The 60948-nt window shown below is 39.5% G+C and overlaps 3 protein-coding genes across 4 annotated transcripts; 2 read left to right on the forward strand and 1 right to left on the reverse strand.

The window, feature by feature from the left end:
- The first annotated feature begins 13326 nt into the window (after positions 1-13326).
- Positions 13327-18096, forward strand: emc10 (ER membrane protein complex subunit 10). 2 transcript variants are annotated; one of them, XM_056244203.1, is made up of 8 exons: positions 13327-13463; positions 13622-13688; positions 13800-13912; positions 14030-14143; positions 14574-14758; positions 15316-15409; positions 17131-17233; positions 17798-18096. In XM_056244203.1, the coding sequence occupies exons 1-7, from the start codon at positions 13368-13370 to the stop codon at positions 17215-17217; spliced, it is 756 nt and encodes a 251-aa protein (XP_056100178.1). In that variant the 5' UTR covers positions 13327-13367; the 3' UTR covers positions 17218-17233; positions 17798-18096. The 2 variants fall into 2 exon arrangements, with proteins under 2 accessions (XP_056100178.1, XP_056100177.1); XM_056244202.1 differs by lacking the exon at positions 17131-17233.
- A 6854-nt stretch (positions 18097-24950) lies between these two features.
- zgc:195001 (uncharacterized protein LOC567531 homolog) lies at positions 24951-44901 on the forward strand. Its single transcript, XM_056244206.1, has 5 exons — positions 24951-25089; positions 34317-34352; positions 34558-34620; positions 34710-34849; positions 44056-44901. Exons 1-5 carry the CDS (start codon positions 25035-25037, stop codon positions 44464-44466), a joined length of 705 nt encoding a protein of 234 aa, XP_056100181.1. The 5' UTR covers positions 24951-25034; the 3' UTR covers positions 44467-44901.
- An 829-nt stretch (positions 44902-45730) lies between these two features.
- Positions 45731-55655, reverse strand: akt1s1 (AKT1 substrate 1 (proline-rich)). The gene is made up of 6 exons (XM_056244194.1): positions 55507-55655; positions 54294-54930; positions 53947-54208; positions 53781-53864; positions 52593-52762; positions 45731-46826 (listed from the first exon to the last, which is right to left on the reverse strand). The coding sequence occupies exons 2-6, from the start codon at positions 54678-54680 to the stop codon at positions 46689-46691; spliced, it is 1041 nt and encodes a 346-aa protein (XP_056100169.1). The 5' UTR covers positions 54681-54930; positions 55507-55655; the 3' UTR covers positions 45731-46688.
- Between the last annotated feature and the right edge of the window lie 5293 nt (positions 55656-60948).

Genomic DNA, 60948 nt, shown 5'->3' on the forward strand with positions numbered 1-60948 from the left:
AGAAAGACAGCCAGACCGAGATCATGAGGTCAGTAAGAAGGACCCAGTTTAATGCGGTCATGTTAAATTAGTACGGAGAAGTCTCGGATATCTAAAAGTGCGTTACATAAACATCATTTGAGAAAAGTGTAAACGAGCGGTTTAATGCCCTCTCGTCTCCTATGCCTCTCTCCCTGTCGATAATGTGAATCCATTTCCATAAATACAACATCTATGATTACATATCTACCCCCTATATAGGCTGGAGAATATTTCAGGTTTTACGTCCGTAATCGTTTCTGTCTGAAGGTCCTATTTTGCTAATCCATGGTCGTTTCAGATCCGCCATCCCGCCCCCTGCCCCCTGGGTCATACAGCTATTCTGAAACCTAGAAAAACAACCACATGATGCCCTGAAATTGAGTGCAGGCTGAAATGCCAGCATCAGCATTTGAAACTATTTCATATACATGGCTGTACTCAGAATTTGCTCACTTTAGTTACATTAGCCTACAGCGCTAGTACTCTCACCTTCACTTTGCTGACAATCTCTTTCTACTCTCTGTTCCTCTCTCTTCGCTCCCTCACTCTGTTTGGCCGAGTAAATGCCGTCGAATGTTCACAAAGTTAATCTCTCATGACATTTACTCCACTACTTCTCTGCATCTCTTTCACGTCAGTTACATGTCAGTTAATTTCCACCATTTTGACAGGCCAGTGGGGGAAGATTGTGAAGTCTCTCAGACAGATCTCGGGATGTGATAACTGAAAGCAGGGGCCTCACTGAGTGTGGCCTTGAGTTAACATGTCTACCCACACCGCTGTGCGTTAATGCCCTTCGCATATCACCACATATATGCTTCCAATGCACTCTGACCTGTCACATACAGTGTTATACAAACAAAACCTGAAAGGATGTCTGAGTGTTTAGAGTCAAGCTCAAATGTGTTTCGAGTGTGACAAAAAAAACAAAAAAAAAACATGATCTCTGCTCTTCGTGTGGCATGCTGTTATGTCTGTCATGACAACTCGCAGAGAGATTGGCATGGTAATGGATGTGGCCATGTTAATGTATTTGGTCTTGGCGGAATAGATCTCAGAGACTTGCTACTGTCAATACATTCACAGACATTGCTGTGACCATGTAAGACATTCTGCTGCTGTACATATAACATACATTAAATAACCTCTCGTAGCAGATCTATACAGGTGGATCTGGGGAAGGTGGAGGGTTTCTGAAAGTGCGCTGCAGACTGCTAACAGGAAACAAAGTTTGAAATGTTCATATTTGAAATGTTGAGCAGCAGCTCATTGGCCGCTGATGCCACAGCAACCAATCAGCTGCGCTATATAGATAAGGATGCGATTGCTAACAGATTGAGTTAAGGAACTATCAGCCTGCGCCATCTAGAGTTGTACAACTTTGTATTTATCGTATACTGCCAATGTAATCAAAAATTTACCTGCAGGCAAATTATGAATGAGGGCAAAATTGATAGTACTGAATAATATTAATCATAATATTCAAAATTTATTGGTCTTGGGTCTGGGTATCGGTTAATGTTCTCAGGCAAGAACAATTTTTCAACAATGCTAAATCTGACAGTGTAGTCTTATTTACGCAGAAATGACTCGTCCTTTTAGTGAATCAAAAATAGAAAGCACAACCAGTGCAGTTCCAGTGACAAAACCGTTCTATGCACTTTCATGGGAAGTGTTCATGAGTTTATCATTTTATTTATTTTTTGGAATAATAGTTACATCGTCCCTGAATAATTTTTGACATTAGCTGAGAGATCAATTTCTGTGTAAGCAAAGTGGACATTATAACCGAAATTTGCCAAAATTAATTGATCAAAGTGAAACGGAATTGAATCAATTGGTTCGGAAAATCGTAAACAAACTGAGTCTGGAAATGTGTATCGATACCCAGTCCTACTCTTTTCTGGGTCTTGCCGGGTCTGTGGTCCAGTTGCAACAAATGCGTTAAGTTAGGAAAACCTTCATTGTATTAATAACAAGAGTTTTTCTAATGTAAGGGGTTTGTTGCAACTGGCTGGTGGCCTTGACTTCAACTCTGATGTCTAATGAATTCCATTTAAGATATTTCAATTTTTAAAATAAACAGACACGGATGGGAACAGCCAAGTGATATATGTAGTGTTTCTAAGGATATCACACAAAAAAAGAAAGAAAAAAAGAGATAAGTTTTCCCCTCAGGCTTCATTCAGCTCCTCGGATCCAGATTGAAAGCAGCTATTTTTCCAAGCTGTGTGTGTGATGGAGTGACTTTGGCATTTGAAGCATTTGGAGTGGATACAAGTGCAGGGAGGGTCGGCCGCACATGATGAAGTTTCCCCATTTTATGAGGATGGAGAGAGTGATTATTTTGGCAGCAAGAGGAAACACTTAAGAGAAACGTTACAATATCTATCAGTCTCATGCGTGACAGTACTGATGATTTGAGTTATGGATAAAGATCGTAAATATCTCTTTCCTACGTATATGGAAAGATGAGGGGGTGAGGATAAAAATGAAGATTAGGGAGATGGTGACTATGCATAAACAGTTTGATCATGATCATCTGATCTGAGAATAAAAATAAACTGGTTGCTATGGGTCATGCTGTGAATGTAATTACAACCTTTCTAGTTTTATAAGAATAGTTATAGTTTTAGATGAATTAAAATTCATTTTAATCTGAATATCACTTCAGCTTATTCAACAAAAATGATTTACATAAGCCGATTTAAAATGAAACATTTAATTAAAATGATTCTCTCTCACAGTTTTTATGAAGTAAAGACAGGGGGTATCATATATAATAAATGTCAAAAGGTGTGGTTTATGGTGTGATGATGTTGAGATTAATTATGGCCTCTTTACTTTCTGACAGTGATCTCTTTCTCTCTTCCACTCTCAGGATAGCACTTTACATTTTTAATAAACCAAGCTAAATTTTAACTAATCTTGACAGGCAGTGATCACCATGAATTCTGGGTGGGGGGGGGGGGGGGGGGTGGGGGGGGGGTTCCACACATAAATTATATATTTTTTTCATGTTCTTTACATTTTTTTTTTAATCGTTACATAATGTATGTTAAGTTTATATTACACTTTTTCTTTGTAAAAAAAAAATTGTGAAAAATGTAAAAATTTAAATACTACTTTAAAATCATTTCAAATAAATGAAATAAATTGAATTAATAATGAAATGAATTAATAAATATAAAAATAAAAAAATAATAAGAGAAATTATACATACAATCATACATTAAACATACAATCACATATAAACACTATTGTTTGGTCACCTATATGTCCTTACATAAAAAAAAATCATATTGATGGAAGTGTATGCAAGATGGTACAGTGGTCAATAAACATGTCATAAGGTCGTAAACACAATTTTACACTGGTCTGTTTTCCCCAGTATTTTCCCCACCTTGTTTAAATGGACATGTTGCTTAGATGAATGGAAATGATTTATACTGCGGGTGCAGAGGAAGCAGGAGAAAAGGTTGACGTTTTAACACAGATAAATAGATACAAATTAGCACAGTGGTTTTGCCGGGGCGCTCAAGGAGATTTACCATCCTGCAGAGTTTAGTTAAAATCTAATCAAATACTCATGAACCAGCTAATCAAGGTCATTGGGTTCACTTGAATATTTCATGACTCCAGATCTCCAGGAGGAGGACTGAGCACAGCTGAGGTGTGCAATATGCAACAGCGGTTCATGAATACAGTCATAAAGCGATATTAGGTCATGCAGTACATATCCCATTACGGTTAAGTTGGAGGACATATTCAGAAACACACCAAAAGTGAGCGCTCACACATCTGCGTGTAATCCATCATGAAGGAGATGCATGCCAAGGAGCACGTTGTGATGTTAACGGTTATGAGGTAATGCTACACTATCCCAGCTGGAAATGAGACGTTGAATGTTAAGACACTGTCACTGTATGTGTGTGTGTCTGTGTGTGTGTGTGTGTGAGTGAGTGATTGAGGGGATTACTTACTTTGAGCTATGCAAAACCTCCCTTTGGGAATGTCCAAGGATGCCCTCAGTTGGAAAAATAATTTATAGCTACATTTACACTATTATTTTACATCGGATTATTCATTTTCTTTACCTGAATACCACAGTTAGACCTACCTAAAAAACTCAAAGCGCTGTTGTTTTCATTTGTATTTGTTATATTGTATTTTGTTTTAACCACTGGCCCAATTGGGTCAACAGAAAAAAATCTTTAGCCATGTATGGTAAAGTCAACTTTTGTGTGCTTGTATGTGTTGCTCACATACAAACAAAATGGTAAAAATAAAAAAAGAAGAGGATAGAGCAAGAATCTGTCCATCCTGGAACGCAGAGTTCAAAGAGAGTGTTTGTGTCATGATTCCTTTGCTCTGTTGTGGTGAAAATAGGGGGATTTGGGAAAAGGGGGCATCATAGTAATGACATTTCAGATGCCAAGAAAGAGGCTTAAACTTCACTAATACTCAATACTCTGGGTGTTTCATTAGTAGTGTTACAGGGAACCAAACTCTTGTTGTCCTGCCAGGACAGAAATTACATTATTACAGCATGGCAGGACAACACACGCTTATAAAGAAGGAAAAGGAATCACAACATTGTCACAGAAGATGTTTAAACCACAACCAAATAATCAAAGAGCCATTTCAAAATATTTTAGGACATTTTTAGAAATCCTTCACCCATCTCAAACTGTCACAGGCCAGACATTTCCCTATTATGGTAAAGCTTGGATATTAAATTAGTCTTCGTAAAGTGATTTATATTAATGTGACATATCTCATAGGCTTTATTTCAGCCCCAATCCAATATTAATGCAAATGCACAATTTATAGCGCACAGCCTTGACTCACTATTACAGTACTATCATTACAGAGTATGCATGATCATGGAGCAATATGCACAGACACACACTTCTCTGAACACTTTTCACTGCCAACATGCCTGTTTGTAAAATTGCACACCCTCCTAAAAGCTGCTCGGAGCTATTCTGGAAGCTGTTTATTAAGGAATCGTGCTCTTTCCCAGTAACTAAAGCTTCAGGAGATCCCTGTAAAACTCAACACAAAGTGGCCAGTGTATGTTACTGGGGGACTTGAGTGGAGGGTGGCAAATGTGATCTTTAAGAAAAAATAAACTAAAAGAGGGGCTTCGTGTGTGGTCTGAAGTGTCAAGCTGGGATGAATGAGAAAATGGAAGAATAGACAAGAGAGGGAGCAACAGATTATGCTCCAATAAAATGTCCAGTTATTTGACACTCGTGATGTCATGCTCTCAGATTGGGTTTAACACCAAGTCATGGGCCTGAGTTAGAAGGAAAAACTGAATCATAACAGAGACGAGGCAGATCTCAAGAAGGCATGGTGACACTGATCTGACCTTGTGTTTTTTTTAAAGGGTCGTTATAGGAGACAGATTTGTTTGCTAAATGCGTTCCCATGGCAAACAAATGATGTCCTTAACGGAATACTGAACTTAGTCACACTGTACAATGTTTAATGTATAATGCAAAATAACTTTAAAAAATAAAACCTCTGGACATTTGAATGGGTTATATAAATATAAAATGACAATTGTTTACTGCTATTGAAATCTCCATTCAAAATGCTCATGCAGACTTTTTATTTGTGTCAGTGCAATTAACCATGGTCAAATTATTTGTATAAATTAGTTTTTAGTCAGTTTAACAAATAATTAAAATTAAAATAATATTTTATTTTTTAATTATTTTTTATATTTTTAGCATAAATGGTTTCGTTTCCTGAGAAAGATTGTGGATTATTCCATCTTCCTACTTTTAAATATCTGGAATTTCCAGTTCTATTTCCAGTAATTACAAACATCCTGATCTGTTTTCCTTAACAGCGTCCACCGTTAAGCAGCTTAGCGCCACAATTACTTCCCTGTACATTAAATGCATTTTGAGACTATTACAGCATAAGTTTTGCTTATTATCCTGCTGTTGCAGGAGTAATGCCATCTCTGTGAGGATGATTTAGACTTCATCATAGAAATTCAGCAGCAGCTCAAAACACTGCACAACCTTTAGTTTCTTCTGCCATCCAAACCCTGAACAGCACTTCCTCTTTCACCATGGAAATTTTTCAGGGTCTGTCAAATCTGTCAGATTTCTTTCTGTCTCAAGGCTGTGTACTCAACGATGAAAATGAAGAAGGTCATATTTTAGAACCCCAGTCAGATACACAAGTTCACAACATCACTACATGGATGAACATGGGTGTCTTTTGACATCAACTTCTGATATTTGATGCAAATGATTCCATCTGCTGGTTATAGTCCAATGCCTGCAATTCACTCCTTAAAAGCTCCATTAAAAAGGTGCGGTAGCTGAAGCTTTTAGCTCTGTATCAGTGCCAGCAATTTAAATCATACTGTATGTTAAGAACTAACCCACTCCAAATATCAGCACTAATACTTTAAGGACCACACACTTGATATGCTATTGATTTTAAATTGTGCACTACTTAAATCAATAGATTCATTTTCATAATGATCAGAATTTCACTTACAGGGTCAATTGAGCATTGAGTATTTGAATGGAGGTCTTTAAGAAAACATTCCTGCAGGCGAAACACCATATTCATGCAGCATTGTGTGATATCCTCAGAGTATTCACATATAATGAGATTTGAATTTGATCATTTTTCCCTCTTCCCTCTGGAATGTGATTCTACCTCTCAGACGTTTACGTTTTGTCCACTGGTTGATGATTAGTGATAAAAGGCTGGAATACACTACACAAATATTTAATTTACAGTCTGGACGAGTGAACGCTAGATGTCGAAAGTCAGAGTTAGTCTGTAGATTTTGGGCAGTCAGAGTTGACAGATTTCAAAGAAAATCATGATGGGCACAGACTATGATTTTTCCCCCCTCCAGATTATGATTCAATCCAGTTTGATAATATCAAACACATTAATATTTTGAGCCGATTTTAGAAAACACATATTGTTTTTGTTTGTCACTCATGCATCTCCTAGCAATGAGGCGCATGTTTAGTGCTCAAAATGACCTGAAAATCTGGTAGTGTGTGTGGTTGTTTAATGTATGATGACCAATTTTTCTCTGTAACCATTTATGAAATCAGCAAGTGTATGATGCCTAGGTTTTCAAATCTGTTTAGAGTAGTGTATTCCAGCCTTAGTAATCATCACCAAGATACATATATAATTCAAACTGATGGGCATCAAGCTATAGAGTGTTTTCTCAGTCTAGTCATCTATAGTGCCAAACCCTAAGCTGAAAATTGACCTCTCACTCCTGCTGCTGCCAACCCAACCTCGAAAATTCATCTTTCAACACCTGTCACAGCCGAGGCGGTATAAACGTCTCCTTACAATAATACATTCAGGCCCATGATTTACGTTTTAAGCAAAGAAAGCAATATTTCTCCGCCTCAGCGGGTAGTTAGCTAACAAAAAGTGTGAGCCAATGATCAAGATGTGTCTTACACAGCTCGCTGAATGAAATGATCAACAAATGGATGTTATTATGAATGTTAAGTGTGGGCCAGACAATGATGCATTCTGCCAGTCAGACTATAAAAGCATAATTTACATTAACGTGACATATGAAATGACAAATTGCGATGATTAAAATATACACTGTAGTTTTAAATGTAAAATCGATGCTGAAAATTAACTTAAAGAGGCTTACCTGGCTTATTCGGTTCAGGCATGGTGGTTCGTCATATGTCGGTCACCCTGACTTTTCTTTCTCCCACACTTTACTCATCTTTCATGCCTTTTATTCCCTCCTCCCATGGCAAAAATGTCCTCCCCATCCTTGAGTAAGATAGAGAAGGGTGGGTGAGCAGAGAAAAGCGATACATGGAGAGAGAGCAACAGAACGAGTGTCACTTGAGACAACTTGGACAGGAGGAGCAGACGAAAGACAGCGTCAAGGGTGAAAAAGTTTTACATTATAACAAACATGGTGTCTCTATGGCAAAGCTGTTAATTGGTAATCGTGTTAAAGCGTGCTGTGAACCAAGCTATTTGCTAATGGCATGATATATTTGTAGATAGATATTGATCGACAGCCTGTTTGAAGCATATTAAAGCGGCGGTTACCTCAGAAAATTAGAGAGAACAGAATCAAGCCTGCTGAGAGGCTGTCAGAGGTTAAGTACATTTGACACACTGACCTTTGACCTTACATCTCTCTAACCACCCCTTTCTTTTCAACAAGTAAAAGTGCTGACAATTATGCTCATTCATTAGGCCAGTCATAAATCCTCACAAGTCACACACTGAGTGTCAAAAGAAGTGTGACGTTTTACGAATAACAAGGCTAAACTGTGAATGAATGCGATTAAACTTGAGCTCTTTGCTAGTGGGTTAATTAACCTACCCAAACCCATTCAATACACGAGAATAATGAGATAATTAGAACATAACTTAATATCATAACTGCATCTGCACAAAATGGCGTGAATGCACAAGTGAAGTTGCATGCTAATCAGATTTTGCAAGCCACACTCTTTCTGCAACAATGTGCTGAAACATGAACAGCGAACAACTAAAACTTAAAGAGTTGACAACATTGAGAGTTTTTGCATGTTTTGCAAAAGGATGATGCATGTTTAAATTAATATGATACCGTTCAAAAGTTTGATGTCAGTAAGACTTTTATTCCGCAAGAATACATTAAATGGATCAAAATGTTTACATCGTTAGGGTCAAATAGATTCTGTTCTTTTGGTTTTTTTATTCATCAAAGAATCCTGAAAAATATATAGTTTCCAAAAAAATATTAAGTAGCACATTTGTTTTGTTTTTTGTTTTTTTAAAATAGAATTAGAAAACAGTTGTAATAATATTTCACAATATTACTGATTTTACTGTAGCCACGGTGAGCAAAATAAATTATTCTCAACTTTTGAATGGTAGTGTTTACAAAATGTTTGAATATCTGGCTTAAAATGAAATTTTCCTCAACTAAACTCGCATGCCATGTAATGAAAAACTGACTCAGTTTAATTAATATGACATGACAAAACACGGAGTTAATAGGATCTTTTGTTAAAAAAGATAACTAAAACAATAAAAATGCAAAATGTAACACTTCAATTATGGTGTAAGACGCTGAACTCAACGGTCACAAGATGTCCTGTGTACAGTCTTTACACAAATGTCTTTAACAGCAAAACAGCAGAGATCAGAGTTTAGTCACATCCCTGGTGTGAATGCTTGAAGTGTACCGTTCAATGACGCTCTGTTAAGCTTGACACCAATAAACGCTCTTTTGAACTTTAATTTGGGGGAGAGAAGACTGGGCAGAGACTGTGCTATTTATAGAAAGTGCAACCTGAGAGGCAGGTGTCGAGGAGAAAAATTACACCATATTACGAATGAGAGGATCGAGACAGAAGAGCCTAACGTACAACCATAAGCACAAGACATATGCAGCAGAAAAGAAAGTGATATCTTGAAGACAACAGCCAGGAAACAAGATACTTCATGCTTCACAGAGTGCTCATTTAATTTATTTGATTCAATTAAACGTAATATGGACTTGGTAAAGAAAATATAAATCATATGTCACAATATACCAACTCTGATCATGAAATGTAAGCAGAAAATGTTTTATAATAAAATGTCACCCCACGAGTTTAATGGCACATAGATGCCTTCACAGTGATGAGATGGATAATTATAGTTCTGCAGGAGTGTGGGGCTTCACTATTGTCTGAGGGTGTGATGACAGACAGCAATGACTAGATGGAAGAGATATATATTCATTTCAAAGTAGGAATGTCTTGGAAATCACATGGCAAGGGTGCATGGAAAACCCAAGCCCTTCTGCTGAAACAGTCCATTAATCATACAGGCTCTCTTAGAGATGTGTTCAGTTCTGGAAGTGCCAATACGCCATGCTGTATCACTTACCTCAGTGTCATCTGATTAATGTAATTGAAAGGGCGTGCGTCTGTTTGTTTTTTCTCATGCCTTGGATCTTAATGGCAGTCCGTGGGTCCCACACTGAGTGGCGCAAATAGGTACACTATTGATTGGGGGGAAAAGAGTGTAAGATAATCAGTAACTTTGATTTACAGAACAATAGGCACAGAACAGTACAGAACAAAATAAGTTTGTGGAACACAACAACTGCGTGCTACTGTAATTGATTGTAATCAATCTAAGCTAAATTTGATTAACCTGTGGCCCTGATGGCCCATTCTGTTGGCGATGTGGTTATTATCTTATAGGCTCACTACAATGACAGATATTGAGGAAAAGGAGTAAGTTCTCAGTTGGTTGGGAAACATTGCAATATTTGCGTAGACATAACTTTGGTCATGTCTGTAACAGCTTAACAAGAAAACATTTGATTGCATTATATGTCAGACCCAAGGACAACATCAAAAATGATTACATTATACAGCAGGGTATTTCTTTAATGGACACTTCTGGCCCTGTGGACTTTTAGAAAATAAAACTCTTTAAACATTTCCCACACTGTAACTAATTTTCGTCATTTTCCGCACTGCGACTGGTTTATTATATGTATCATGTAAATATGCATCACTGAAGACTTCTTGTCATTTTTTTCCCAGAAAGTTATGAACATTTTCACCACTCTGTGATTACTAACACATCTTAAATTATGTAACGTGTTTAGCATTGAGTGGAGAAAATTACATTTTTTGGACTAATATAGACAGACTGCTTTTTCTTGCTAACATTGTTTTAATATATATATACTTTCAGAGCTAGAATTGCATAAATATACACAATAAACAATTTCACAATTTCTGCATGTTATTCCCTGCGATTTTCTTTGTTTTCTTCACACATTACTTATCATATTCCTCATTATATCCCAAACATGCTCTTCACCGACACATTGCTGCCTGTAGGTTAACTTTTGATGCCACATTGTTGGTTGTGATGGAATGACGTCATAACAGAGGGACAGTTATAATTTTGTAAAATAATAATAATAATAATTTGCATATAAACCATTTTCACACAATACACATTTATTTTTACTCTTTGTTAAGATTATTATTATTATTTTTTTTGTGCCTATTTAATCTGAGTCTGGTACAAGTGTAAGAACATAAAATATATACCAAAAAAAGCATTTGAAAAAAAGGTTTAATTTCCCATTAAACATTTTAATGGGAAAAAGTTAAAATCTGCGGTAAAATTTTTTACAAAAGAAAAATGCTTTGGACATAAGGTGCCTCTGCCTCTGCTATTGAAGAAACACCACATAGGCCTTGACCTTACGCAAAATTGACATGCGTTTTAACATCTGAATATTGAAAATAAGGTCCTAGAATAAAATATAATAATAATAATGGTAACACGTTACAGTAAGGTTTCATTAATTGACATTATTTAACTACTTATGTTAACATGAACTAAGAATGAACTATGAACAATTCTTCCACAGTCAAGTCAAGTCACCTTCATTTATATAGCGCTTTTTACAATACAGATTGTTTCAAAGCAGCTTTACAGTGATAATAGGAAATTAACTGAACAGAGACTGTTTTGGCTGTACAGCTCTAGAAGAATTTATTCATCTTTGTTAATGTTAATTTCAACATTTACTATACATTATTGAAATCAAAAGTTGTTTTTGTTATAATGCACCATGAACTCACCTGAACACACCATGAACAACTGTATTTTTTATTAATTTAACATTAACAAAGATTAGGCTACTAAATATGGTAAAAAATGTATTGCTCATTGTTAGTTCATGTTAGTTAATACATGAACTAATATAACAAATTAGACCTTATTGTAAAGTGTTACCATGATAATACTATGATTGGAGGCAGTTATTTGAGGTGAATATAAAGGTCTTGTTATCAATCAATTTAGCATGTGACTTGTCTTGAGCCATGTTAAAATTTGTTTTGTAGTGGGCACATTTTCCTGTTACTAAACTACTCTCTAGTGTCCAACTCCTGTCATTACATTTTCTCTACTTGTGACAACAACAGGTATAATGAAGTTAACCACAAACTTGTAACACAGAGAGAACCCTGTAGCCTGTACACTAGCGCACACGTTTACTGAACGTTAAAGCTCTATGTCTTTCAAGCATGTGTTTTTGTCCAGTTTACCCGTTAATGTCTATTGGAAATCCGTCTTGGTCTCACAGTGAACCCTGTTGGTTGCAGACTCAATGTGATTAGTCAATCATACAGCGACATCTTTCCTAAAACACAACAAAAACACTCAATTTGCAGAAAACTGGACCACTGAGTATGGATTAATCGTGGGGGGAAATCTCAAAAATTACAAAAAATAAGCTTAAGATTGCGAACAGCGACTCCTATTGATTCAGTGATTCGTGTTGCACAAAATGTAGGTGTAATTCAATTTCGTAAACAGAGGGGGCAGTACATCATTTATTTTCTGGCCACTATAATGGCATTAAAATTAACCAGATTTTGTGACAAAAATTAAATTAATAGCATCCGTGAGCATATATTTTTAATTTTGGAGGGAAGAAAAGGACGGTTGACTTCTGTACCAAAAAAAACAACGTAAAAGTTCTACCAAAAAGGTTAATTTAGAGCTATTCAATTCCGTTTAAAATGAGAATCTGATAAAACACACAAAAGACTGAGTCCCGCTGTATTACTCAGGCTGCACTGCAGTGTCTATTCACAGGCGCGATCCCACTACTGATCGGCACGGGGGCTTTGACCTGCTCCGTCTCCGACCTGGGCCGGTTCACCCCTCCTTAGACGACCTGGTAGTCCCGGGCTCCCCCAGGAGCACCATATCGATACCGAACTTAGTGCGGACACCCGATCGGCATAGTCCACAGCAGCCCAGAACCCCTGAGCTCAAGCGGTCCGCCAGCCTCAGCCTCCCAGTAGCTTGGATTACAGGCGCACGCCACTGCGCCCGGCGAAGGAACAGCCGATTCTAGCAATACTTCAACGTGACTGTGCTCCAGCGTGCAGCGCGCCCTCTAATGGCTGCAAGGAGACACTAACGGAAACATAGCAAAAGTATCAGTTTTAGACATAGACATATGATTTTAGAGCCTGAATAAGACCGAGATAAATGAGGATAAAACATTTTTTAAGTAAAGCAATAAATAAAATAAAAACTCTGAAGACTTTTAATGTGGTATCCAGTTGTATATTGTGAGAGACATATATTAATGCTTTAAAAGTAAATACCATTTTATATATATATATATATATATATATATATATATATATATATATATATGAATATACATTTCATAAGTGAATGGAGGAGTATCTTTAATGTTTTTACGACTTTTATTTTGAAACGCTGTATTTCCGTTACACAGAGAGGAAGTCTCTCTCAAGGCTTGCGACAAAATGGCCACGATAAGAGTCTTGTCGCTTATTTTGTCCGTCCTGTCAATTATTACGCTGTTATGGACACAATCTGGCGAATGCAATAATGGTCGAAGGGTAAGGTGAATATGTTATATGTCCGTTAAACATCATTCTCGTTATGTGTATTCTGTGCGGATTTGCTGATTTCTTGCATATGTGGAGCTTGTTAGCATGTTAGGCTGCTGTCTGATGTGCCTGTATGCGGAGTGAATGTAAATGGTTTTGTTTGACAGATAGGAGATGCGGTAGACACCGATTTCAGCGGATTCTCTGTGCCACTAGAGCACTCATTTGAAATAGGTGAGTATTAAGGTAAATACTTAATAATTAGCCTGTCTTTTAATGTCTCTCTTTGTTGTGTCGTGACCTTTTTTTACAGTCTATGGTCGTGACTGCTGGTTTTTGTTTCAGATGATGTTCCCAGATTTCGCCTTCGTGGTGCCCTGCAGTTCAGGGGTGGAAGGGAAAACGGTGTGTATCTCGCACAAAACCAGCTCTCTGAGAAAGACAGGAATACTATGAAGGTGAGAACCTGCTGTTTTTTAGGAAAGCAAGGATATTCGTTTTAAAGGGTGAAATGTCGTAACCTTGTCTGCTGTCTCTCTGGTCTAAAATTGTATTTCTCTGCCTGTGTCCTTCAGGATGTGGCAGCAGTTGATGGTCTGTACAGGATCCGGGTGCCTAGAGTCTCTCTACAAGTGGACCGGCAGACAGAGAGACAGTCTGAAGGTTACATTACAGCGTTCGTTAGAGCTGTAAGTCAACCTCCTGCAAATATCAACATTAGATATATTTGAATTTAAATATATACGTTTAAAAGCTTGGGGTCTGTAAGAATTTTATTTAAAGAAGTTAATTTATTATATTCGTTAAACTAATAAAAGTTGATTATAATGTTACAAAAAAATTCTGTGTCAAATAAATGCTGTTCTTGTGCACTTATTATTCATCAAAAAATCATGAAAAAAATGTATCATGGTTTCTACAAAAATATCAAGGACAGCTGTTTTCAACATTGATAATAATAATAATAAAGGTTTCTTGAGCACCAAATCAGCATATTAGAATGATTTCTGAAGGATAATCAATAGAAAAAAGTTATTTTAAATTGTACTATTTCACAGCATATATTATTTATATAATATAAACTTTTATTGTCTCTGTCTCTGTCTTTCTTTTTTGCAGTGCTCGTTAGTGGAGTCCCACCTCAGTGACGTCATCACCCTTCACACTGATGTCAGCGGAAATGTCATCGGCATTTCCATAGTGACAATCCCCGGTTCATGTCGTGGAATAGAGGTGGAGGATGAGGTTGACCTGGAAGTTTTTAACACAACAATAAGTGTTGTGGCACCTGTCACTGCACCTGTGTGAGTGCACACACACTCACACACACTCTTATGCTTTTACACTCAGACTGCTATTTCAGTTACTATGTCTACACCAAATTTCAAATTTATTGTTAAGAGGAAAACCCCTTGAGATGTGACATCTCGTTTTCGAGGGGACCTCAAGAAAAACATACTTCACATACATACATACTAACAGAACAAAGACAAAACTACTATGTCTTCACCAGTGATTCTTAACATGTTTTACTCCAAAGCACCCCTTTTTTCCAAGACAATATTCAAATGCCCTCCTGTTTAAGCAGAATATGTATCTCTGGTAAATCTGTATTAATATAAATAAATGATCTCAAAAATATGATGGCAGTTTAATGTTATACACTGAAATAATTGTAAGACATATTGGGTCCCTCTTGGAAGTCTGCAGGCCTCATAGTGGGTTGAGAATGGATCCACTGGTCTACACATTTACTTTATTATTTGAAGAGTATGCAAACAGTGCACCCACAAATTTCATTGTCTGCATATGTTATTATCAGCTCCTTTGGAAATTAGTTTGTCTTGTGCCTCTTATTTAGACCCGAAACAGCACCCTACATTGAGAGGATGGAACAGGAAATGGAAAAGAAAGGCAAAAACCCACAAGAGCAGAAATCCTTCTTTGCCAAATATGTGAGTATTTTTATTTAAAGCTGCAGTCCGTAACTTTTTTGGGTTGAAAATTATCCAAAATAAATTGAGCAAGTACATAACCAAAACTCTCTGCTTGCCTTAGCTCGATTCAAAACGGTAAGCTAGTAATAATGTTTTTAATTCCAGAGGTACTGTTGGATTTCCACGGGAAATTTGAGCATGTCTTTGCGTCATTACGTCACATCTGTACACATAAAGAAGGAGTCTCAGATTTCGAACAGAGATGGCGACAAAGAGGAAAAACTACGGACTGCAGCTTTAATTCTGTATGATGTATGAGACTGAAGACTCATTACTGATTTGAGTTGTGCCAGTTTTTACTTGACTTTTCTGTGAAAGTTCACTTAAAGCTGCAGTCCGTAGTTTTCCCTTTTTGTCGCCATCTCTGTTCGAAATCTGCAATTGCAGTTATTCGCGTAATTATCAACTTTACGTGGTTTGTGCCTCTGCACAGCGTGGATGAACACAATGTTTGAGGAGACTGTGCGGCTGTCAGTCACCGCGCCGGTGTGGATACTGGCATTCAGAATCACAGATTATTATATTTGGAATTATGACCAACATAATAATTTTCACCCTAAAATGTCATCTGAACAAGTAAGAAACATCCACTTTTGTTCTTCTGACCAACTAAGAAAAAAATAATTGCAGTAAATCACGCTGATTAAATCTAACGATCGCTTATCATATCACATCAAACCGTACAAATTATACTTTGTTCTCAAATTGTTAATGTTAACAACATCAGCATTGCGCGACTACATTTAATACCCTTCAGATATGTATAATTTGTTTTCGCATGGGTCCGGTTGCAGTCTCTTTTTTCTGTAGCCACTCCGAAGTCCGAAGTCTTTTGCATTTTACAGCGGGTGAATCTGTTGTCACTGGTGATTGTCGTTTGAACCTTTCTGGATCCGCCATCAAATTAATAAGTTTAATTATATCAAGTGCTGTGAGAAAAGGCTATAAATCTCCACCTCCAGCATCCTCACACGCAATATAGCCTACTAGCCGAGACTCCTTCTTTATGTGTACAGATGTGACGTAATGACACAAAGACATGCTCGAATCTCCCGCGGAAATCCACCAGTACCACTGGAATTAAAAACATTATTACAAGCTTACCGCTTTGAATCGAGCTAAGGCAAGCAGAGAGTTTTGAACACTGGCTGGTTATGTATTTTCTCAAATTTGTTTTGGATCATTTTTAACCCAAAAAAGTTACGGACTGCAGCTTTAAGTAATTGTGTTTGCATTTTGACTAATTATTAATGTGACAATTTTTCCCAACTATGTAGGTAGTAAAAATGTGGAACCTTATGCACTATCATCACATTAATATTTTCTCATCTTTTATTTTACCTCCTTTGTGGAATAACTCCTTTCCAAATGGCCTCTATTCCTGCTAATAGTTTTATTTGTTTGTCTCTTTAGAATTAGTTGTGTATCAGTGGACTGCAATGCCCAAGATGACCGTTACTGTATTTTTTTGGGTGTATTTTGAGCTAAGTTATTTCACGACTGAAGTTGCTGGTCTGTTCCGTCCTTTCCAAAATACAGCTACCAGTATTAATGTCCCTCTTTGTAACCGACCTCTAAACTCTCCTGCAGCGTGTGTCGTGGTTGGCTGTTCTGCATTCACAATGCTGTGTCTGTGCTGTGTCTGTGTTGACTTTGTGCTGGTCTGTGCTGTGTTCCAGTGGTATTTGATTCTGGGAGGTGCAGTGTTCCTCATGGCCACCAGTTCAGCACAGACCCCACCAGGGGGCGCCAGAGAGCAGAGCTGATTTCCATTCATTTCAAGTACTGAAACTCATTTAAGCCTTATTTGGTTACTCTGTCACTCCCGCTGCATTTCTCATTGTGTGTGTATATGGGTCTGAACAAGCACCCACATGCACACAAACTCAAATCCTCTGATCCTTCCTCTGTTTCAGCTTGGTGTTCAGTTGTTTGATGTGCTTTTTTCGTGTAGGTTTCTTGCTGGGTCATGACCAAATCAGTGGTGTTTTGATCAAATAGGGTCTTTTGGCCAGTAATATTAGCAGGTGATGATAGTCTCAAGCTCAGAGATGTTCATGACCCACTCTGCTTGCTTCACTCTTTCCTGTTCTTTCAGTCTCATTTCTCCCTCATAGTGGAAAGTCATTTGTAAGAAGCAGTAAGTGGTGGAGGTTGGACAAAAAGAGAGTAAGGAAGGATGAAACTGAAAATGATTTGCTTGGGAAAACTTTCCAATTAATCCAAAAGCCTGTAATTGCCCTGCACCTAGTCATTGACTCCGGAGAGGAACCGTCATGTTGCATTTCAAACTGCTAACAAATATGTTGAAAACCTTCTTGTGTGTTTTTTCTCTTTCATCACCAGTGGATGTATATTGTCCCTCTTGTTCTTTTCCTGATGATGTCTGGAGCTCAGGATCAGTCCGGAGGCGGAGCCGGAGGAGGGGCGGGCAATGGAGGAGGACGATGATCCCCGCGGCAGCAACAACTCCTGTACATAATATTTTAAAGCAGATTTTGAGTTCACTGACACACATCATGACATGTACACATTTACAAATGAAGGATTGTTCTGGAGAAATAATAATTGAAAAGCTTAACTTATAACTGCATTCTTGGGTTATGTTTTTACTACTGATTTAATAAAATAATTTGATGACCATTCGAAGTTGTCGACATGGTTGTTTACAGAAGTACTGCCGTTCATATTTATAATACAAACACTTCGCGGTCACACTAGACTTTGAGCACGCTAAATTTCTACGGACACTGCAACAGTCGCAAAATGACATCCCATTCTGTGTTTTTACAAAAAAGATGTAAAAATATGCAATCTACTCCACTTTACTGCAATCCTGCAGATTTAAAGTTTGCATCTTTTTACTGCAGCTAAAAAAAATCACGTTATGGCGTATCATTCTTTTAGTCACACGTCTTCACGTGAAATGAATTCGCAGGGCAGAGTTTACCGAACTTGAACTTTGGGGGACTTTTTCCCCCAATTATATTCAGAAAAAGGCAGCTCATGGCAACAGTTGGTTGAGATTAATCATCAAAGCTTGACTCTCAACAGACATGGCTCTTCTCTGAGATTTTATCCATCCTCTCATTGCTATTTCATAAGATGTTGCCAATCATGCGGCTATTAGTGTGTTTGCTGTAAACAGAAGTGAACATGGGGATAGAATGTTCTAGATCGACTCCCGCAGACCATAAGCTCATGTCCCCTTTCTGTGGCTATCTTTGTCAGCTGTCAGTCATTCTCAGCTTGTGGGCCTGTTTGTCTTGGGTCCGTTGATGTATAACTTTGGCAGTGTGTGGTAAATCTGGATCTTATGAGGCTCAGCACAGACAACACTCTATCCTGTTCCTCTAAACCCTTGACCACACCACACACCCATGTTCTCTGAAAGATGTTGTAGTCCCGTGGAGCAGGACAACAATGACCTTAATCAATCACTGTCAGTCTCTTTGTTTCCAGGCCAAAGTCATGGTTAAAGTCAGAAGCAAGCGGAACAGAGCTTGAATGAATTTCAAAGTCATTTACAAGTAAAGGGATCTGCTCATATGCCAAGGTCTGACACCTTTGTGCTTACTGGCCTCTGTAAACAGCCCTGGTGGGCTAAAATGTACCAGGTCAAACGACCAAGCAGGAGACCTTCATTTGTTTTCCCGGCTTTAGCTGTTAAACTAATGAGAAGTAAAACATTGTACATCTGACTTTACAAATCTCAAGCGTTTAGCCCTCTATAAATATTTGGTATTAGGTTGTGAATTTCTCTACAAATAGATCATTCAGTGAAGAACTATCATCACAGCCCTGATGAATGTGTGGATACCAAGAAGCACATGGTTGAAACTGAGACAGAACAGTGGTGTGTGTGGCGTCATAAGGGCATTTCTCTCTGGCTCACTCTTTTGCTCTCCGTCTGCCACTGTATTTGTCTGAACACACAGAGAAGGACACAAAAAGCCCAAATAAGAGAATAACAAACAATTTGATATGCTAGTTTTAGTCAGTTAGTATTGTATTTAGGTCACAAAATATTTGTTGAAATTTTTTTATATCTTCTCAAGGGACTATAGAAATGAAACTTTGATATATTTTAGAGTAGTCAATGTGCTGCTTGTATAACAGAATAGATTTGGCTCACAAGAAAGCCCGCAAACAGTTTTCTGAAGACAACCTGTCCAAGAGCATGAATTACTGGAACCATGTTGTCCTGTGGTCTGATGAGACTAAGATAAACTTGTGTGGCTCAGATGGTGTCCAACATGTGTGGTGACGCCCTGGTAAGGGGTACCAAGAAAATTGTGTCTTGCCTACAGTCAAGCATGGTGGTGGTAGCATCATGGTCTGGGGCTGCATGAGTGCTGCTGATACTGGGGAGCTGCGCTTCATTGAGGAAACATGGATTCCAACATGTACTGTGACATTCTGAAGCAGAACATGATGCCCTCCCTTCAGAAACTGGGCCGACGGCATGATAACGACCCCACACCGCCAAGATGACAACTGCCTTGTTGAGGAAGCTGAAGGTGAAGGTGAGTGGCCAAGAATTTCTCCAGACCTGAACCCTATTGAGCACCTGTGGGGCGTCCTCAAGCGGAAGGTGGAGAAGCGCCATGTGTCTAACATCCAGCAGCTCCATGATGTCATTATGGAGGAGTGGAAGAGGATCCCAGCAACAACCTGTGCAGCTCTGGTGAACTCCATAGGTGCGTTCCATTCGACCGTAAGTGGACTGCGAAGTGGACTTCACAGGGTATTTCACCATCTTAAGTGAGATTCCAATCCGAAGGGAACGAACATGTTCAGTTTGAAGGGCACTGCAAACGCATAGGAAATAAGGGAACATCGATACATCACTTCACAGGAAGTAGAGAGTGAAAATCAACCAACTGTCATTGTGCACCACGTCACCAGTCTGAACTAACCATAGAGCAGAGCCGTTGGAAGAGATTTTAAATTTAAATTTCTAACGGCTCTGAGTTTACGTATGCATTGAGTAGTCATAAATATTGTTATTATTATACAAACTAGAGTATTTATGAACGGTTGGGGTGATGAATGTATCTATAGGCCTATATGATTTTAAATTAGAAACTAAAGTAAATTACAAAATTTAATTAAGTTATATCATAATCTTTGATGACGTTTCAAGGCATTCCAAATGAGTGATTATTGTCAGCAAAGTCCACTTCAACTGATGTACCGTGTTCAGGGAGTAGGGAGCAGTGAACACTGCGTAGGGACCCTGTCAAATGGAACGCACCTCATCATTAAGGTAGTGCTAGATAACAATAGTGTACACACAAAATATTGACACTTTAGGCACAGTTTTGACATGTTAACTTAGGGTGTTCTCACTTTTGTTGCCAGCTATCTTGACAATAATGGCTGTATGTTGAGTTATTTTCAGAGGACAGTAAATCTATACTGCTATACAAGCAGCACATTGACTCTCAAATATATCCAAGTTTCATTTCTATAGTTTTGTCCCTTGAGAAGATATACTAAAATGGTTCCCGAAATGTGAGGGGTGTAGGGCCTACTCACTTTTGTGAGATACTATTTATATATATATATATATATATATATATATATATATATATATATATATATATATATATATATATATATATATATATATATATATATATATATATATATAAAATTGCCACGCCTATTCAGTTGTGTTTGTTTTTAGTTTCGGTTTCATGGACTTTTAGTTTGTTTTCATTCATCATATGTTCTTTTGTTTGAATTTCCCGCCACTCATCAGTTTCCATGGACACTAATCTTCACAGCTGTTTGTCATTTAGTTCATCACCATGTATTTAAGTTCCTCACATTCAGTCTGTGTTTGGTGGTTGATATTTATGTTTGCATTTGTTTAACGCACACCCTCTGTATTTTACATTATTAAGGATTTTTTGTATTGGAACCTGTGGAATCGTCTTCATCATGTGACAGATCGACTGACCCAAAAGATGGATTATGCAGCTAAGTTTTCTGTGATTGCCCATGAGGACGTTGATTTATTTTATTTTTTTGCTGAAAATGTGTTGTCTTGATCACTAGCCCCTTCGACGACAAGACCTTGAAATCTTTGTTCTGGATCTGGGCTAACTACCACTATACCACAGACCTCCCAGAAACCTCTGGACTAAACTGGAGGGATGTCATCATCTGGTGTCTGTAGAGTGTCTACCCCCGGTCCAGAACACATGTGGACCCAGAGCCTGTTTCACCATTTGTGGCCACAGAGGAATCGTGAGCCCCCCACAGACAGAGCTACAATCCGCTGAGACACGTCAGCCAGAGCCCGGTGATAAGTGGACAGCACTGACCCTCGCCAAGAAAGAGGAGCCCCCCTCTTTTTGCATTGAAAACTGGAATCTTTATCTTGTGACAATAATATCTTTTGATAATAATTACTTCTGATTTATGCAGAACAGACAAACATTGTGCTGGTTAACCTACAAACCATTGTCATTCCACCGATGCTATTTCGGCGGGAGGTATGGTTAGGATGTCACTTAAAGCATCTTATACATTCACATACTCACACAATGTACTATGTTTTAGCTAAACATAGCTTACAGTTGCCACCTATTAAAATTCCACCGACTAGCTTTCAGGTCTTCAAAGTAGAAGGGAAGCTGTTTCTCCTTACCATGTTAAAGAGAACCGAGGTGCTAAGAGTGAAAAGAATGAGAGAGGAGGAATACACCTGTCTCATTTATCAGGAATGAAGATGGGCTAGATACTTGCATAATCGACAGTCTGCTTTCAAGCATTAAAGTTGGAGATGAAGAAATGTATCATTATGAAGGGATAATGTGCTGTAATACGGTTCAGTGGATCCACCTTAGATTAGTACATATTTGTTGTTTTTACAATCCTTTTGTTCCATTAACTCTCTGGGGTCGGCGGTCTCGCCGGCGATACCAGCTCACTTTTTTCCTTATCAGTGCAAAAGAGACTCAAATTACTCTGTTAATTTTGATCTTACATATAAGTGTTGTACATCATTCGATCCTGTTAAGTTTGTATTTTTTTTGTGGAACCTCACAATAAAAACAAAGTGTTGTGCTTTTCGCCTAATAAAGAAAAATAAACATGATGCGCGTTCTGCGTTCTCTCTGTCAGTGAAGTCCATTCTGAAACGCGTCCGAAAAATCATCTGTAACTCTGCAAATACTCAGTCAAACAGGTATACAGGCACACAGGCATGAAGCCTGAATTATCTTCTTTTAAATGAAGTAATTTATATTAAAAAAAAAATTTCTCATTTTATGTAATCTGTACGAAAAGAGAGAGATGATAGTCGTTCTCGTCTCAGCTCATTAAAGTTAATTTGACCACGCCCACGGAGCGCGCGCTCTATTCAAACACAAATGCTCTGAGGCGATCCACGCCCACACCAGCTGGATAACCACCGAAAGAGACACATATTACGATGCTGTGAGGAATAATAGTACTATCTTAATAATAATCCTGGAAAAAATTACCTCAGAAGTAGGCTACAGGTAGTTTCATTTGGAGGAGCAACGGATCCAGCCGAGGAAATAGGTAGGCTACATTCTTTATTTTCAAGTGCTTTGTTCTAATCGCGATATGGAATAGTGTCGGTAAACAAAAAGACTGTTTGGATCGCGTTTTTGTGTGTGAATGAATGAACAGCTTTTACCTAAGTATATTCCAATACTGAGATGAGTAAAAATCGACTGAAATATGTTGAAATAAAATATTTTTGTATAAGCAACGTATTAAACTGCAAATTAACATTTATATGTCCTAATCATAAAAACGATATGTTACATATGAAAGACAAGATGTCGTTTTTACTGTAAAATACTGCCACATCAAATAAGCTTGTTGCTAAGATGTTATTATAGTGTTTGTTCGATTGTAAGCTATATTCAAACTAATTAATCTGCAACTGTGAAATATGTATGATAAAATGTATACTTTAGTATATAATACAAAGAAAGATTACATTTGAAATATAGTTAAAATTTTAATTGTTGTTGTAATTGTAACCTTTTTATTAAAATAGCAAAAATATATGTAGGCTACATATAAATAAATCTTAGGTAAATCTTAAAAGCTCAATATAAGCCTCCTCTTTAAATTATTTGTATTGTGTTTTATTAGTGACACATTTGGGATACATTCCCAAACTTTCTGTAAAAACAGTATGATAATTAACTGCACAATTACTAGAAATTTTTACATTTGATATTATACAATTTGCAAGCACAATTTGAAAAATAAATAAATAATTGGAACTGTGAACCAATTTTGTATTATATAGGCATATATATATATATATATATATATATTGTCATTGCATTCTTGTGGCTCAGTGACACACCTGAATGAAAGGCTCATTAGTATGCAGCCCCATTATGCGCTCATTATGCGGGCCCATTGTCTTCTCAGGTGTGAATCACAGCAGGTCACACCCCTGCGCATATTGCCTTTCCAAACAAAAAGTGTCATTTTTAAATTTAAACCAATCTATTGTTTTATGTGAATGATAAGACAGGATGATTTTCAGATCATTTTGAAGAAAAAACTCTAGGCCACAACATCCATTAGTCAAAAGTCTTGTGGACACATATTTAGTATGTGTTTTGTGGCCTTATTTCAGAAACTTTAAGTTTTAGTTTTTTCAATAACCACGCATAAACAATATTCTCTCAAAAATACAAAAATGTACATACATGTTGATAACACATTATGGTAGCCCTGTGTGTGCTAAATAGAGTGTAATTACACCTTTGCCAGTAATATGTTTATAAGCAACTGAAAAAAGCACAAATGTCAGAGTATGTCGAAACATCTCAAGGACCCCAAAAACACCTTGGACCCCAGAGGGTTAAGCAATAATGATATCATTTTTGGAGGCCTTATATGAGGTGACAAGTTCTTCAGCCAAATGTCAGCAATATTAGTAAATAATTTATTTCAATCCACATTGCTTCAAGGTGTTTTAGAGGAAAGCTAGGTCTAAATCTTTGGCTTCTTATGACACCCTCCAGGTCCATTTGCAAGTCCAAAATCTCAGTATTGGCAAAGTTGCTGTGGATACATAACATTTCCCACAACATAAAAAGGTGAACCGAATAATGTTTGGGTTGCGTGTGACGGTAATGTAAGTGCAATGTCAGACGCCCTGGCGCATGCTGAACTCTGGGGTCAGAAAACCTATTCTTTCTTCTCTTTGTATAAACAAAAAAAAAAATTAAACACTTTTTGCACAAAACACTTTCAGTGAAATAAACTAAAATACCATGCTATTTTCTTGAAACATTTGCACTCTGCGCTTTTTTTCTCATAAGATCTGCTTCATATTCACAACTGTGAGTATGTGTGCTGTACTATATCCTTTTATTGGCTCATTTCATGGTACACGTGAACTACACATGGTTTAAGTGACAGGATCAACCTCATGTTCACCACCTCAACCACCTACAGACCCCCTCCCCATAGGCAGTGTATTTTCCTCCCCCCTTTTTTCAAGAGTGAATAAGAAGGGAACCCAGAGACTGAGAGACTCGGAGTCAAAAGACGCTCATCCACCCCTGCAATGCCCAGTAGTACCCCAAGCACCAACGGAATCATGCCTGAAGCAAAGAACGCAGGTAAGGACTGCTCTCATTACCTTACCTATATCAATGTACTATTTTCCAAACAGGCTCACCTGTTTGCCAGGACACCTTGTTGTCACTTTCTACCTCAATTAAGCTAAGAACTATAACTTGCAACAAATGCACCATTGGATGTTGCTTGATATTTTTTAATAATCTGGCACAGAAGTAAATAAGTAAAACTTGTGCTTTATAGAAGTAAAGCAGTGCTTTATAGAAGACATATTTATGTACCTCAATTTTCACATAGATATAAATGGAGGGAGATCAACAGAAAAAAATTGGCATGGTAAGATAGAATATAAAATCAAAAATCAAATGTACAAGTCACTTAATAAAAAATTAAAAACCCCAGCAAGACTAAGTGAGGGCATAAGAAAATTAAGTTGCCCGAGGAAAAGCCCTAGTAAACAAAGTCTATATTTGTGGTTATGGTATAATTATATTTAGTTTGATTAAAAAAAATAGTTATTTAATTTATGAATATTTGATTTGTATTATATATAATTTTATATTTATATTCTCGTTTATCGTGGTAGATCACAAAATTGAAAACATAAAATAACCTAACTGACAGGTATAATTGAAACGAAGGGGAAAATAGTGTGTGTGTGTGTGTGTGTGTGTGTGTGTGTGTGTGTGTGTGTGTGTCAACCATTTTTGTGGACAACTTTGTAGTGAGCTAAATCTGACAAAACCTCCTTTTAGGGAAGTCCTCATTTGTGAATAAATAAATGTATATAAAACCAAAAGTAGTCCATGGAATACCCCTATTGAGAGAGCTAAGTAAATATGTGTGCATGTGTGTGTGACCGTAGTCTGAAATGTAATGATAATAATTCATCTCAGACTGTGGAATGCACCTGGTCATGCAAACACACATCTTTCTGGACACTTCAAACCGAGTCTACATGCCTAGGACCTGCAGTATTTACAGCTCTGGTGACAGTATCCAAACTAAAAGTGTCACCACAATGCTGACTTGATGGAAGGTTATTCTGACAGTTTGTGTGAGTTGCGGATACTCCGAGAAAGCTGAGATCAGAGGTACACAGGAAAGACTAACGGCCGACAGCATGAGGAGAGGGCACCTTGGACATTATTGTCATACTGTTACTCTCCGGGCTCTTCTGCACAGCTTAACATCTCATTGGCTCACAGGAAAATAATAATAGTCTTTACAGACACAAAGAGTTTAGCAGCTGCTCTACTCAATCTTTCGACAACAAATTATAATAAGAGGAAAGATGCTCATACAAGACCACTCTCTCTTGGCCCTGCATATATTTTAAGATAAGCATGTTGTTAAACATCCTTTAGACTCAAGCAGTCTTATCACATACATACTATTTAAAGTGCTTTAAAGAGGTCAAATGCGAGATATGTACACATAAACAAGGCTTTTACTCAGCATTTACAAATACTGTGTATGCCCAACACTATAAGTAATTGCATATTTCAAATGTTTCCAAATTCAATATCAGACAGTGAGATTGATGTATATGTACAGAAGTAACCCGATCTGCAGTCATCAGATGAATCTTCTTTCAGGTGTTATATAGTTGCACGGTACCTCTTTCACCCTTCTACTTTAACACTTCGTCCTCATCTGTCATCTCAACAACTCTATCACTTTCTCTTCCATCTTGCTCTTAATTTCATTTCAATTTTTTAGTTGGATTAAAATCTTTTGCTCATTTTAATTTTTAATATTTATTTTGTATTAAAATGTAAAAATATTATTCATAATTTTCAATTAAAACAATATAAAATAAGTAAACATGTCAAATTAAATAATATAATATAATTTTTAGTATTGCCTTTCACCTTGTTAACACCTTATTAAAAGTTGAAAAGAGGCTCCCACTGATTTCTTATGAACTTATCAATGATGACATGCCGCCTTCTTGATCACAAGAATAATGAAGTGTAAAACCCTCCACAGTAACTTATCTCCACCCCTCTACCGTCCTTGTATGCCTTCAGTGATTTAGGCAAGTTGGGTCTGACTTACTGGGCATGGCAGTATTCGGCAAGATTAGTCACCACAAGCTCATGAGACACCATGAGTGCGTAATTCTCAGGAATCTAAGTCAGCATGGAAACCAACTCAATCACTGTTAAGAGAGATCTGATCTAACCAATACCTGAGAAGGTCTCTTATCCAAGCGGGTAGAATGTCTTTCTCAGGACTGTAATGTGTCACACCTCCAAAATCTCCCTTTACAGACATGAATCCCTCTATTTGTGCATCTGTCTGTTCATGTTATTTTCCATCGGGCCTGTTTCAAGTAAGCAATCAACAGAAGGCCGACACTCAGCATGAGCTTTTCAACACTCAGGGGGCCAGGGCCACAAGATCATATCCATCGCCTTCCCTCTCAAATCATCATAGCATAGCATCTCCTTGATCCAACCACCAAATATGAACCATCCCATGCCCATAGTGGCTGGGTGCATGGCAGGGGTTGGCAAGACACGCTACGGACGTGTCCAACACAAACAACTCGCTTTCTGCACTGTCATCACGAGCAAAAGACACCAAAGCCTAGCAAAGACCCTGAGGTCAACAACAAGCTGATGCTAAAAAGAGGTGAAGTTCAAACTTACTCAACAGTAGAAGGTTGCTCCAGTTTATATGATGAAAGTTTTATTGTAAAGATTCAATAAAAGGACAAGGTTTCATGAAGGTTATAAAATTTTTTGAAACTATAACATGGATAATACAACAGATTTTACCTTGATGCCATGCTCATGGTGTCCACAAGTATGAATGACACATCTTTATCAATCTTCACTACTCTTACATGTTTGTAATTTCCTGCAATGCAAAGACTTTTTTTAAACAGTCTTATTTTCCAGTTTAAAAAAAAAAAAGATTTTCAAGTAAAAGTATTATATTTTAAGAATATATATGTTTATATATAATACATTTACTTGAGAAGCACTATTTTTTGTAAGACTTTTAAAAACTTCTTTAGATAATATCTTGAATTATGTAAGTACAAATGTAAAAATAATAATTTATTCATTATTTTTTAAGCATAAAGCTCAATAAATTCTTAATATTTTACAACAATATATTGTTTAATAAATGTAATAATTTTTTTTTAATTTAAAAAAAAAAATAGTCTTGTGTTAAACATATAAGAAAAGTGTGTAAACAATGCCACAAATTTACCATGTTAATATGAAGGAATTGTAGATTCAGGGTGATATGGGTGATGGCCCACCCTGGATGGGAGACCTCCTGCTGCTGGAAGAGGTGTTAGTGAGGCCAGCAGGGGGCGCTCACCCTGTGGTCTGTGTGGGCCCTAACGCCACAGTATAGTGATGGGGACACTATACTGTCAAAAAGCACTGTCCTTCGGATGAGACGTTAAACCGAGGTCCTGACTCTCTGTGGTCATTAAGGATCCCAGGATGTCCATCGAAAAAAGAGTAGGGGTTTAACCCCGGCATCCTGGCCAAATTTGCCCTTTGGCTTCTGTCCATCGTCATGACTTCCTAATCACCCCCATATATATATATATATATATTTGCACTGATTGGCTTCATCACCACCATCGTCTCCTCTCCACCAGTAAGCTGGTGTGTTCTGGGCGTTCTGGCGCAATATGGCTGCCGTCCATCATCCAGGTGGATGCTGCACATTGGTGGTGGTTGAGGAGATTTCCCCCTTCCATATAAATCACTCTGAGTAGCGATAATAGCGATATATGTACAAAACGAATTAATATTATTAGATATTGATTTTTCACAATATGCATTGCATTGAGTTGTGTTTTTAGAGTTAAAGGGGACATATCATGAAAATCTGACTTTTTCCGTGTTTAAGTGCTATAATCCGGTCCCCAGTGCATCTACGAACACAGAAAACGTGAAAAGTGACAACCTAGTAACTTTGTTTTGGTAAGCCTTTCTCTGCAAGCATGCCAAAATATAAGCCGATCAGATTTCGCTCCCCTTCTGACGTAGGAAGGGGATCTTATCATAATATTACCGCCCCCAATCATTTGGTTTTCACAAGTGACAACAGTGTAACCAGTTCTAGCATTGGCAAAAGTTCGAGCAAAGCACGCAAACTGTTGGCTGCACAGACGAGCACACAGAACACTATTTGACCAAAACATTTCACAGCTGTCTTAGAAAGACCTCTGGGAACTGTGTCAACTTGTGTAGTTGAACATGACAGTACATGCAAGTCAATGAGATGAATCAATTAACAACTACATAAATTAGGATGCACTAACCATTCTGTTTCATAAAAGACGCTAAGAAAAGCGGGGATTAAACTCCAACACCATGACTTGAATTAACTTAACAAATAAATTTGGGCTAAAGCGGTTTCATAAAAGGTAATTAAAGTTCACGCAATCCCACTAATTTGATCCAGGTTCATCTAGTCTAGGTAATTGCGTGTGCACGCTTTTCTTAAGCAGCCCTAGAGGTCGACCATGGATCAAATCGATCCACCACAGCAAACAGCATGTTGTGCTGTTTTATGCATTTGAGACATGTTTTCCTCTGTGCAAAAATATCTGTAAATGTTGGAAAGTCGTGCAAGTATTTCCATTTTGCTGCTAAACTTCACGTTGAACGAGCGCTGCTGCGCGCCACATAGTGCAATAGCTTAATTCTGACTTAAATATACATTTTGCTTAGAAAATTTATATGCAATATTTTATAACACCAGAAATATCTTCTAACTATAATCATTTATCTTTAGGATGTTGGATAAGTTGCGGTGAACTTATAGCTCATTACACTCATAGCCTAAATGTTATACTTAAAAAAAAAAAAAAAAAAAAAAAAAAAATGAAAAGAAGTAGGCTGATTCAAGGAAGACATTTTTTAAGGAACCAAATATAATAAATATACAAATTGTAGTTTTGGGTGTATGTTTATGACATATAGCCTACTTATTTAGATTACTGAGAATTACAGCTTTTAAAGCAATAATTTTTGGAGGGAGAAAGCAAGAATCCCCAGATTGGTTTGATTTAGTTTCTAAAGTATGGAGAAGATAACATGAAATTAAGAGCAAAAGTATACATTTTGAAAAGATATGGGCAACTCTAAAATCAAAGAATATTCCATAAAATAAAGGAATACATATTACATGCAAATTACTTTTTTATATAACCATCCCTCCCTTTTAATTTTAGTTATTTGTTATTTAATGTATTTACTTAAAAATAAGGAATAATTATTGGGGGAAATATTATGTCTTTAAAGTAACTGTCCATTTGTATAATTGTGTTAAATGTGTTTGAATTGAAAGACATAATAAAGATATAAAAATATATATATATATATGCTAAAATATTTGTTGTTGGACATTAGATATGCCCTATTTAGAATTTTAAACCTAAAAGTAAGTGTATTTTATTTTTATGATAGCAATAACTATAAAGGGACTATTGTAATGGGGTAAATCAAATGTAGGCTAATATAGCCTACTGTTGGCCAATTACTAAGTTCAGATTCGTCATACAGTTCGAATTTAGTCTGTGCTTTTGTAATTATTTATTTTTAATTTTGTGATTTTAATTTCTGCTTTAAAAAGCTTTTTTTTAAAGATTGTAAAGTTCTAATGTTCTTCTAACCATAAAAATGTACTACAGCTGCCAAACAAAACCAGAGAGAAATGTATTCATAAATCTTTAAAACAATATAATTAAAACTTGGGCACAAAACATTCAACCAGTAAGGAAAGAACACCTGTAGGATATATATTGTGTGTTTGATAAATGATACAAGACCTACAAACATGTTAAATTATATTGTATAATATCAATTGTTTATGTAATATATATATACTGTATATAAAGTCAAATAATGGTATGGGAGAGTGTCAGTGGTAATTTCATTGTGTTTCTCGTGGTCAGTGTTAGAGGAACGGTGTAACAACTCAGGCTTATTAGCCTGACAGTTAGCCTGCCCTGGACCAGGTTAGTTTCCCAGCATAAGTTGCCAGAGTAACTGAGTTTGAATTATTTTAAGTTTGCTTTATGAAACAGAATCGTCCGACAATAAGTGACTTACCAAAATAAGCCTGGCTTGTATTCTAATCTTGTTTTATGGAACAGCCCTCAGGTTAGTTTCCCAGCATAAGTTGCCATATAACAACTTACTAATAACAATAACAAAACACGTGAATCATCCAAAATCTCAGAAATAACCAGTAGCGGAGTGCAGCCTTACGGAGAGTCTCCGGAAGAGATTGCAACTTTTAGACGCACATGAGGGCTGTTCCATAAAACAAGATTAGAATACAAGCCAGGCTTATTTTGGTTAGTCAGACTTATTGTCGGTTGATTCTGTTTCATAAAGCAAACTTTGTTTTTGTGAGGGGAAATTTGACAACCTAGGCTATAATAAATGATCTGGGGGGTATTTTGAGCTGAAATTTCACAGACACATTCTGGGGACACCATAGATTCATATTACATCTTGTGAAAAGGGCATATTATGTCACTTTTAAAAGAAATGCCCGTAAACTTGATGTCCGGGAAGAAAATGACCTTTTCCGGGGTTTTGTTGTTGCTATTGTTTTTTACTGGAAAATGAGACAATAATACATATGTCTTCTGATCTGTGCCAAACCTTTCACAGTTATGTGCTGATCTGGTGAAAGATGTGCATGAACGAGCCTTTGTGGATGACCCCTCATTGGACATAAGGGATTTTGAAATAAGGTTGTCCCCCAGACCCCCTCCATGTACCTCTTGTTTACATCATTTTCCATGGTCATTCTCCACCAAGTTACCACTCACAAAACACCAGCGTTGAATCTTACACCAGGGAGAAACCCCTAACTTGAAGAGCTGTCAGTGCGTCTTTAAATTGCGTGAACAGAGACTCACCGAGATCTTTCTGACTTGTTTTATTTTGGAGCTCTGCTTCATGACCATGGTTATAGTACAGTATGCTGGCTGTTCTGCTCGACCCCTCCCTCTTGTTCTTTCTGAGTCCCTCCATACCAGCCCCTATAAGGGAGAGGTCCCGAAGAGAGGGTGAAACAGGCTGACTGATGGAGTGACCTGTCAGCAGCAGTTGCTAATCTCTGGCCCTGATCCCTTACCACCTCCGTTCCCTTCGTTCCTCTACCATCCATTCCTCTATAACTGCCTGTGTTTAAGCCCAAAGGTATTGATGGTATTTATATGTGCACCTGGATTATTTCTAAGGTTTCATTTCATGTGCTTAACATTAATAAAGATTAATGACTGCACCGCCATTTTTCATTATCCTCCATTTGATCGAGCTTGTATCTCATAATTACTTGATGGCCTCAAGGGCCTGCTTGTCACGATGTGCATAGAGCATGTGTGTCTTCGAGATGTATAACATATAAAATAATTGAAGGTTGATAAAAGATGATAATGTTGGCGCTTGGCGATGATGGTGATTACTGAACTGATCTGTTTTCAGTGATTGTCAGCAAGATCACAAACAGTGGTGGGGGTCTTGAACAGGTGTACAGAAGTCCCTGTCCTGTATGCATTGGAACACAGCTGACCCGATCATTTAGGGCTGCACGCTGTCACGAAGATCCATTAAAGTGATGCCAGTCACCTCTGATGGGGATATCTGATGGTATCTGGTTTCACTGAGAGTGAGACAAAAATTCTGCAAGGTGTCACTTTCAGACCTTTTTTTTAATCAGCCGACAGCAGAACCCTACACTGAAAATATGACATGGTTACATTTTATTTTAAGGTGTCCGTGTTACAGTGTAATTATACATTTAAGTACTGAGTAATAATAATTAACTACATGTACTTACTATAAGGTTAGGATTTGGTTGTAATTATATGCATATATAGTTTTTATTACAGTAAACTAACAAGGATACAGTAAAATAAAGTGTTAAAGTGTTAGTCTTTTGATCTAACGATATAGCACTAAAATATTTAAAAACGTTGAAAAATATCTCAAATAAAATGGCTAAAAAATATACCTTAAAATAAGAATCATTTATTTGAGAAGCAACACTGCAAAATGTATTCATATTTAAGCCAAAATCCATAGACCTTTTCCCTTTTCCCATACTTAAAAATGTATGTCAATGCAGTAAAACAAAACACATTTGTATTTTGGCCAAATATTTTAACATATGTTTTTTTGTGGTAAAAGTGCAATTCTATAAAGATACATTCTCTGAAAACATAATATGCAGTCTTGCTTGTCAAGTAAATTTATCTTCTCTTAAGAATTTGTAGATATTTAACTGAAAAAAAAGAGAAAAATTATCTTTGTCGGAGTCGATAGCCTTGAGGTCAGCGCTCTGACATACAATGCAACTGCAACTCCGCAGACCCGAGTTCGATTCCCAGTTCAAGATCCTTTGCTGATCCCGTGCCTCTTGCTCCACTTGTGGTTTCCTCTCTAATCTCTACTCTGTCCAGTCCAATAAAGCCATAAAAAGACAAAATATAACCATATATAGCCATGTAACTTAAAAAAAAGAAAAAAAAAAGAGAAAGATAATTGCCACTTGCAGGCCTCAAACCAGCAACCTTTCTGTTTTAACCACTACAACACTCTTTTTTCAGGACACTATGTGGAAGTCTTGTACAATTCATTGTTACAGTGACCTTCTCCCCCTCTGGCACTTAACACTTAAATTGACAAAAAAGTTGAACTAATACACTTAATGCTCCTGAGCATTATGATAACCGAAGGGAGGGAGCAACTAATGTTAATGTCCACATTAACAAAAGAAGGCAAAAATGTGGGAGCACTAATGCATGAGCAAGAAGACCGCAGATGGTTTTCTGAGAAGGTGCTTGTGAAAATCAATAATAGAGAGAAAAGTGTTAAACCTGCAAGCCCAGTGCTGGACATAAACATGCCAATAACACCATGGAAATTAAGTATTTTTAGAAACTGCTGTCAGAGCCTGTGATGTGTGTCCATGGTGAATGTAAGTTTAGGCCTAGCATGCTTCTTAGATGTAACATAAACCCTGACAGGCATGGGTAAACTATATGATGCAGTGCTAACAACAGTGGGGGAAGATGAATGGCATACCATAGGGTGATACATTGCACGCGAGAGGTAAGGAAAGCGGATCAGAAAAGCAATGTATAGAAATGGAAGACTCTAGAATGCTTGTGTAGTGTCAGTGTAATCCTAAAACTGCCCATTGCTTCATTTAAAGTGTTTTGAGGTTAACCCCTGATGTTAATTGATGTCAATTTTCACTCATACAGGAAGAAAAGGATCAAGAGCAGAAGCAAATCCTGCAGGTACTTGTGAACCATGCAATCCAACAAAGACAGCTGCGGTCTTTACACCTCTCTGTCTTAATAGTGTTAATGGGAGTGGATCATAATACAATGGAGATCACCTGAAGCCTGAGCCTCCAGTAGACAGCTGACATTTAAATAGGATTGTGCAGTCGTGGTAAATAATATAATGACCTCTTTCTCTTTCTTCTCCCTTCCATCACAGCAAAGGCACCACCGTATGAGCCCAACATCACCGAGCCCAATACTAGAGCTGAGCTGATGAAGTGTACGCATCAGCATGGGACAGTCCTTTTATATGGTTCTGTATTGTAAGTTTATAGCCGCTTGTCCTCTGAAATGTTATTTCTCTCTCAGACTGGATAAATCTTTCTCTGGATGATAGAACTGCTCAGAAAATGTTGTGGCTCTCAGAAGGTGGGGCCAAAGTGTCACGTATGTCAGAGGAAGTGTGTCCTGTTCTGGACAGATCAGAGAGATATGAACATTCACCACAGGTAAGCAAGTCAGTCTCCTCTATCTGTCTCTATTTTTGTTGTTGTTGTTGTTCAAATCTGTAGTATAATATAAATCCATTTTATATCCTCTCATGGATATACATTCTTTTAGTAGGCCTACTGTCTTTTTTATTTATGCTTTAAAAGGGTTTGGTCACACAAAAATGTAAGTTTTGTCATCATTTATCCCTCATGTCTTTCCAAAACTTTCATTCATCTTCAGAACAAAAAGAACATTCTCTCATTTGTTTTGTCCATCCATTACGTAGTCAAAATTGTCAAGCTTCACATAGTACAGAAATACATCGTAAAAGTAATTTATATGAATTTAGTGGTTTAATCCATGTCTTCTGAAGAGACACGATGTACGTGTACACGATATATATATACAAAATGATTTGATCAGATTTAATTGAAGTGCTTATTCACATATAAACATTGATCAACAAAAAACATGACTTAAAGACATAATTATGACATAAAAGTTGAAATTATGAGATACCAATTCGTGATTATGAGAAAACTAGTCAGAATTATGACATTTGAAATCAAAATCTCATAATGTTTTATGTTATAATTATTCTTTTTATTTCATTATTTTCATTAAATGATATCTAAACTAGCTACAACCACCAAACTCAGGTCAAACTTCTGTATATCTTTTCTAACTGATCTGACTTGATCTAAGCAGACGATCAAAACCAGGAAAAGTCCCATAGACTTTCATTCAGGGGGTCAAAACTTTTATACAAAAACTCTAATAGAGTATTTAAAGCTGCAGTCCGTGGCTTTTTTTAGGTTAAAAAGGATCCAAAATACATATTTGAGAAAATACATAACCAGTCAGTGTTCAAAACTCTCTGCTTGCCTTAGCTCGATTCAAAGCGGTATAAGCTTGTAATAATGTTTTTAATTCCAGTGGTACTGGTGAATTTCCACGGGAGATTCGAGCTTGTCTTTGTGTCATTACGTCACATCTGTACACATAAAGAAGGAGTCTCGGCTAGTAGGCTATATTGCGTGTGAGGATTCTGGAGGTGGAGAATTTATAGCCTTTTCTCACAGCACTTGATATAATTAAACTTATCAATTTGATGGCGGATCCAGAAAGGTTCAAACGACAATCACCAGTGACAACAGATTCACCCGCTGTAAAATGCAAAAGACTTCGTTCGGACTTCGGAGTGGCTACAGGAAAAAAGAGACTGCAACCGGACCCATGCGAAGACGTGGGAATAGAAGAGGTAACGAGTACTGTGTAATATCTTACACTAGGGGAAAACCTCTTTTCCACGAGATATTGAAGCCAAAAATTATCCTTAATTTTGTATTAATGTAAAACGCGTTGCGGCAGCATGCAGACATAGGCAAGGCGGCTTGCGTGCCTATTGGCTGTCCTGCGGCAACTGCAGCAGCCTATCGAGAGAGGCCCTTTGGTGACGGTCCAATGGGGGCGCAATGACGGTCCAACTGCGTCACCTTCCCGCCGAAGTAGGCGTTGGGCCAAATGACTCGAAGGCCCTATAAATATAGCTCGATGGGCTGATATCACTGGTTTTTCATCGCCGAAGCGAACCAGAGCGTGTTGCAGGCACGGCAAGATACGCAGTACTCGTTCCCTCTTCTAGAGAGAACCGAGTACGTTCTCTTACGAGAGGTTCTCTCGTACTGCGTAATATCTTACGCTAGGGGAACACAGTGTAAAACGCCGTGCGTGCTGGGATCCAACACCAAAGTCCCAAGGGCAGGTGCCCGGGGCTCATATAGTGCACAATCACCAGGGACTCACAGAGAGTCTGAGAAGAGAGGCTAACAGCGTCATTCCCAATAAGTTAGCATCCCAAAGGAGCTAATCACTGTCACAGTGTTTCACACAGTCAGGGTGAAAACATTCGGCCTGAACTGTGTAACAGTGTGGGTCTTACTTTTTGCCCATGGCCATGGGGTAATTTTATCGGTCAGCGAGCGGTGCTCAAGCGATTGTAGTATTCTGCGCCGAAGCAGCGGGGCAGACAGTACTTGATTTTATACCGATAGTAGTTTAGACTGTAAGGCAGGAACCTCTAGGTTATAAAACCTTATAAATGTAGACGGGGGGGGCCCAGCCTGCCGCCATACAGATATCTTGTAAGGTAATCCCGCTAGACCAAGGCCACGACGAGGCCATGCCTCTTGTGGAGTGCGCTCTAACACCTAAAGGGCACTTAAGGCCCTTTGACGTGTATGCCAGCGCTATGGCGTCAACTATCCATCTAGATAGGCTCTGTTTCAACGCAGCTAGTCCCTTAGCACGTCCGCTGAACAAAACAAAGAGCTGCTCAGTCTGTCTGAAAACAGACGAGCGAGACACATAAGCTCTTAATGCCCTGACTAGGCAAAGGAAGCTCGCGTCCATCTCCTCGTTATAAACCGGAAGGGCGGATAGGGAAATCACCTGGGCCCTGAATGGTGTGTTGAGGGATTTAGGCACATATCCGTGTCTTGGTTTGAGTATGACTTTCGAGTCATTTGGCCCAAATTCCAAACACGTTGCACTTACTGAGAGCGCTTGTAAATCCCCTATGCGCTTTACTGAAGCGAGAGCCATAAAAAACGCTGTCTTGAACGACAGGTGTTTCATGTCCGACAGATGGATCGGCTCAAACGGGGCACCTTTCATGGCTTCCAGAACCGTGGAAAGGTCCCATATGGGGATTGAGGGGCGTCTGGGAGGATTTAACCTCTTAGCTCCTTTTAGGAAGCGGATGACCAGATCATTTTTCCCCAGTGACTGGCCAGTCGCGAGTTTTGTAAACGCAGCTATGGCCGCCACATAAACTTTGAGCGTGAATGGGGTCCTGCCCTTATCCAGCAGCTCTTGAAGGAAGGAGAGCACTTCCGTAACCCCGCAGTCTGGGGGTGAAAAGCCTCAGGCTTTGCACCAGCCAGCAAACACTGACCAATTTGAGGCATAGAGTCGTCTAGTGGACGGCGCTCTAGCCTGCGTGATCGTGTTTAACACTCCCTCGGGGAGATTTGGGGGTACCCGTTGATGGCCCATGCGTGCAGGGACCACAGCTCCGGGCGAGGATGCCAAATCGAGCCCTTGGCCTGAGAGAGGAGGTCTTTCCTCATCGGTATTGGCCATGGGGCAGTGCTCGTCAGCTGCATCAGGACTGGGAACCAAGCTTGGTTTGTCCAGAGCGGAGCCACAAGGAGCACTGAACATCCGTTTTCCCTGATTCGTTCCAACACCTGAGGCAGGAGCAAAACTGGGGGAAAAGCATAGAGCGGGCAGCGGGGCCAGACATGGGCCAGCGCATCCCTGCTCTTGGAGAAAAACTTCGGACAGTGAGCGTTCTTGCGCTCTGCCGAATGTCTCCCACAGCAGAAGGACTGTCTGCGGGTGCAGAGACCATTCTCCTGCTGGAACATTGTTTCTGGACAGTCTGACTGGCCCCAAATTCAGGCGACCAGGCACATGTGCTGCTCTCAGTGAGCGCAGATTGTGCTGAGCCCAGACCAGGAGGCGTTCTGTCAGCCTGTAAAGGTTTCGGGATCTGGCGCCGCCCTGGTGATTTATGTAGGCTGCCACCGATATGTTGTCCGAGTGGACCAAGATGTGGTGCCCTTTTATACGGGGACAAAGGCGCCTCAGTGCACTGTCGACTGCCATCTTTTCTAGACAGTTTATGTGTAGGAGCTTCTATCATTCTGACCACTGGCCGGAGAACGGTCTGCCCTCGTGCAGCGCTCCCCATCCCGATGTGGAGGCGTCCATGGACACCACCTGCACACTCGGGGAAGTCCCCAGGCTTACACCTGACTGGCACCAGTCGGTCGCTCTCCAAGGTATCAGAGCTGTGACGCATTTCTGATCGACCTTGAGGCGAAACAGACCGGAGGCCCAAGCTCGAGGCGGTACTCGTGCTATTAGCCATAACTGCAGTGGGCGCATGCACAGCAGACCCAGCTGGAGTACTGATGATGCTGAGGCCATGAGACCCAGCATTTTCTGAAACCTCTTGAGCGGGACTATAGTGCCGCAGCGGAAGGATTTCGTGATGCGCTGAATGTTCAGTCTGCGCTCTGGCGACAGTCGAGTTCAGTTCTGTACTCAGGAAGGATATTTCCTGACTGGGAGACAGCGAACTTTTCGCCCAATTGACTGTGAGACCCAGATTCTCGAGGTGCTCGAGTAATATGGTCCTGTGTTCTATGAGCTCTGAATGAGATCGAGCTAGAATCAGCCAATCGTCCAAGTAGTTCAAAACTCACATGCCCCGAAGTCTCAGGGGCGCGAGAGCTGCGTCCATGCACATTATAAATGTACGGGGTGCAAGAGACAGGCCGAACGGTAGGACTGTGTATTGATATGCCTGGCCCTCGAAGGCGGATCTCAAGAATCGCCTGTGACGTGACGCTACTTGTATCTGGAAGTAAGCGTCCTTCTGATCTATTGACGTAAACCAGTCCCCTTGGCGAATTTGCGCGATGATTTTCCTGGTTGTGAGCATTCTGAACTGGCGTTTCATAAGCGCTCTGTTCAGCTGTCTTAGATCTAGAATGGGTCTGAGACCCCCGTCTTTTTCCGGTACCAGAAAATATCTGCTGTACAGACCCCCTTCGCTCTGAGCTTGAGATAAAGGCTCTATTGCCCCTTTGCTCAAAAGTGTCGCTATTTCGGCTTGACGTAGGTGCTTCAAACTCTTGAAGTAGGTTTTTACTGTAGATTTGACGCGCGCCGTGTTGCGGCAGGGGCGTCGAGCGAACTGTAGCGAATAGCCTCTTTTTATAGTGGCGGCAGAACGAGAGCGTTGTCTCTGGTCCCGCGGGACAGCGTGCACATTCACTGCACTGAAAACACCGTCAGCCTGAGCTGACTGTATGTGTGTTGGTTTCGTTTTACAGAAACCGTGGTACATGCAGTGTTTAGTGTTTGTGGGCACTGGGTTGTGGGCACATTCACTACATTTAATGCACAATTGACATGCGTCGATTCCATTTGTGCGAGCCCTGTACCGTGCCGGGCTGTGTTTGTGTGTAGAAATGAACACTGGGCTGTGGGCATTTTATTACACTCATAACACCATCAGCTGTGGCAATGCAAAATACAATGCTTATATGATTTTTCTGGGTCGCCGTGGAAACGGCATTTGTGTGCAGGCAAGCGGGCCGTGGTACCGGCTTATTTACTGCAAAATACACTGGAACAGTCGCATTTTCTGGAACTGAACGAGCGAAAAGTTTCGGTGGAAGTCTGGCCGCGGCGAGACTAAATTTTATCTGCAGCGAGAGCCGGGATCGAACACGGGTGTCTCGCACGAAGGTTTTGGGTTTCGCCACTGAGGCACAGGGGGAAACGACATTAGCTCGAGCAGATAAGAGAGCGTCATCACAGTTTTGTGTGTGTCGCGTTTGTTTGCAGGCATGCGTGTTATACAACAGGCTCATTGCTGCAATATTGACTTTTTCAGCCGTTTAAACTAAGAGGAGCTGAGAAATGTTTGAGAAATGGAGATTGGTCCGGCCTCGGCGGGACTAAAACACACTCTTTCCTCATTTCGCCGGTGACGCATGCCCACGGGGGGCGGGGGCGGGGTAGCTTTCTTATAACGTAAAGAAAGCTAGCCGCGGTTTTGCTCTCCCGTTTCCCTGACGACTCGCGGACAGAAGGGGGGGAGGTCCACAGAGCTCGCCCAATCCTCACTGTCCGACGCCAGGATAGATCAGCTGGCCTCCTCTACAGATGCAGCTATCTCGTCGTCATTAATGGCGGAAGCGGCAGCGCGCGGCGGCCGTTGTCCGTCAGTGAGCGACTCGAGTGAAGCTGGCGAGCTTTCGAACTGGCGAACCGGCGAGCTTTCACGGGCTGGAGAACGCTCGGGGACCTGCTGAGTACAGCGCTTTACGGCGCGGCACTACAGCGGGCGGAAGTGCAGACTCGGAGAAAAAATGCCAGGCGAGTTCTCAGAGTCACCATGGCAATAGCCCGCAATGATGGCAGCCACCGTCAGCGAGCACGAGAGCTGCATGATCCTTAACCAGGCGGGAAACGCAGATGAAATGGTGGTCCCCGTCGCTGAGTGCGGCTCGGCACGAGCCACTGGAACGAAGCATCTTTAAAAAAACGCTGCTCTTTTCAATAAAGAGAGAGAGAGTGTGAGTCGCAGCGGCGAACACACACTTATGCAGAGTGTAAAGGATATATACGCCGAATAGCGTAGCAGGACCGGCGACTGAACTTCAGTCACTGAAGGCGGCGAAGTGAAGGCCAGCGGCTTCAGATGCTGAGGCTCGTCCAGCAGAAGGCTTTTCCAGACGGCGCGGCTTCTCACTCCGGATCCAGCGATGCGTAAGCTTCGCTGAAGAGATGAAAAATCAGTGATATCAGCCCATCGAGCTATATTTATAGGGCTAGGCCACGCCTACTTCGGCGGGAAGGTGACGCAGTGGGACCGTCACCAAAGGGCCTCTCTCGATAGGCTGCTGCAGTTGACAGCCAATAGGCACGCAAGCCGCCTTGCCTATGTCTGCATGCTGCCGCAACGCGTTTTACATTAATACAAAATTAAGGATAATTTTTGGCTTCAATATCTCGTGGAAAATAGGTTTTCCCCTAGCGTAAGATATTACGCAGTACGAGAGAACCTCTCGTAAGAGAACAAGGACATATCGGAAGGACATTAGCCTGACTTCGTCATACTCATATTCTAGTCAGAATGTGAGTCTAATACTGCTTCATAGGGCTTTGATTATGAGGCGTGTCTTAACCGAACCAGGAAAAAAAAAACTCTGCACTCAATTGGATAGACCTACAACCAATGAGAGCAACGCAGTAAGTCAACTACTTTGCATAGCACAGTTGTCAACTACAGAACTCCACTACACGCACGCTGGAAGAAGTAAAATAACGAGTGTTGCTTCTTTTACTTGGTCCTCTATGAGTGCGACCAAAGGAGAAACCACAACGACCACAGGGTTTTCATTGCGTCCCATCTTCTTAGTTACCATCGGAGCCAGCTGATAAATTAAACTTTTGCAGAGTCCCGTAGGAAGGACGGCAAACACATCTTTCCGATCGACAAATGCCTTGATTGCAGTTCTCTGTTCGTCTTTTAAAATGAATGCGCTGTCGATTTCTTTTACAACAGACTCGATAGCGGAATCTCTACATCTCAGTTCTCCAGCGGCAGTCATCTCTGAGGGAAACCAGTTCAAACCAAGCGCTCTTTGATAACGTGAGGATTACGTCCCTGCAGATCATCTGTCCATCATCGTATAAAGCCCGCCCTGGCAATTTGATTGGCCCGACATTTTCTGAACCGATCATAATTACTCCTCAATGGAGCGAGTCCAGACCGAACTTCCCAACCAAAAAATTTTGTGGGCGGGGTTCGGGCTGGCATCCAGGCTAGAAGGACATTACATGTAGTCACGCAATGCAATTTGAGAACAATTTGAGAACAAAGTATAATTTGCTCGGTTTTGCGTGATATGATAACTTATAAGCGATTGTTAGATTTAATCAGCGCGATTTACTGCAATGTCAGAACCAGAACAAAAGTGGATGTTACTTGTTCAGATGACATTTTCCGGTGAAAATTCTTATGTTGGTCATACTTCCAAAAAGAATAATCTGTGATTCTGAATGCCAGTATCCACATCGGCGCGGTGACTGACAGCTGCACACTCTCCTCAAACATTGTGTTCATCCGTGCTGTGCTGTGTCGAGGCACAGCGCGGAATTATTAACGTAAAGTTGATAATTCCGCGAATGACTGCAATTGCAGATTTCGAACAGAGATGAAGATTAAGAGGAAAAACGCCGGACTGCAGCTTTAAGCATAATCCACCAAATATCTATCACTACCAAAAGCTAGCAACTATCTTAGGACATGCTAGTGGCATGCTAGCAACATGCTAATTCCTGTTAGCGATATGCCAACGCATTCTCATCCCAAAGCGTAATATTTTGACTCTTTTGCCAAAGCGTCTATATCCAACGCATATGGCACCCTTTAGCGTCAATATAACACGCTTCGGTTTTGGGTAGGTTTAGGTCTGGGGTAGTGTTAGGGTTAGACCACTAGGTAAGTCTGTCATTCATCTATCTATCTATCTATCTATCTATCTATCTATCTATCTATCTATCTATCTATCTATCTATCTATCTATCTATCTATCTATCTATCTATCTATCTATCTATCTATCTATCTATCTATCTATCTATCTATCTATCTATCTATCTATCTATCTATCTATCGCCTTCAAAACCTTTTAAAGAAGGTGGGGGCTCATCCGAGATAAATTACTTCTGGAACACCAGGATGCTTAATTCATGTTTCAGGTTGGATGTATAGTGATTAAGCCTTATATTAACTGGTAAATGCTGTGTGTATGTGTGTGCATATGTATACGTATAGCCTATATATACATATAGGCCTACTTCTTTTTTGTTTTTGTTGGTTGTTGCCGTTTATGGCAATGTGGTGATTGATGTTAATCCCGAGTAAAATATCCACTTGACCGCTTCCTCAGCTTAGTGCAGGGTAGTGTCCAGCTGGGCTTATGTTAATGACACCTCTCGTATATTTTTGATAGGAGGTTATTTATTTTGTTTGGAATAAACACATGAATCTGACACATGTTTTGGGTCATCCTTGGTTTTCCACCTGGAACAATTATTTATTTTGTTCGTCCCTTACCCCCAGACATATCAGGGACGTAACAAAAGCTTTAAAATTACTTTAAACTTCAAACTACTTCAAATTGAAAACTCTCAAAATTCAAGCTTTTAACACTTTTTTAAAACTTTCTGGTCAGGCTTTCTCAAGCCAACTTCAAAGTCTGTCAACTGTTTTTGTCATAATTATGACTTTTTATCTCTCCCTTTTTTTTTCATAATTACAATTTATCAATCTTTGTGTGTGGGATGGAAATGGACTTCCATAATTGGAAGTCCAAGAAAAATGTGATTGTATTGTGATTGTGAGTCATATCTTTTCAATGAATCGGTCGATTTGCTTTACAAGACGAGTCTGAATGATCCATTCGCAAATCAAACTGATCTAGTTCTCAAGTTCAGCTCACAGTTCAGAAGAAATTAAGTCATACGGGTTTGGAATGACATGAGGGTAACTAAATGATGACAGAACGTAATCTGTAAGACTGTCATGGTCAACATGTAGTAAGCATAACTGACTTTCACAATATCCTCCTGAAGGTGCTGTGTAAGGAGGGTCTTCTGGGCAATCGTGGGTACTGGGAGGTGGAATGTGAGGGCTGGGTGGTGATCGGGGCAGCGTGTGAAAGCGCAGGGAGAAAAGCTAAGGATGGCCCGTGTGGCCTGGGAGAGAATGACCTGTCATGGGGTGTTGGCTGGGCCGGATCCTGCTACCATGTCTGGCACAATGGAGAGAACATAGAATTCCAGGCTCCTCTCTGCCCCGTCATCGGCATCTATGCTGACCAGCCAGCTGGCATCATCAAGTTTTACCTTGTTGAAGAGGGAGAGAACGGCTCCAAGGAGGTTAAACTGGTTCATCGATTTACAGCCAAATTAAATGAGAAGCTCTTCCCTGGTTTCTGGGTGGGCAGGAACTCCTACTGCTGGATCCGAAAGAAGGACCAGTAAAGGGGGGAATACCTGAAGAGAAGGAGGGGTTGGAAGAATTATTGTAGTTAGATACCTTTTTTTCCTGTTGGTAAGGGTGATGTAAGGAAAAGAAGAGGATAGCTATGCAGGAAAATGTTATTGGTAGGGAGTCAGAAGCACAAAAAAAAGGTCACTAACTACAATAATGAAATGAAACTGTAAATGGAGACTTGCATTCTAAACCTGAATCTGCCTTTGTTACAAACCACTAGGTTGGTTCAAAAGTGTGCATCCTCATAATATATTATTTTAACCAGTAATTTAATTGGTGTAGCATTAATCTTTATACTAATGATTTTGAATAGTCACTGTTTTCATTTTATATTCCATGTGATGACAAATGCAGATACTGTAGTGAATATTTATTTCTGTGCACTAATAAACCAGTGCAAAATAATAATAATTTGTGTTCTATATGAGTGGTGTGTTGTTTTTATTGCTGACATGTCATTAAAACCAGGTACTGGTTTTGAGGGCTTCTCAAAGAGTCAAGGTTTGGCTGGTTAGCGACCCAGTTAACCCCTGCTGGTAGATGCTGTAACTTAACCATGTGGAGCCACAAATAATCTCTCCAATGATGGCCATTCAAACGTTTGCTAGAAAAAACAACATTTCTCTATGTATGTGTTCTTGTGGTACCACCAGCCAGAGTAATTTACGCATTTGTGTCACATTTTTTTTTTTACATTTGCTAAAGAAACTGTCAAGCAACTACCATTGTTATGAATGGGACTGCCTAATTCAATCTGTTCATCATATAAACCGATCGGGTCTCTGCAGATAATGTTGGGATAAACCGCTCGATTCATATGGATTGGTTTTATGATCTCTTTATTACCTTTTTGAAGTGTCAATGTGGTTAGTTGTGTAGCTGTCAATGGAGGGACAGAAAGCGCTCAGAGTTCATCAAAAAGATCTTAATTTGTGTTCCGAAGATGAACGAAAGTTTTATGGGTTTGGAACAACATGAGGGTGAGTAACTAATGAATTAAAGAATTTTTGGGTGAACTGTCCCTTTAAGATGAATGGCTTCGTTGTATTTGTCACTGAATTCATAAACGAATGCTAAGGATAGCTCGGAGTAACTGTACACAAAAACTACATGCAAAGCCAACACCGCCCTCTGCTGGACACCAGAAGCATACCTTCCTCAGAGAGTTAGACATTCAGACTTCAGCTTACTCAACCACACCAAGACAAAAACTGAACTTGTAGAGGAAAATAAGACAAAAAAGGCAACAGGTTTCAACAACAAATAACTTTTATTCAAAACGGATTTACTTAACCATTGAACAGTTGTGAAATGTTTAAGATGAACACAGCTGGTTGACATCTGTAGTGTTGTAAACCCTCATTTGACACATCCTTCAGTCTAGCAACATTTTTAGAGAAGTTATCAAACTAATCAACAATTATACAATTCATATTCCTGCATTCATATCCATTATCAGCACATTAATCAGTTATAATGCAGAAACAAGTCATTTCTGGGTGAAAAATCCCAAACATTGGTGTTTTTTCAAAGCTTTGTCCTCTCATTGTCCTTTTGCTTTACAAAGCATTGATTTATAGAAAGTCTTCAGGACAGTATCGGAAATAAAAGTGAGTCTACACAGGCAGAGAATGACATCATTTGCAAGCATTCACATTAACATCTAGTCAGCTTTGGCAATCCTGCCATGGAATATACTTTACTGAATTCACAGTAGTCTATATTTCCAAGAACATGTAGTGTTTGCTAATGTACAATGCTCCTCTGGTGATGGATGTGCGAGTGTCTCAGTATGTAAATAGGCTCATATACTATCAGTAAATCCCACACTGCAGAGGACAGTTACAGGGCACGATTAGTAATGTAAAGAAGTTATGACATTTGTTCTGTTAGTGTTTCTCAATGAAATGCACAAAAGTCTGCCACAACCATCCAGTCAAAGCCAGAAGAAATTCTTAAATTAAGACATGCTAATTAAACCCTCCTCCTTCTGCTGCAGATGTAAAGGTTTTGCCACTTTCAACGCCATAGAAATACTAATGATATGCAGGATAAGCTTCAGATTTGGCAACATCTTTGCTAAAAACATCCATCAAACCTTGTGTCTTTTAAACTCTCCAGTTCTGTTCAAATCACTTTCACACACAAACAAGCTCACGGCTCGTTCTCAAGCAGGCTCAAACATACATACGCACACATTGGTCTTCTCTCAGTGCTTAAGAGAGAAGTCGCCTGTGTTAAGGCGAGGTCGCGGCAGTGCTCCAAACATCTCCGTTCCATCTGTAGCCCCTGGAACCAGTAGGGCTTTCATACTGGCAGCTATGTGGTCCAGATCGGCACAGCCCAGCTGAAATAAAAGAGTTATTTTAATCAAGCTGAACACACATGTAAAAGTAATTTATATATATATATATATATATATATATATATATATAAAAATGACAAAATTATAAGAAGTGTAATAAAAATTTTCTACAAAATAAACCAAATGTCAGCAAGGGTGGTAGTCAGAAAGGACTTGGCAACAAAACATTATATCCATAACTAGGTCAATAATACAGTACAATAATATTGCACCCGTTTATGTTTAGTACATAGATTCACCCCCCAAAATATATTTAAATACAGTTTTTATTTAAATAAAAACGTGTGGGCCTCTGACGCGAGTTCACGAGAGCGCCACGACCCATGCGCGAGAACTGAGAAGAAGACGCTCACGATCATTTGATGGGAAAGTGTGAAAGGTAAGCCATTCATTTTGCGGCATTGGTAAGGCACTTTTACGTTTTCTCGTTGGTTTCTCACGATTCGGACATCCAGAAAATACACACATTAGAACCATTTTAAACACTACATTGAGACCCATCTGCATCATCTTCTCAGTTCTGGCGCAATCGTCGTGTTGCTCTCGTGAACTCTCATCAGAGGCCCACACACCTGAAAACGAATAGTTGAATAAAGTCGTTATTTTTGTTTTTTTGTGCGCACAAAAAGTATTCTCATCGCTTGATAAACTCAAGGTTGAGCCACTGTAGTCACTTGGACTATATTAACGATGTCTTTACTAACTTTCTGGGCCGGCAGATGCAATTACCTGGCAGCCTATGGAGGAGTGAGACAGCTCTCAGATTTCATCAAAAATATCTTAATTTGTGTTCCGAAGATGAACGAAAGTCTTACGGGGTTGGAACAACATGAGGGTGAGTAATTAATGACAGAATTTTCATTTTTGGGTGAACTATCCCTTTAAAGGTGACTGTTAAAAGTCCGTGCCCTGACATAGACTACGTTACCCATAATGCATGCGTTCGTTGTAGTTCCGATCGCTCGTGGTTACGCTAGGCGCTTTCACTTTGGTGTAGTCCAGTCAGTACCATGAGAGCAGTATTCACGATGCAGAGAATTGCCATCCTTTGTTTATCCTGCGCGAATCTTGTGTGTATGAGTGCTGTGTGCGTCCTTAAGATGTAAGTACGGATTTTGCATGAATGACTCGTTTATTGCAGAGCTATTAGCCCAGATGGCGAAGTTGTTATACTCGTGTTATTCACTACTGCTATACGGCTGTTGCCGTTACGGCGCTCCATATGCGCTCATAAAGTAGCCATTTACTGTATATACTTTAGTTATTGCCTTGTAAATAACCGTAAATATTATATTTAATGTATAGTTCGCCTATTTTGGCACTTTTCACCATGTGGAGATTTATGGCATCTATGCAAGTTAATTTATAGTGTTAGAGCTCCCACTAGTGGATTTTGGTCGTACTGCGGGTCATTTCTTTATGCAACTATATGTAACCATAGAGGGGTTTCACGACGCGTCATCAATCCGGAAGTCGGCCATTTTGGAGGCACAGAACGTAATGCCACTGAACTGAATGGACTCGCAAATTTGGCTGATTATTGCTGCTGAAAAATGGTCGAGTTTTTGTCTGTACCAATCGGTCACATCGGGAAAAAACATGTCGAGTGCTATAGACTGTCAAAAGTTAAAGAGAAGAGTGCAAAAAACTGACGAAAGAAGGCGTTTGTGGTTGAGAGAGGTAGTACATCATCAGACAGGTGTAAATGAAGCGTTGACTATGGCTAAAATGTCGACGTAGTTAACTATGGCTACATTCACACTGTCAGTCCAAATCCGATTATCTTTGTATCAAATTGGAATCTGATCTAAAATGATGTCCACACTGTGTATCGCAACTGTTCAGATCCGACGTGTGTGTCCATGCATGTTATTTGGTAATATGGCAATGACTTTGCGTTGATGGAGGGGTTGCATTTGCAATATAATGTTAGATGTTGTCTTTTTTAAATGTTACAACATGGAAATGTGTATAGCCGCCGCGCTGGACTACTACGGCAGAACTGTAGGAGGCTGGTATGTAACGTTACTGCTTTTTTCCCACGCTCGTCTGCGCCGGTTTCAGAAATACCGGTAGTACTTTTCTGCTCGTCTGGCACTTTGCAACAACACAGCATTGTTTCGGCAGTGACTTTCAGCATGTTTCCTATAAATGACGTTTGCATTTTAAGACATACCACGCGAAATCCGATCGTTCAGACTGAGGCTGATGTCCTGATATGTGATTTGAATAGGATTTCAAACCACATATGGATGTAACTTGAAACGAATTTCTTGTGCTTTTTTGGACTGACAATCTGAACGTATCTTATTTCGGGATACTAAATAGATGGAAGAATTGCAGTAATGTTACGTGCTAGAGAAGCTAACTCGTTCGGATCTTTAGCAGCTACCACATAATATGACCACATAAAACATATTAACTTTAGTTTGTCAAAATGTTGCGCTCTCTCCTGCTTCCCAAGTCCTTCTCTATATGATTTCGCACCTACCACGTGTTTTTTTCCGTGGTTTATTAGTGTAACAATGTGTTCAGTAGTACATGAACAGTGCAATTCATGCTGTTGTTTACATCCGAGTGCCTCCATAATGGCCGCGCATCCGGGTTACCGCCCAGAACGTGACGTTGGTGAAACCCCTCTATAGCCTACATGTTTATTAATATACATTTTATTGTATTTTCTGTTTCAGATAACCACACATACACACCTATTTTGTCATATTGATACCTGTAAACCATCATCATCTCCATGTACCTGACTTCTCCTCAATAAATACTAAAACTGCATCATTGGATTTGCCTATTCCTTCTGATCGAGCAAGACTCAGTTGACGAGCAATCCATAATCAGCCTCAGACGCACACGGTCTCTTACAGTGACCTATAATTCAAAATTGAATTTACCTTGGTATAGTCAAATAACAAGAGTTCAGTGCATGGACATGACATAGAGTGAATCTCAAACTGGACTGTTTTCGCGTTCTCATTTAATTCACGTTTATGAAAAACACCCCTGAAAAACGGTCGGTTCTCCACACAATACCGACTGTGACGCAATAGTCGGGATCATTAATATATACGCCTCCAAATATTTGCATAATGCCAGCCCTCAATGCCAGGTGGAACTGCGCAGCCGAAGCATGGCAGTTGCTCAGTGTGGATGTACACATGAACAGAAGTATTTTTTAGTTCCTTCATCTGAGCCTCTGAAGAAACAATGGGTTAATTTTATTTTCTCTGGAAATTTCCAAACATTTCACCGAGTGTTTCCTCAACTTGGGCAAATACAGAGCTGGCCTCGGATCGAGCTACCAAGCAACACTTTCTGATGTGTAATTGTTCAAGTTCAGACAGGTAATATTTCTCTCAAAATCGTTCAATACTGTTTATGCATCAGTAAGTCAAGCCAGTGACTAAAATATCAGCTTCACATCGTTTCTTTTAGTAGGATGAAAATAATCGTATTTAAATTGTGAACAAATTATATACAGAAAGCGATCAAAGAACAATCTTTCCACACAGCGCGAGTTTATCTGGACACTTGCCAAACTCGTTATGAAATCAATGACGCACGTTACTGCACAACGAAGCTCTTACTGTATTTACATCATCGTGTTTGCATTGGGGAAAGCAGAGAGAGTGCAGAAACTGCTTTGCAATGATAAGATCTTCATTCTCGCGATCAACACACTGTCATCTGCTCAATGCTCATCACGGCAACATTTTATGTGATGGGAATAGATCTAAATACTTAAAAAACATCTCACGATTCGTTAATCTCGATAGCTGTTATAGTAAAAACGTATAATAGCAGTAGTAAAAGTATTCGGGAGAGAGTTTCACATGTAATGCGTACAAGCTATTTCATATGCAAGCATGTCAGCCAATCACAGCAGTGGCCGCGGTTACACTGAATCCCACAGCAGACACGCCCCTTCAAACAGAGTGTTCAAATCAGAGGCTAAAAGCAGGCTAGGAAAAATGCCATTTATTTCTAAATTATGATTATTTTTTATCTAAAAAACATACTAACATTATAAGGGTAACCCAGGAAACATTATAAAATAATAAAAAAAAACATTCTAGGGCACCTTTAAGCAGCACAACTGTTTTCAACATTTCACATAAAACATACTAAAATAGACGTTATTTTAAATTCTAATAATATTTCACAATATTACTGTTTTCACTGTATTCTTGATTAAATAAATGCAGTCTTGATACATATAAGATATTTCTTTCAAAAACATTAAAAAAATCTTACCAATCCCCAACATTTGAAAGGTAGTGTTAGTGTATATTGGCAATATACACTCACCGGCCACTTTATTAGGTACCCCATGCTAGTAACGGGTTGGACCCCCTTTTGCCTTCAGAACTGCCTCAATTCTTCGTGGCATAGATTCAACAAGGTGCTGGAAGCATTCCTCAGGGAGTTTGGTCCATATTGACATGATGGCATCACACAGTTGCCGCAGATTTGTCGGCTGCACATCCATGATGCGAATCTCCCGTTCCACCACATCCCAAAGATGCTCTATTGGGTTGAGATCTGGTGACTGTGGAGGCCATTTTAGTACAGTGAACTCATTGTCATGTTCAAGAAACCAATTTGAAATGATTAGAGCTTTGTGACATGGTGGAAGTAGCCATCAGAGGATGGGTACATGGTGGCCATAAAGGGATGGACATGGTCAGAAACAATGCTCAGGTAGGCCGTGGCATTTAAACGATGCCCAATTGGCACTAAGGGGCCTAAAGTGTGCCAGGAAAACATCCCCCACACCATTACACCACCACCACCAGCCTGCACAGTGGTAACAAGGCATGATGGTTCCATGTTCTCATTCTGTTTACGCCAAATTCTGACTCTAACATCTGAATGTCTCAACAGAAATCGAGACTCATCAGACCAGGCAACATTTTTCCAGTCTTCAACTGTTCAATTTTGGTGAGCTCTTGCAAATTGTAGCCTCTTTTTCCTATTTGTAGTGGAGATGAGTGGTACCCGGTGGAGTCTTCTGCTGTTGTAGCCCATCCGCCTCAAGGTTGTGCGTGTTGTGGCTTCACAAATGCTTTGCTGCATACCTCGGTTGTAACGAGTGGTTATTTCAGTCACTGTTGCCCTTCTATCAGCTCGAACCAGTCTGGCCATTCTCCTCTGACCTCTGGCATCAACAAGGCATTTCCGCCCACAGAACTGCCTCTCACTGGATGTTTTTTCTTTTTCGGACCATTCTCTGTAAACCCTAGAGATGGTTGTGCGTGAAAATCCCAGTAGATTAGCAGTTTCTGAAATACTCAGACCAGCCCTTCTGGCACCAACAATCATGCCACGTTCAAAGTCACTCAAATCAACTTTCTTCCCCATACTGATGCTTGGTTTGAACTGCAGGAGATTGTCTTGACCATGTCTACATGCCTAAATGCACTGAGTTGCCGCCATGTGATTGGCTGCTTAGAAATTAAGTGTTAACGAGCAGTTGGACAGGTGTACCTAATAAAGTGGCCGGTGAGTGTACATTTCCTTCTGTATCATTTTCCATTTTGTATGAAATTGTTCAAAAATGGTGCATCGCAGCACATACCATATTGGCCAAACGAGTTATCGAAGTTGGTGGCATAATTTTGCTACCTACAGTTTAACACATATTTTGTACTAAAAGAGCATACATCATCTGGAAAAAAAAAAAGCTGTAGAAGAAGGGTATGTAGATGAGGGCATGCATGAAGCGGATGTGTAACTGACCCGTTCTCCACTATGGGAGTCACCCTGATGGGCATGGTTGTTCCTGTAGCCCCACACAGGTACAGACACAGGCAGTGAACGAGCCATTGCCATGGGGTTAGACGAGCGAGATGCCAGGTGACCCATTGCCAAGCCACGGGGAGGGGGAGGGGCTTCTTCACTCAGAGAGCCTGACAGCAATAAAAACAGATATAAATACATGAACAGCAATAAAAACACATTTATGTTCCAGTGTCAGACACAACTCGGATAATGATCTCTTTGAACAGCACTTAAACCATGGAGAGTCATTATATTTACTCACAGGGTTTCCATACTTTCAATGATATTACCAATCACTCGTGATCACAGAATAAGGATTTTAAACTATGAATACATGTTATATTGGTAACATAGCCGGTATTAGAGATTATAAGTCTCCTATGCACAAGACTGCATTTATTTGATCAAAAATACAGTAAAAACAGTAATATTGTGAAATAATACAATTTTAAATAACTGTTATCCATTTTAATATATTTTAAAAAGTAATTTATTCCTGTAATGGTACAGCTGAATTTTCAGCATCTGAACTCCAGTCTTCAGTGTCACATGATCCTTCAGAAATCATTACAAAATGCGGATTTGCTTCTTAAAAAAAAAAATTCTTTTTCTTATTTAATGTTGAAAACAGTTGTGATGCTTAATATTTTTTTGTGGAAACTGTGATACATTTGTATTCAGGATTCTTTGATGAATAAAAAGATCAAAACAAAAGCATTTATTTGAAAGGGAAATTTTCTGTAACATTATAAATGTCTTTATTGTCAAATTGTACAGTCTTTTGATCAATTTAACGTGTCCTTGCTGAATAAAAGTATTATTTTCTTTTAAAAACAAAAGTACTGACACCAACCTTTGAACAGTAGTGTTCCTTTATGAGCTGAAGATATTTTTGTGTATGCTCATTTCCCCTATCTTTACATTTAGATGACCTTCTAACACCCACTTAAAGTTAATCTTTTAAAAAACTAATAATTAAATATATATTTATGCTATATTATAATGCTGTAATGTCTAAACATGAAAAATGTGCCATAACATGAAAGTTATTTTTGGCTTTTGTCAGAATTTGGTACATCCCCATAAAAAAATAAAATAATACTAATAATACTACTACTACTAATAATAATAATAATAATATTTCACCATCAGTGCTCTCCTCCTCCCCATCAGACTCAAAGAAGGGCTCACAGTCCCGGGACAGAGAATCCTCATCCATTGAGAAGACACCTGAGAAATAGAGAGAGTTGAATTTGAATTCACAAATGACCTAAAGGTGACAAACACTAGTATCATCAACAGGTGAACTTACCTGCCGATTCATTCAGGTTACGTCTCCTTCCATCCAAATCTTCTTCTTCCTCCTCCTCCTCCTCCTCTTCATCATCATCATCCTCTTCCTCTAAGTCCACAGCCTTCTCGCGCTCCTCCATCGCCGCTTTCTCCCTTTCACGCTCTCCATGCTGACCACCTGGCTGGCCAATGGCAGCAGCTGAGCTGTAGATGGACGGATAGCTCTGAGAATAGAGCCTCATGTTGGGACTAATTGTCCCGACTCCATCTCCAGTCAAGCTCTTTGGAAAGAAGACAGAAAGTCATGAGGTGTTGCGATCAAGGTGTCCCTGCCCCCTCCCCCAGCAGTAACGAATCACCACTCACCAGCCTGTCAGACGGCACATCCAAGCCCAGTTTGGCTCCTCCCTCCACTGTATTCAGACGTTTGTGTCTCTGTGCCGTCAGTAGAGTGGTGGAGTGCAGAACGGCGATGTCATCCATGTATCGCCGTGACGACTCAGCCAGTGCCCCTTGTCCCCAAACGTGATAGGCATAATCAAACTTTCTGCTTCCGGAAGTTCCTCCCCCGTCGTTATTCCTCGTTCCTTCCACTTCGATCCCGGAGGGACGGAACTTTTTATACGCGGTCAAAATAGCCAAATCACAACCGGTCGTCTGGCTGTAAGTCTCAGCGGCAGCAAGCAGCGCCAGCCAGCTCTCCTTGTGATTATCAGGGATCTCGGGGTGAGAGGATTTGGTGACAGAGGCCATGATGCGTTTATAAAACTACCTATGGGTCTATTGAAAGGTTTTTGGAATTCGTTGTTTTGGAATGCTGAAATGCTGGTGTGTGGGTTTATGAAATGTGTTTTTGTGGTAACAACTCTTTGGTAATGAGAATTTGGTTTAGTTGATGCAAACAGGACTGTTAGAAGAGGCACATTTGAAATGGGTGACAGTGTCTGCCAGCATGAGAGAACTAGGGGAGAGATGGGAGGACACCACCACTTGCTGATGTTACCTAGAAAAGGAAAAACAATATGCATTAATCAAACATGCAATAAAAATATAGGATTATGCTTATTTCGGCAAAATAGACATGCATTTTTATTTCGAATTGGCTCATCAAATGCTGTGCCACAAACCCCCCACTCACTTTAAAGGTAGCAGCTACGCCTCCATTCACTCGCACATGTAGCACACGTACACGTCTGTTTGGGACGTTCTCGTTTAAACGAGGACCAGTCTTTGTGAAACGCTAAAAATCATTTTCGAGGCCTGTTGTGCAGCGGACTTGTCTGTCTCTCGCATTTTCTGGACGTACAGCCAACCATTATTTTTGTTGCTTTCGTTTGTTTGTTTGTCACTGTCTGCTTTAATATGTAACTGCCCAAATCTACGGATAAACAGCGGGTTATTTGCATTACGACATTAACTGATGTAGAGCTTGTTGATTAGTTCAGTGGTAAGTGGCCAAGTGAAATACACAGACAGGCCAGTGCGCTCCAGCGTTAGCAATGCAGCTAAAAATCTATTTAAACGGTTTGCATAATCAATCGGGTTGCTTCGAGGAAAGAAATACAATTAGTTGACTTACCCTCTTAATATCCTACAGCCTCTGTCACAATCGTCCTTTACTTCCAACTTTATTCAGCCCTCTTTGTTCGGAGCCTATTACCCCTGTGCCTGTCTCTCTCTCTCCCCTAGACTCCAGTGCAGCGACGCGCACAGCGCTGTTTACAGTAGGAGCAGAACAGTGTTGCCAGATTGCGCATGAGAAACAAACAAATGGTCTGAAAAACATGCACAAAATAAGCGACCTATTTATTTTTCCATGCGTTCTTTTCTTTGTCAATTAGCATAGAAAACACAAAAAGCAGGAGTTTCTATTACATTACAATGACATTATTAAATGTACAATTACATTTTTTACTCACTAGGCCTACTATATATTATTTAAACTATTTATTTATCATTCATTCATCTTCATTTTTTTATTGTATTAATTGGTCAATTTTTAACGCTGTTTTTCTCTAGACCTTTCGACGGACCTTCTTGGAATAAGCCCCCCAAAACGCAATCCTCTACTGCTCATTCAATCATATGCAAACGCAAAGAACAAGCCCCAGAATACGGGTTGTGAGTGGACATGGCAACATCATACCTGTCAAGTTTTGGATTTGAAAATAAGGGAAATTTTCCAGCGCCCACCGCGAGCAGTCCCACCACACCATATATATATATATGTATATATATATGTATGGTATATATAGGGTATATATTAAGAGCATTTATTTAAAGGCTTATTTGCCTATTTTCTGTTCATTTAACATTGATGGTTTACATTTACATTTTATTTTCATTCCACACATTATTTTCATTTCATATAGCTTTTCTTTTACAGTTTTTCTTTTCATTTGCAGTTTTTCTTTTCTTTACTCTTTTAGTGAGTTATTGAACAAATTTGTTGCAGACTTTGTTTTAACTGTTTTGGAAGGAGTGTATTTGTGGGCTGGGCCAGAGTGGTTAATTTTACATGAGAGTAGAGCAAACAGTTCTGTTGTCTAACGTCATCCTATTCTCTGTAACAATATTTCGTACCATGCTAAACACCCTTTCTCGTGCTGACATACATCATTCCTTCCCCGTGTGAGATGCTAAAGTAGCAGTTACAAAACTTACAAAACGTGTGACTGTCCCCCACCCTGCTCCTCTTTAGAAAAGTAAATTCGCTATCCCATTGATCGATCGCGGTATTTACTAGTACATGAGGGTTTTGGTTTTGTTTTTTTGACAGGAGTGCCTTGCTCTGTCATAGCGTCCATCATCCGTCTCTGTTTTCCCCGCGTTGTCACTCATGGTCTGACCTCACACACTAACCTCGCGACAACTGCCACCTACAGTAACGTTACCTGTAGTTATCGCGAGGCTAGTGACAGAGCTCAGATTGGGAATGTTTTTGTTTTTTTTACTCCGCCCGGGGTATTATTATTTTTTAATAACGCAGGTTAAAATACGGGAGATTTACGGGAAAATCCTAATACGGGAGGACGGCGGGAAAGAAGGGTAAAATACGGGACTTTCCCGGCCAAAACGGGATACTTGACAGGTATGGGCAACATTCAGAGCGAGATCATGCGTCAAAACATTTGCAGAGGTAACGTGCAGAAAGTACAAATAAGAGAGCAGGTGTGACATTGAAGGAAGCTGATAATAAACGATGTATAATGATTTACTTGACTCAATGTGCAGTAATGCTTTTGGCGCAGACTAAAACGACTACATGGGTTTAGCCTTCTTATTTAAAAGTCATAGTGGCACTCAGTATACAAAAAGTAGTTGGTGTCATATCGCATAATCAACTTACAATTTTCATCAAAGATAATTTTTTTTAATTGAAATTCTGGCATTACTCACTGATATGACTGACTGTCTTTCAGGACCTTAGACCTTATTCAGAGCAGCGCCATGTGAGAGCGAGGCTGGTCAGGGGATCTCTGGATAATCCGTAATTCGAATTACGGATTATCCAGAGATCCCCTGACCGGGGCTGTGGAGGCGGGTGTTTCAAGCTGTATAAAAAGATCCTAGATCACTTATAATTTTCCACAGCTCATGTTATCTGGAGTTTTTGTCTACTGAAATTACTTGGAAAGATATTTTTTGCAGTGTTTTGTAAGCAGAACAATTCAAAAACAAACACGTTATATATATAACTGAAGAGATGCATGTGGGCATGTCTATCACTAGCCTCGCTTTCATCCCCGTTAAGTTTGCACTGCCGTGAATAAGGTCTACCGTCTATGGATCACAAAATTGATTGAGACTGCTATCGGAGATTGCCTTATTATAGGGCGATGAGAGGGTCTGTATCTCTTACCATTGGAAAAAGCGTAACGGACCGGTTAACTTGGATCTCGTGAGGCACCTCACCCTAGCCTATCATATAATGGCGGTGACGTCAGTGGCTAAATTTCACTTCTTGTTGTCAATATACGTTCTTTGGTGTTATTTATCAGTGGAGACAGTTTTCAAAAATGATTTTTATTAGGATTGCTAATAAATATATTAGCATATATTATATAAATAATATATATTAAATGCACAATATCAGCATCATAGTGCATGGCAGTCATAGTCATTGTAATACGTAGTCCACTGAGGAGTCCAGTTGCAACTAAACCCAAGTGCAGTTATTAAACAAAATACAGATAAACAAAACAAGAAGATGACTATAATTGAGCTTGACTAGAATATAACATGAGCATAAACCCAGGGGCCAGTTGCATAAACTGCTAAAACTAAGGTGCGTTCCATTCGACCGTAAGTGGACTGCGAAGACTCCTCACCACGGCTCGTCTCAGGTGCTGCGGTTATCACTCCGCCCAAATAGCAGTGCTTCGCCTTCAGAGAATATAGTTCCCAGTATTTATACGGTTAAAATATGTCTGTGTCTCATGTGACTTTGTTTTTGTACACTCTGTGACTATACAAATCACAACATGTAAATAGGAAAATGTTTCCGTTATTTTGTCACTTATTTGGATTAGTATGCTAGCTGCAACCATTTACATCCAGTCTTTGTGCTAAGCTAGGCTAGCGGTGGGTGCGTCAAACAGACTTATAGCACGCACGGAGATGAAAAAGGTATGTATGGACTTATCTAACTCTGGGGGATAAGGTGAATAGGCTAAAGTCCCAAAAAGTCGGAGTGTTCCTTTAAGTGAGATTCCAATCCAAAGGGAACGAACATGTTCAGTTCGAAGGGCACTGCAAAACGGCATAGGGAATAACGGAAGTTACGGAACATCGATACATCACTTCACAGGAAGTGGAGAGCGAAAATCAACCAACTGTCATTGTGCACCGCGTCACCAGTCTGAACTATAGAGCAGAGCCGTTGGAAGAGATTTTAAATTGAAATTGTTAAGGCGAGACACGTCAGGCAAAAACATCGTTTTTTTTCACTGGTCAATTTTGAGATTTTGGGCTATTTGTCTTCAATAACATGTCTTCTTTCAGACTTGTGGTGAAAAAATTTACAAAATACACATTTAGGTCTTTTTTACTACACTTTGTCTGTTTGCGTCTGTAGATTTCTCCTAAATTCAACAAAAAGTTGTCGTTCTAAATCAACATGCTGCTCTGCGAGCGCGATCTGCACCCTGTCATCACATACACCGTTGGAATGCTCTCTCTCTCTTGCACATTGTTGTCGGATCCAAATATGGTCATTTCCTTTTATCAGCCACCAATCGTGAAAGTACAATGGGCATTTAACTCTAGAACCGAAATCTCATTGGCTGATGTCAATTTCTGACAACGTGATTCGTTCAGATGCATCACGTGACGTGCTTTGACATTTAGATGTGTGTTTTTGACACTTTTTCTGTTCAGTTGAAGGCCATAAATGCTGTGTTATAATGTGATAAGTTGTAATGTGATTTAGGTGGTTTGTATTGTTGTTGCTAACGATTTGATAAGATATTGTGTCTGTAAATAGTTGTTTCCACTAAAAAAAGTATACATTTTTACATTACAAAACTTTAAATGCTGTTTTCTCAAAATGATTTTTTTGTCATTCTCCAGTAGAAACATCTCAGCCTGTGTAGCACCTATGTACACCAAACTTTCCAGTTATACACTTAGCAGTATTCTGAAGATATTTTCAGAGGGATTTGTTTATAAATCATTCCTGGCCTGATTTATGTGACATTTTAATAAAACAAATATGGCGAGAATTGATTTTTTAAGGCTATGGACAGTATATTTTGATTTCCTAGGTAATGAAAGCATATATCCTGAAATCCCTCTGAAATTATTTTTTCATCTTGTGTGTAAACAAAATGAAAAAAATAATTTTGCACCTGGCTTTAGTTTACGTATGCATTTCAGTATTCATAAATATTGTTATTATTTAGTACATTAGTACAACCCCAAATCAGAAAAAGTTGGGACAGTATGGAAAACACAAATAAAAAAAGAAAGTAGTGATTTCTAAATGTACTTGGACTTGTATTTCATTGCAGACAATGTGAACACAAAATATTTTATGTTTTGTCTGATCAACTTAATTTCATTTGTAAATATACATCCTTTCCTGTCATTCTGCAACACATTCCAAAAAAGGTTGGGACAGGAGCAATTTAGGGCTAGTAATCAGGTAAATTGGTTAAATAATGATGTAATTTGAAAAAGGTAATGTCAACAGGTGATTGTAATTATGATTTGGTGCAAAAGCAGCATCCAAGAAAGGTCTAGTCCTTTAGGAGCAAAGATGGGCCGAGGATCGCCAGTTTGCTAACAAATATGTGAGAAAATTATTGAAATGTTTAAAAACAATATTCCTCAAAGAAAGCTAGGAAGACATTTGCTTATTTCACCTTTAACAGTGCATAACATAATTAAAAGATTCAAGGAATGTGGATGAATTTCAGTGCATAAAGGACAAGGGCGCAAGCCTAAGCTGAACAACCGTGATCTCCGATCCCTCAGGCGGCACTGCATCAAAAATCGTCATTCATCTATAAGCGATATCACCACATGGGCTCAGGACTACTTTGGCAAACCTTTGTCAAGTACCACAATACGTAGTTACATCCACAAATGCCATAAAACTGTACTGTGCCAAAAGGAAGCCCTATGTTAACAGTGTCCAGAAGCGCCGTCGACTTCTCTGGGCTCGGAGGCATCTGGGATGGACCATCACACAGTGGAAACATGTACGCCGTGTGCTCCGGACCAAAGAAGAAAAGGATCATCCAGACTGTTACCAGCAACAAGTCCAAAAGCCAGGGTCTGTCATGGTATGGAGTTGTGTCAGTCCCCTTGGCAAAGGTAACTTCTGTGATGGCACCATTAATGCTGAAAAGTACATAGAGATTTTGGAGCACAATATGCTGTCTTCAAGAAGACATCTTTTCCAGGGACGTCCATGCATATTTCAACAAGATAATGCAAAACCACATTCTGCACACATTACAAAGTCCTGGCTGTGGAGGAAGAGGATACGGATACTCCTGCCTGCAGTCCCGACCTG

Source organism: Rhinichthys klamathensis, unplaced genomic scaffold (assembly GCF_029890125.1).
Source record: "Rhinichthys klamathensis goyatoka isolate OS25496 unplaced genomic scaffold, OSU_Roscu_1.1 h1tg000937l_1, whole genome shotgun sequence".
Taxonomy (NCBI): Eukaryota; Metazoa; Chordata; class Actinopteri; order Cypriniformes; family Leuciscidae; genus Rhinichthys; species Rhinichthys klamathensis.

Excerpts from the sequence above, each read along its gene's own strand:
- emc10 (XM_056244202.1), top strand. The coding sequence starts at position 13,368 with ATGGCCACGATAAGAGTCTTGTCGCTTATTTTGTCCGTCCTGTCAATT. Across the intron at positions 13,913-14,029 it reads AAGACAGGAATACTATGAAG|GATGTGGCAGCAGTTGATGG; the intron begins GTGAGAACCTGC and ends TGTGTCCTTCAG. Across the intron at positions 14,144-14,573 it reads TTACAGCGTTCGTTAGAGCT|TGCTCGTTAGTGGAGTCCCA; the intron begins GTAAGTCAACCT and ends TCTTTTTTGCAG.
- zgc:195001 (XM_056244206.1), top strand. The coding sequence starts at position 25,035 with ATGCCCAGTAGTACCCCAAGCACCAACGGAATCATGCCTGAAGCAAAG. Across the intron at positions 25,090-34,316 it reads GCCTGAAGCAAAGAACGCAG|GAAGAAAAGGATCAAGAGCA; the intron begins GTAAGGACTGCT and ends TCACTCATACAG. Across the intron at positions 34,850-44,055 it reads GATATGAACATTCACCACAG|GTGCTGTGTAAGGAGGGTCT; the intron begins GTAAGCAAGTCA and ends ATCCTCCTGAAG.
- akt1s1 (XM_056244194.1), bottom strand. The coding sequence starts at position 54,680 with ATGGCCTCTGTCACCAAATCCTCTCACCCCGAGATCCCTGATAATCAC. Across the intron at positions 54,209-54,293 it reads ATGTGCCGTCTGACAGGCTG|AGCTTGACTGGAGATGGAGT; the intron begins GTGAGTGGTGAT and ends TTCTTTCCAAAG. Across the intron at positions 52,763-53,780 it reads GGAGGAGGAGAGCACTGATG|GCTCTCTGAGTGAAGAAGCC; the intron begins GTGAAATATTAT and ends TATTGCTGTCAG.